The sequence below is a fragment of the Gymnoscopelus microlampas genome, assembly GCF_963454915.1.
Source record: "Gymnoscopelus microlampas genome assembly, chromosome: 5".
Classification (NCBI taxonomy): Eukaryota; Metazoa; Chordata; class Actinopteri; order Myctophiformes; family Myctophidae; genus Gymnoscopelus; species Gymnoscopelus microlampas.
In genome coordinates, this window is record NC_139942.1 from 32,184,753 (window position 1) to 32,256,841 (window position 72,089).

Below are 72,089 nucleotides of genomic sequence, written 5' to 3' on the forward strand. Positions count from 1 at the left end.
TAAATTAAAGGCTTTAAAAAACTATATTTTGGGTTTAGTTTACAATCAACATCCAGACTGGCCAGCAGGGTGGACTGAAGAGGAATGTGAAAACATTGTCCTCATTCTGGATTCCACTGTGGCCATGTGAGTCATTGCTTACTTCTAGGAAGACTTTCCTGAGACTCACATCTCAGAGTTTCTCCACAGACATAAGTCTATCTTCATGTTATTTTCTTGGTCAATTAACTGTTAATATGAAAACACATCATCTAACTTAATATTTCTTGTAAGGAGATTATACAACAAGCAGTATTAACACAAACACCTTTAACAAGTAAGCTAAATTAAATGGCCTGCGGGAAGTGTAATAAACAGACTTAATTTGTTTAAGTACAAACCACACGTACAAACCACACACTTTCTTTTAAGAAATGGCCATAAGACAAGACACACAAAAGCATGTTCAAGTAATGTTAAGCTTTTATTTAGCTACAATAGAAATTCGTCCTTTAGTCTGTCATGGTATACACAGAGTGACAGTTAAAATCGTGCAACCACTACTGAGGGCCCAGTCAGTACTGTATTTTACATGATAACCCTAGCCAATTAAAAATATACTGCAGCTATTCACAACATTAGAAAGGAATGTGTTCAGTGCATGAATGTGTTGTGAACATGGAGTTTCTTTTTCTTGAACATAGCCCTACTGTACATCCAATGCTTGCATAGTTAAAAGTGATGCACATGCATTTCTTATAACAGTTAGATTTTCATCAAATCTATGCATGTTCATCTCAAAACAGCCAGAATTAAAAATTACTATGGCAAAACTTTCACACGCACACACACACACAAATAATGAATAATTCTTTATATTCAGTTTAGCTATCTGAAGATCAAAGTGCTACAGAGACTAAAGAGTCGGATAGGGATTTATGTGCAATACAGCCATTCTCCTCTACTTAACAGACCTTGAAATTCATATTACATTGTACAGTAACTTAGTTGAATAAATTATCTCCATCCGAGATACATAAAATATCACGATTGACCACAACCATGAGGTCCAAAAGCCAACCACACTTTAGATGTAATGACATGTTTGATCTCTAGAGCAAGTAAACAGGACAGACGGTAAAAGTCTGAGACATAAATCTACACGAGAAAGCTCTTAAGATTCACATTCAAGTTTAAACACTCCATCTACCTAATAGAATAAATGTAAAATACAACCTAACTATTTCCAATTATGTAGCGTAACAAGCTTAAGAGCGCTTTGTTTTTGTGCTTTTAGTATTGAAATTGCAGAACTGATGCATTTCAGTGCCATTCAGCTCCCATCAGAAAATGTCTTATGGCTTTACCTCTCTTGGAGAGACAGACCAGGGATCTTTTTCACGCCAAGGCCTATTTCTTACCTGTACGGTACCTCTACACAGAAAACGATGTCATTGTACATTTATTGTCAAGTTTCGTATACGTTGATAAGCTGTAAGCTGCATCAGGAGCCTTACTACAAACAAAAACACAGCTGAGAGAATTTGAATGAGGTTTACATAGATCATGTTTCTGTATGGTACATAAGTGAGCGTCAATAGTTAGTAGATGTCAGGCAGTTGAGGGTAGTTTCTCTCCCAGTACCCTTTCACGTAGATCCAGTCCTGAGCTTTGTTGTGGGGGTTTGGTCCCTGTTGAAACCACCTGCCAGGAACAATGACATTTGTTTAGATCACAGTAAAAAATCCCAGACGACAACAGTTAATTCAACAAAACAAATTCAGGAAGTTATCTCATTGTGTGCAATATGAACTATAATCTTGTTGATATAAAATCAGCACTAATATGGACATCTAGGCCTCATGCATGGTTTTAAAGGGGTGGCCACCCCAAAATGTCTGTCATAGCATTGACTTCCACCTTGCTGTGGAGCGGGTGTTTGGTCAGCACTTATTTTTAAGTAACAAGTAACATGCGCGCCCACACACACACACACACACACACACACACACACACACACACACACACACACACACACACACACACACACACACTGTCTCACGTACTGTAACAGGATGTGTTTTAATCAGGTGAAATGCAGGGCACTCAAGAAAATGTTACTTTCACAATACTTTGTCTATGCTGCACTGAGCATTGACTGTTGAGGAGCAATCCAGACATTAGATTGTTCTATCTCCCATCATGGACATAAATAACTACAACGGAAAAGTGTGCCCAGCTTTATGACAGACCCCGCTCAAGGCACAGTGCCAAACAGCCAATGTTTTCCTCGAGCTTGAGGAAGATGAAAATGAGACACAAGCAACTTATCAGTTCTTGTGAAATTGAAAACAATGTTTATGGCTTTCTCAAGTCTAAGGTGATATTTCAGAAGGCTGAAACATTACCAATCTCAACTGCATCAAATGGGATTTCTTTCTCTATGTTGAAAACAAGCTAAAATGAGTGAAATCGATCAAGTTACTTACAGGAGGCCCTTGCTATGAAAAAGAAAAAGGTTTTAAATTAAACCCCCACAGTGTATGTTATAATAATAATATTTGTCTCTCTTCTACTTTCTGACCTTTAGGATGGTGCAGAATAGTGCATATCAGAGATAAGTTGAAGTTAAAGCTTGTAAATCTATAAACTGAGTAATTTCTGTTCCATGCCTATGTTTGTATTATTTATAAGATGGTTCAGCTCAACTGCCACTAAATGTCTGAAGATGCAGTTTGTCATGTGACGCTGTTGTTCTGTAGTTCAGCCTATGTAGTAAATTAGTGTCTTTTGGTGCTGTCAGGTGCCGTTGGCACACCTCAGCTTTAGCCAAATTGATGCCACTGGTTAGGAGCAAAGCGGGTGCCGCTTAATGTATGAGTGTGGTTATGGCATGCCACAACACCTTTAAGACAGCGCATTGTCTGCTTCAGGTAAAGTGCAGTTGTATTCATTTCTATTTCTTTATTTAGGTAGGTATAACTCATATATATATTTTTTATCTTGCACCTTTTACTTGAAGCAGACAATCAGCTTTCATAAAAATGTTATGGCAATGACCACCCTCTCCATCCATTAGGATTACTGAAAACACCATGATGTTTATAAGAATTTATAACCTTCCCTGCAAAATGGGTAGAGCAATTGTGAGCAATTGTGTATACCTGACTTTATAAAGTATTACAGTCTAACTTGTAATGCCTTATTACTGTTAATACATCAGATGAGATTGTACATATATTATAATAACTCTCTGTATTATACATTATGATATAATTTATTATCGATATGGGCTTCACAGACCGTGTTACCCATTATTCAAACTTGCATATCGTTAGCAGACAATTGCTGACACACAAACCTCATCTACGGCGATGGTTTTGGCTCACAATACTCTGGAATATTTCATCAGCATAGCACATTTGTGAGAGAAAATAATTCACTGTGTAGTTAAAGGCAGAGAGGAAAGGTTTACCACCCTCAAACTAGAGGCCAAAATGTTGCTTGCAATTGTGCGTGTTGTCCTGATGAGGGCAGTGTAACATTTTGGAGACTAAACCAATGCAACACTAAGAAAGAAAGCAATGCAAAGCAGGGCACAGTGAGTGAGCCAAACCTTGGGTCAGGCGCAGGGTTCCTTCTCAATGACAACAAAGCGGGTGGGGTGGCATGGTGGGGAAGGCATAGGAGATACCACAAGACAAACGGGAAAGCAATCAGCAAAGCAGATCTAGCCACTGCATTGGGGCATATGCAAAGCACACAGCATTCTATAGGAGAGGTTGACATTTGACTATGTGACTTTACCTGTTTTTCCATTCCTCGCTAGATTTAGTACGATTCTTCCGGGACATCCTTTGTTTCTCCTCCAACCTCTTCTTCTCTGCACTTGCTAAATCTAAGAGTCATGGAAATATGATGAATGTAAACATCCACATATAACACATGGACGTTTTTAAAAGTGACATAAGGTGGAATCAGAGGATCATAGTACCTATATCTCCAATTTCCATGGCGCGTATGTCAGGCCTGAGACGACAGTCTGTGCGAGGCATAACTTCTTCCATGCTTTTATCTAGCTCGTTCAGCTGCATGGCAAAGGTAGAGAAGGCGTAGAACTGCCATAGAGAAAATGAGACCAATATAAAGCTGTTACCTCTATGGAGACAGAAACAATGTGTCAGAGGTAAAATGTACAATCAGCGCTTGAAATAGAATATTATCCTTCTCATAATCCCCCAGAGCACCTGATTTGGGTTGACTCTTTCCAGTAAGTCAGGTAGCTTTCTTTCTGTTTTTTTGTGTTTGTCCACAGAGTCCCTGAACCAGCTGGCTAAGGGGGCATCCCTCTAGGTTTTGTCTATAGGTGAGGGCTTTGTTATGGAGCGTTTCTGGGTCGCTTTATTTTAGGTTGTTATAAAATGTAAATGCCCTCTTCTTCATTTTGATAATATATCGTCCTAATTCTGCTCTTCATGCATTTGTTGTTTTCCATTGGGTGCGGAGAATGGAATATAAAAAGTCCTTTATATAAATCCTATATATGCCATATTATCCCTATTTTCGTTAAACATAATGTGTATTTCAGTTAATTGTTTATGATCATCATAGTATTAGGAACAACATACAATAACATTTACGATAACCCATATTGACACTAAAAAGTCTATTTTAGCTATTCTTTGCGTTTCCACATTTCCATGATGCGTTTTTTTGGCAAGCACCAGCTTCACATACCCAAATGGTCCATCAACCTGATTCATACTATGGCAATACTGTCTATTTTGCCATAAACAGAGCGAAAAGGACACAGAGGGTACTAACGGCTAAAAAGCTGGAAGTAAAGGTTGTATTTCTCGCACAACTGAGAAGATTTCCCTGAGGGCTTTCTGTCAGAAAGCCTTATTTGATTGGTCTCACCCAGGACCAATTAACCAGGTAAACCCTATATACGTACTTAGTTCCCCCAGGGGTTTATACTTTATAACTAAGCAGCCATGGGACTTGGGAGCTGTTGAGCCATTTGGCCTATGGGTCAGGAGCCTATCTCCTGTTTCCTCAGTGTGAGGCAGCTTGATGTACAAGGCATTGGGCGGGCATCGTCTTTGGAATCACTCGGCCAGGGATTGAACCCTGTCCTCCCAGTCTCAGGGTGGACACTCCAACCACAAGGCCACTGAGCTGGGGTCTATACTTTGCCCCCTTCCTTTTTCCCTTTACACCAAATATCTTCACTGAAAGTAGCTGATATACAAAATGTTCGTCCCAAAAAATGGACGCTAGGGTTCAAGTGGTTAAATTGGCACATGGCTGAACTAAGTTAGTGCCTTTCTATCAGCTTTCTCCAACCCCACCAAGAATATCCCTAAAGTTAAAGGAGTAGTTCACCCAAAAAATGACTTACTTTCTATCAATTGCATATTTTTTTTTGTTTTTGTCGCATTCCTGAGCCAATAATTTGATGACCGGCGGAAAGATGCTAATGTATGTGGTAGGAGACTCAAAGACTCTCATTTGAGTCTCCCACCGGAGAGACCGCCGGTCATCAAATTATTGGCTTAGGAATGCGACAAAAACAAAAAAATCTCCATGAATTCAATGCTTCATGGGGAGAGTAATTGATAGAAAATAAGTAATTTTTTGGGTGAACTACTCCTTTAACCTTACCAAAACCTAATATATATGTTAACAGTGCCTAACCTTACCTTAACCAAGCTTCATGCCAAAAGGTGCAGTCACACCAAACTTTAATTGAAGTGACAGCACCCTAAACGTACACAAATGAATTACCTAAATCAAAGTATATTCGCCTAGCAACTATTAACACTACACCACCACACTACATTAACACTACACCAGCAAAAAGCGAGGATTTTATGTCATACAGAGTATCTAAAGTAAACCAGCTGTAAGCCATTTGATTGGTTTTATGACAGAAAGCCATCAGGGATAACTTATTGCATAGTTTTCACAGGACTGTACACCTGTGACATCACTGGGGGTAAGCACGACTTCGGTGGCGTTTCAGAGACACATAAATAACTGCTCAGTGTTAAGGCCACTTCCAACAAACATACAGTACTATGTTTTTACAGTATTGTAGGGTTCCCAAACTTTTTCAGCTTCAGAGCTAAAGGAAATTTGTCTTCCTGGGACCCAAACGTACAGAAAATACAAAAAATGACTTTATTTATTATCAATCACACACCCCATGAAGCCTTGAATTCATGGAGATGCTTTTGTTGCATTCCTGAGCCAATGATTTGATGACTCAAATAGTCTCCTACCGGAGACATTAGCATCTTTCCGCCGGTCATCAAATTATTGGCTTGGGACTGCAACAAAAACTAAACAATCTTCATGAATTCAAGGTTTCATGGGGTGTGTAATCTTTTGGGTGAACTACTCCTTTAAGCCATATTTAAGCCCAGAAATTGTGAAAATAACCAATCAACAAGCTTGTAGATCGACTATTATAATTGTTTGTTAATCTTAGATTTTCTTTTTTTTAAGAAATTGAAAATAAAAAACGAAATAAAATTCATAACTAAACTGTAGGAAAAATGTAATAAATTACATTTACTCGAGTCATCATGACCCATAAAAACGTGACCCTATGGGAAACACTGGTACAGTATAGTGGGAATGTTGAAAGATGTTGTAATGGCTTCCATTTAACTGAAGTTCCTCTGCTCACCATCCAACATTTGTAACATCCTCGTAACATCCTCTTACCTGGGCTGAGTTGGCAGGGCGAGGGGAAATCCTCCACATCAGTTCACTGCCTGGAATCATCTGCACCGTCTCTGACTCAGGCGGAGGCATCTCCTCTGGCTCCTCATCCACACTAGGCTGGAGAGACACAGTCATACACACACATTAACCACTTTCAACCTGACGTCCACATTTTTATTTTCTCTTTCACAATTAAAAATAAATAAATACATATGTTAGGTCTTTTAATGTGAGGCACATTGAAATGTGCTATAGCTATACAAATAACGCTGTTTGGCTTGATGACCTGCTGCAACTATTCTCTTTTAGAAGGTCAGTGTGTGTCTGTCTGTTATGTGGTTATTTGGGTTCATCATGAGTTGATGTGGGGTGGCGTAGGGGTATTACATTCTGTATCATGTGAATGGACCGTGTTTATAAATGCTTAATTTTATGTGTGTGGGAGGGTGTGTGTGTGGGGGGGGTTACTGTACTTACTATCTGATAAATATCTGATTGTAATTTTTTTTTTGCTGAGTTTACTTGGTATGAAATATGTCATACTAATAATTGACTTATCCAAAAACCTTTGGAGCTACAGTACAGTGGTACAGTACAGTGGCGTGGAATGTAATACGTTTTGCAGCAAATATAATACCCGTTTGCCTTTCTTTTCCTCAGCTTTCTTTTCCTCAGCATTCTTCTTGTCTGCCTTCTTATGTGCGTCAAAGGTGTCGCAGTCTACTGTGTATAAGCATTCAGTCCATTTGCCGTAGAGTGCACAGAGCTTCTTTTTGCTGCAAATATGCAAAGAACGGAAGAGGTTATTAAAACAGAGCTTTAGGCATTTCTGATATGGTGTGCCATCACTGACAATTAGAGCTCTTATTATAGGAGTCTGCAAATGTGGCCTTTATTCACTGTCATTACAATACATATAAAAACATTTATTCAATTAAGCTAATTAACTAAAGGAGCAAGAATTGTATTAGGAAATACCTAGATACATTGCTGAACCTTATAGAGAATTAATGAGCCACTGGGTAATGAAAGCATACAGATACCTTTTATCTAGGATGTAACCCTCCACTTTGTGAAGCTCGTTGCCAAAGAGGCCACAGGGCTTGAACGTCAAGCTGCATCTCTCCCCTGTCCTGTCACAGAATGACAGCCTCTGTGTTTACCAATTCTCTTTTACCATTCCCCTGCCGTGTGTGTGTGACGACAAGGCTTTCAAACGTTCACCCACTCTGCTCACTCTCACTTTCTAATGGCATGGAACTGTTCCAGTTCTGTTGCCACGATCAATATGCTGGATGTGAAAGTAGATCAACACAACACTGCGGATATACACATCTTACTGTCGCAAACATGCAAGCTCCCATGCACGTACACAAACAGATTAGCATTATGCATACATTCATACTGCGACACAAATAGCGCTCACACACGTGCGCACACACACACACAGTACTGTATACACAAGGGCATGACATGGAAACAGTGTGTTGTTTGCATTACTTGTGGTTGATCACTTCCACGTTGCCATACTGCTCAATCCAAAGCTGGCCAACAATAATATTGTGGACACAACAGGTGGGGTTTGTCCAAGTGTACGCTTCATTATATCTGCGATAAGAAAAGAGGAAAGCAAACCAAAATAGAATTTAGCACCAAGTCCAACGCCGATTTTTAATTGATGATTTGCACCACACTGCTCACCTGAGAAGGCAGTGTGAACTGATATGCTCGATTTAGACTTTGGTTGCACGCTGGTGTTTCGCACGAGACACGATGCGCAACAAAGTATAAATCGAGCAATACTGCACCGTAATGTATGAAGCACTGCGAAAAGATTCTGCACTCACTTGGGCAGCTCCAGAGTAATGATCCCTTTGGGTTCAGCTTCGACACTCTTTCCCCAAAACTTGAGTTTGGGGTAGATGGACCCGTGGAAAGCGAAGTCTTCATTAAGGCCTTCAGCATGGAAGGCACTCACTGGAGGGTGGTGGCTTACTTGCTCCGACAACCACCTGAATCCCAAGTCCTCTCTGATGGAGAGAGAAACCGAGAAAGCATCTGTCATTTTAGATTTTAGCGTTGGCTATTCAAAAATAGCAGAGCTCACAGCGCGTCACTGCGAGCTTGTGCTGTACATCTGCCATTTTTGAACATTTTTGAAAAATCTTGAAAGTGTTTGAAACATGCTGAATCATTTTGAATGATGAAAAAGTTTGAGAACAACTGATTTAGAAGGCATTTGTAGAATCTGCCTCAGGCCTTAATGGGTTAAAAGGATATACAGTATAGATACACTTTTTATGAAAACAAATTTAGTTCAAGTTAACTAAACCACCGCTCATCCGTAAACAAAAAATTTAAGTGAGGAGCTGGAGCTGAATTAAATCAGAGTGACTGAAAGAAAACACTGCAAGTATCCAATTTATTGCAAGTCGTTTGACCTTCTTCGGGCATGAGAAAAATGAATGAAATGAAAAGACAATAATACATCCCGTACCCTCCAAAGTACACAAATATGTATGATACAATAAAAAAAACGTTGAAAGATACGGAGTGCAAATTTTTACTATGACATTTATTTATTGAAAATGAAATTAATTGTTTGTCATCTCTCTGCTCTTCTGCACATTACAATTCCTCTGTTTTAGACCCAGAGACGGCCACAGTGGGAAAGTAGTCAAAGTAATGACTGTGTATCCATTTTACTTAATTTATACGGTGTAGCACGCTTAAAATAGCAGATCTAAGCTTAGATAAATAGATCGGCTATTTTCGCCACACAACTGCTAGTGGAACAGACTGCAGTGGAGCTCCTCACTAGATTATTCAACACAATCTTGGAAGGTGAGAGGATGCTTGAACAGTGGAGAAATAGTATACTGGAACCGATTTTTAAGAACAAAGGCGATGTTGTAACTAACTGTACAGACTACAGAGGTATAAACATGGTGAGCCACATGGGAAAGAGTAGTGGAAGCTAGGCAAAGAGTTTGTTGTTGGAGAAGTATGGAGAAGGTCAGAGGGAGTTCCACTGTGTCTTTGTGGACCTAGAAAAAGCATATGATAAGGTGCCAAGAGAGGAAGTGTGATACTGCATGAGGAAATCAGGAGTGGCAGAGAAGAAGATGTCAAAATGGTACGTATGAGGACAGTGTGACAGGGGTGAGGAGCAGGGGCGGACGCACTGTAGGCACAGTCAGGCCCGTGCCTTACCTTGAATACACTGTGCCTTCCCTCCGCCAGACAGCTTTTTGTCTATTTACTATGATTGAATATCGCCCCCTATACTTAAGGCCGACAAACAGCTTAATACACATCCATTCTCCCTCTACGTCCTGCGTGTCTGGAGGATGTTGGGTCTTTTGAGCCAATGTGTATTCTCAGAATCCCATTTCACACTCGAGTGTGAAATGTGTCTGTCTGTGTGTGTACCTCATTCACAGAACCGGTTTTCCACGTCATGACATAAGCACACAATATAAACACCACACACAATGTCCTGGCCTCGTTCTCTTCATTTTTGATTCTTGAGACAGCAGAGAGACAGCAGAGAGACAGCAATGGCACCAGCGTAAAACAAAAAGTCTGTCCTCCAGAGCAAACTCATCGACGCGAGGACGCCTAAACGAACGGCAGCCACCGCGACCGCCTAAACCGCATTCAGGACAAGCTGCTTGAGGCTGCAGCACCAGTCCTGCTTGGTAAAATAAAGGCTGAACTCAGTGGACAATATTTTGCAATAGGCCTACTCGCGGATGAGTATAAAGATCTTTCCAAACGGGAACTAGTTGCAGTTTGTATTGGATTCATGGAGGATGGAGGACTCATCAAAGAGTGGGCTGTGGAATTTATTGACACCGCGGATTTGACTGCACGGTGCATCACAAAGCGCTCCTAAAAGAAACCTTTCCGAGCGCAGTTTATGTACACTGCAATTCTCACTGGCTAAATTTAGTGCTTTGCACTCTGTAGCCAAAGCATCCCTGGATATTAGCAATACACTGCCAGCTTGGTTTTTGTGTATCAAGTGTTTCCCCCCCCCCCCCCCTTTTCTCTCTCATGTAAATTATATCTGACTGGCGCAGTGATATGCTTGTGGTTCAAGAAAGTACAAAATAAACTACCACGTATTTGCCTGGCCTTACTCATAAAGAGATCCTGCGTCTGCCACTGGTGAGGAGTGTGGTAGGAGTGACAAGGATCGTCTCTGAGCCCTTTCTTGTTCGCACTGGTAATGGACAAGTTGACAGAGGAAGTCAAGCAGGAGGCACCGCGGACTATAACGTCAACTATCTAAAGCACTGTTTCCCAAACAGTGGGTCGGGACCCATTTGTGGGTCGCAGACACATTTTTTATGAGTCGCAGACACATTTTTTATGGGTCACAAGTTCATGGGTCATCCCTTCATATTTTGTTTACCACATTTTGTTTTTAATTGTTATTTAAAAAAAATTTTTTTTAAAAGCATTCCCCAAAAAAAGAGCTAAATCTCTCATGAATTAAAAACAAATTCAATGAAGAAAATCAAAGAAATTCCATGAATTTGTTTTTTTTAGTAGTGAAGAAGTAGTGGAAATAGCCGATCTACAAGCTCACAACGCGGCGCGTTGTGAGCTTGATAGATCTGCTATTTTCACTAGTTTGGGTCCCGTGCAAACATCTGATTTCTCTTTTGGGTATTGAGCTAAAAAGTTTGGGAACCACTGATCTAAAGCAAAGGGGAGTGTGGAAGAGAGGTGAAGAGGAGAGTGAAGGCAAAGAATCAGGAGTGATTTGTGACAGAAGGGTACCAGCAAGAGTGAGAGGGAAGATGTATAAGACGGGTAGGTAGTGAGACCAACCATGCTGTACGGCTTGGGAAGGGTGACACTGATGAAAAGACAGGAGGCGAAGCAGGACAGGTGGCAGGATTGAGGATGCTACCATTCTCATTAGGAGTGACAAGGAGGTACAAGACCATAAAGGATTAGAGGATCAGCCCAGGTTAGAATGTTTGGGGATAAAACAAAAGAGGCAAGGTTGAGATGGTTTGGACATCTGCAGAGGAGGGATGAGGGGATCATTGGGAGATGGATGCTGAAGATGGAGCTGCCAGGCAAGAGGAGAAGAGGACGGCCAAAGAGGAGGTTTATGGATGAGTGAGAGAGGATATGCAGGTGGCAGGAGTGACCGAGGACAACGCAGAGAACAGAAGCAGATGAACTGCTGTGGCGACCCGGGTGGGAACTAGCCGAAAGATGAACCAAGTATAAATCAGGTTTATCTCGTCACAGCCTATCTATCCTGCGTTGGAAATGGTTAAAAGGAGTTCTCTCACCTTATTAGCTCGTAGGTCTCTCCTAATAGTGGGTTAAATGGCTTCCCAGTCCTCTCCCATTGTGATGCTACAGCTGACACAGCAAAGGCTGCAACACACTACAAAGTAAAATCCAGAGAGTGTACAAATGTAACCAAATTGTCCCGCTCTGAGTTACCAATATGATAATGTGCACTGATGGCTTTACTGTGTACAAACCATAGACTTATAATGAGGAGGATATACATCATTAGCTAATAATAATTACTAGCAATTATACAAAATGATTGTCAAGTCTCACGATACCATGGCAATGTTATAAGAACATATACTAGGCTACAGTATATGCAAACAGAACATCCGCTTGAAAAAGATAAAAGAAAACACATCTCATAAAATCGACATCAAAGAAACGGAACAGTTAGAATCGTACAAAAATAATTATAGCTAACTTCAGTAATTTCTATTAGTTTGAGCATAACATTGATACAGTTTAAAGACATTTTGTAAAATGAAGTGTTTGGGTTTTAAATTCATAGAGCTGGTTGTGATGTGTTTGTTTGAGCTACCTTCATTCTCTCTATTGAGTCTGTGGAGGCGTTGGCCTGGTGAATGAGGTAGGTGTGCTCCATGTACTCTGTCAGCCGCTGCAGGAAGCTCAGGGGCTCGTTAAGGATCACAGGCATGGCAATCTTTGACAACTCCTGAGAGTGAGAGAGAGAGAGAGAGATACCAAGAGGATGAAAGGACAGTCTGCATCATTACGATGTATAGAATATAGCCTGAATACATAATGTATCCAGCGCATGATGAAACGCATTGATTTTCACAGTAGCCCATGTTCTGAATGTGTCATGGATTTACATATTAATGTTCCGTATCTACTGATAATATCCAATGCATGATACACAGAGAGTACATGACATTAAGCAGGCACTAGAATCTATTGCCAATAAAAACGCATGCGTTTGCCCATCAGGTCGGGTATGTATAAGCCATTAGCCCCATTTAATTGGGGATTAGAGGGTAAACAGAGATTATAAAGTCTAATTAAATCCAGGCAGAGACTGGAGAGGGTATTTGGGCCCCGTGAGACCTATAATAATGATCAAACTTAGCTCCACGGCAAATTAATGAGGAAGTTCAAATCTACGTCATCACTATTGGGTTACTTTTTGCCCAAGTTTACTTGAGTTCCGCTAAACCTGCTTGAGGGCAAAGTCTTAAGTAAGCACTTTATCTCCCTGTCAGGGGAAATAGTAACAGGCGATCCATCATCATCAAAGTAAACAAGAAGGTTATTTTGGGTGGATTCATCGTTCTCACCATGCCGATGCATTTTTTGAGGATGCTCCAGATGCTGATATCGTTCCTGGAGTACATGGGAGCCGGCAGATATGTTCTGTGGGATGGCAGGAGAGAGAGAGAAGCAACCACCGTCAACTCTGCATACTACTGAAATACAGGAATACTGAGATACGATTTTAGTATCACAACCTTAAAAATAGATGACTCGAGAGGAATTACTGAAATACGAGGCCCTTTATAGTGCTGTTAAAAATACAACATTGTCTCCGGTGGAAATCGCTACATTTGTTACTGTTGGTTTGACTGCACTGAAGCATGAGACCCCGTTTCCTCCTGTGACCCGGTTTGTTTTCGACTCATCTCTGCTTCATGCAACAAATTTACTTTTTTTTAACCAATTAAGACCTGAAGCCGATTCTACAAATGTCTCCTAAATCCCAACAGTATTCTGAAAAACGTATGTTTCTATATCAGTGGTGCTCAAACTTTTTCATGTCAAGGACCCCCAAAATGATATGTATTTGGCCGCGGACCCCCATCTCAAAATATTTTGTTCCAGGGGGTCCCAGAAGCAAAGATTTGAGTTAAAAATGTTCGCTTTAAAAATATGTATATTCAAAGATTTGCACACATTTTCACGATTTTTCAAAAAAAGCATTTTACACTTTGGCTATTCAAAAATAGCAGATGTACAAGCTCATAGCGCGGCACCGAGTGCCGCGCTATGAGCTTGTAGATCTGCTATTTTTGAATAGCCAAAGTGTAAAATGCTTTTTAGCTCAAATCAAAAAAATGTACAGATGCGTTCCAGGTCTTAATGGGTTAAAGTAACAAAAGCCAGAGCAATGAATACCAAGGCGAAGCTAAACCCATCAAAATGAAGTAGTTGGATTACCTTAAAAGTAAAACTACAGTGCGTGGCTTGACCTGCGGTTTGGAAACAAAGTTAACCTGACACCTGCGAGTTAATGAGCTGCTCTGGTCAAAGCCTCATGCAATACCCATGAATGGAAGGGAGATCTGTGGTATATCTGTAGTATTCAGGACTGGTCACAAGAGGCATTCTTCTTTCTGCATTGTGTGATATTCCATTTAGATCAAATACTGCCAACCAAAATGTCTGAAACACTATTTGATATTGATGAATTGACTGATTGATGATATTTTGTCATAAGTTCTGAAATTTGTTAGCCTGACACTCAGCCTGAATTTTCATTTCGTTTCACTCCATTATTCAGACTGAAAGCCCTCTCAATGCAGCCGATTGCTGAGATGGGGGCGTGGCCAAAGTTTTTTTTTTCAAAGACTTTTTGGCGATTGGTTCATACTGGATTATCCCGATCCCGATTCGTCGATCAGATTTTCAACCGAGGCTGAGACCTCCTATGAGAGCGTCACCAGACCAGAATCGCCTGAACATATTTTTTTAATGGACGTGGCTAGCGATTCACGGGCTGGAGCCAGGCTAGAAATTTGTAGCACCATTTGCAACACTAAAGACAAGAAACAGACACACATTTAACATAACATTACAATCGGCATACATTTGGTACGCAAAAGAGTGCTTCAGTCCAAGTTTATTATGTTGTGGAACCCTGTGTCTCCAGTTTGATGGTAACACTTGTACAATATCAAATTACAATACGGTAGAACGCTCAAGTAAACAACAACAGAAGAATCTGTCTATCTGCTCCAAAAGACCTATATTGGTCTTGATGCACTGCAATCTCTATTTTGATTCAGACTCAACCATCCTTGACCTTGGGGTCTTGACTGAGGCTCTGTCTTTCACTTCACTGAGGTGAGCTGATAGGCCAGGTAGCAAGCTGTAATGGACCGTCTGTATGACAGGTGTGCTGACCTAAAGCAGGTGGTGCCTTTATTCACAAATCATCACAGCAGCAGCAGCTATACTGTAGTGACAGAAAAAGAAGCCAATCCCACAACAAACCACAGCAAGACAGAGAGAGAGATATTGTGAGACGGAAGGGCCATGGGGCTCAAGCTGAACCCTCTGTTAACAACAGTGGAATGAACAGGCCACTGGTGCATGGCAGAGGCGCACTTCTGTCAGCTCCAATCCACACCAGAAAAAGCTAGTATAGTCATCGACTTCCTGTAAAGCCATGTTTCTTTAGTTGGGCTTGAAACCATTATTAAACAGCCATGTAAACATTACTTCTAGTCTATCTTGAAATAGAAGTTATAGGTGTCAAACATAGAAGGCATCCATGTTTTACTGTGAAAATATTCAAATGATAAAATGAAAAATGTATGACAGAATTTTGTGGTAGCAGTGTAGCACTAGCATAGGTATTTTAACAGCGTTATAATTAATCAGTGCGAATAGTGACAGATAGAGTTCCAATTAAGGGAGGATGTCAGTTCCACCAATCCATCAAACAAACAACACTTAGGCCTATCTACATGCGACCATGTACACAGATCTCTGAATGACAGGAGTAATAACATACAAACAGACACCTCATCAATCTTTAATGCGCACGCACGCACGCGCACACACACACACACACACACACACACACACACACACACACACACACACACACACACACACACACACACACACACACACACACACACACACACACACACACACACACACACACACACACACACACACACACACACACACACACACACACAGTCCCTTTCCTGTGACTCTCTATAGGCCAGATCCCACTAAATTATTCACAGGTCACTTGTTTGGTTAAAAAAGAGAGGGAAAACAAAAATAAGCATTCGCAGAAATGAAATGGACCCATGCCCCATTTTCAAGGGAAGTATTATAATGTTGAACCATGGCACCAAGGCCCTGGTAGCTCAGACAGACTGAACGGGTAGGAAAAACAAGAGCGGGACTACTCTCTGGGGCTTGGGCGCTCGAACAAAAACAAACTGCGGTATTCCATTACAACTACTGTGACGTTTATTCACTTGAGCTCTCTTGCAAATGCAGATCCGTAACCCAATGGTCATCAGACGAGTCTGCTGACTGATACCTCTATATGTGATCGAACGTGTACATACTGCCGTATGGCAGCTATGATAGATACTTGTCATAGCTGAAGCATCTGACTGTTGTTTGTAAAGGATATCGGAAGGGAAAAAAACAACAACTAAAAGATAGAGACCATGATGTACAATTAGAGATGTTGTGTGCAGAGCACATGGTCCAAATATTGTCACCTGGCGAATGGTAAATAAAGCATTAACAAAGCAATAAACATGGCGAGTACAAAACAAGCGTGACCTATTAACTAGGACATGTCCCACCTGTGCTTCTTGACTCCGTTGCACTGGGCTGTCTCGTTGCCATGGTTCCCTTCCCCAGACATTCCGGCGGGCCCCCTGAGGGTGCTGGGATGGCGGAGGCTGCTGAAAAGGGGGGCGTCTCTCCCCTCGTCCTCTTCAAAAGAGTGGCTGGCGACGGACAGGAAACCGCTCACAGAGAGCTCAGACCCAGACTCTGTGTGGGACGAGAGGGGGCAGAAAGCGGCTCATGCCAGGCTCAAACATACATACATACAGTACAGCACACACGCACAAACACAGGTCAGCTCAGAAACCTCCAGTCCTGTAGTCTTTAACTGTAGTCTAGACCAGGGAATGAATACTCCTCCTCACTCTCTCACACACACACGCACACACACGCACACACACACAAACACACACACATGCACACACGTGTCAAGCTCCACCTGGGGATTCTGTTCCAATGAGACGCCACGGACAGGCTTCACTTCCTCCTACATGGTTTGCTCTGCTGACTGGCTAGCACTCCTCCTCCTCCCTGTGGCCTGTATGGCGTCAAGGACAACACAGTGGATGGGAGGGGAGATAATACGCACATCAACCATGTCATGGAAAACTAGACATGCATAACACCACTTTAGCCCAATATACTTAGCTGTGCGACAAACAGCGAAAATAGCCAATGGGCTTGCTTATTTTTGCATATAATGACATAATGACAAAAAAGGGACGCCAGGTTGAAAGTGGCTAATTTCAACAACAACGACACTTTCACAGATTTTGTGATATGACATCTGTGTGCACATGGATTTGCTTCACCAACCCGGGTTGGTACTTTTAGAAGATTCAAAATGCTTCGTACAACATCCCTATAGGAGTCATTGAATATGAACCATCTCATATGGATGCTGTGAGGTCAGGGTCGTAAAGGCAACGTGTGTTGCTGTGACCAGAAGCCAACTGTGTCTGAATGAATAATGCAATAATCCCTCAGAACCAGAGATCACTCCCTATACAGCACATTCAAAATGTCCATTGTCCAGACAAACCACTGTGGCAAGGCTAATATCGGCAAATAGACAGGGAGGCCGACTAATGAGCTCACAAAAACAAGCATGCATTACCGTAAACTGCAGTTGGCTCTACTGACATGAATTGCTCTTCAAATATCTAGAATGCAAACAGGAGCCATTTTCCAGGCTAATGTACCACAAACTCATTAACCTTGGCTATAATTAAAGGATAATTTGACTGGCTGCACTACATCAATGGACCATCTCAGCAATGTAGCAGCTGACGTTGGGGCAATCAGCCATGTCAAACTGCAATGGGAACGGCCATTAGAAATGTCTGTGAGGGCGAAGCTGTGTGCCTCAAGTAACCCTAGAGACAAACACCACCAAGAGACTGAGCTTGTGGTGCCTCCCAGAGCACATGCACACGTACACACACAAACACACACACACAAACACACCCACACCAAATGATCTCTAGAGAATAAAAAAAGACTGAGTCTATAAAGAGGGAGCCAAAAAGAACTTCAATCTCCAGATTGAACCTCTTGCCACATGTCTTTGTCTCTAGAAATATTCTGCTAACTATGATACAAAAATATAAAAGGTGTTTTGGCAATGAACAGTGAAAGCTGCACTTGGAGAGGTGTGATCCCAGTGAGTCAGGAATGCATTTAAACGCTATTGCCTGAAACAAAGGACAGTTTCTTCTCTATTCTTATGAATATATATTGTAACTGCAAATCGTAGCTTGTACTGAAAATGAATTCACTTAATTTTCAAAATTTGCACTTTGTGGGCTTTTGGTGGTTGGGACAGCAGTGATAATGCATGGTCAAAATGTGCAAGAGCAGAGGGCATACATATGTATCAAAATCACTTGTCTATTTTACTTATGTTCATTGTGCAAGTCACATTTAGACCAGATTCTTATTTTCATTTTTGACAGACCTGTCCAGCACTTTCCATTTGGCATCATCACAAACAGTCTGTTACTCGGAAGCCATTTGTCCGTCATGATTATTTTTGCTCTACTCAAGCACCTGCTGATGATGTTCTGCAGGGACGGGAGAGAGCTGGTTATGGATATTAATGGATATGAATACAGGTTGCCTTGAGATTTTGACTTGTCCTTTGATGTGCCCTGGGCACACACAGTTTGAAAACCACTGGTCTAAATCACTGGTTCTCAACGTGGGGTCCAGGGACCCCCAGAAGTCCTTGGAATGATTGATAGTTGATGGTGCAGTTTGGTGCTATTACACTCACAGTTAAATGAACACATCTGCAATGTAGATTGGGGTCTCGTAGCCCGTAGCCCGTAGCACTTGCCCTAGCCTTAACAACCTTGCAGGCTTAGGCAAAGGTTAAAATGTAATTTAAATAGCATGTTATTAGACAGATGCCAGGTTTATTTGTTGACCTGGCATCCTAATAGTAGTATGTATAGTTTCAATGTTCAGATTTTATTTTTTTTATATTACTGTATACTGTTTAGACTGATGATAGGTTCTTGGTTTAATTACCTATGATCATAGATTACTTGTAAATGTAAATCGCTCTGGATTAAGAGCGTCTGCTAAATGCCTAAATTGTCAGAAATAAAATTGGCATCAAACGTCCATAGCCTAATTTAAGGTTGAGAATCAATGGTCTAAAGGCTAATTCCTTCTCAGTGGAGAAATCACGTTGTTTGATAATACATTACATTTATTTTTTGACCAACTATGAATGAGGCTCAACAGTCTCAGGCAGGGGCTGACCTGACACAGCATCATAGAAGTCATCTTCAGTGACGGAGCTCAATGTGGAGAACCTTCTGGTCAGGAACAGGGACTGTTCAAGATCGTAGTGCTCGCTGGTCAACGTCTGCAAGGCCTCCGATAGAGCTTTGTTCTTCTCAACTTCCTGTTCAAACTTCAAACTCCAGACCTGTAATACATTCAATAAATGCATGGATGAATGTCCACAAACAAGAAAAAGTATACACAGTACTAAGACATGCTCACAGTCAGATAACATTTCAGATAAATTAGTCTCACTGATTGATTGATTCCTTGATGGATTGATATGGTGTGTGTGTGTGTGTGTGTGTGTGTGTGTGTGTGTGTGTGTGTGTGTGTGTGTGTGTGTGTGTGTGTGTGTGTGTGTGTGTGTGTGTGTGTGTGTGTGTGTGTGTGTGTGTGTGTGTGTGTGTGTGTGTGTGTGTGTGTGTGTGTGTGTGTGTGTGTGTGTGTGTGTGTGTGTGTGTGTGTGTGTGACAGCTTCCTCTGATGGCAGGTCATTGTTCTAACCCCTGCCCACAGATCCGGTTTCCACCAGTCGGAACCAAACACCTCAGTCTCTGAGAGCTCCGTGGCCTAGGATTGAGTGTCCCTCCAGGGCAACCTGAGACATGCTACTATGGGACAGACTAGATCAATGTTCCCCATTTGACGCTGCTGTTGTGGGATCTTTACCAACCCAGCAGTATACTCTATCCTCACGAAACTCGGAGCAATTTCAACTTGAAATTTCTTCCACAAAACAAAAAGGATTTCTAAGGACAAGAATAAGCGTGCAAATCCTTTCGTCTTGTCTCATTAAATGGAACACTTTACCTCCTGAAATACTGAAAATATATTCTGCAGAAAAAAAGGGGATCCAGGGAGCAAAAAGTGCACACTGATGACAAGAAATACAGCCGAATCTCCCGAGTGAAAAAAATGCCAAGTCACCTTGAGGGAGGCAGCCGGCAGCCTTGGAAAAAAAAACAGGAGCCCGTAAATCAGGCTGTAAATCTGAGATAGCCAAGCGAGGCCAATGTCTTCATATAAAGTAAAGAGAAAGCTCCATCAATTATTCTGCCTTTGACTCACAGTTGTCTCACTGCCTCCCTCATTCTCACTGTTCTGCATGCTCATAGACACACATGCACAAGTTTGGGCTATTCACAAATAGCAGATCTACAAGCTCATAGCGCGGCACCGAGTGCCGCGCTACGAGCTTGTAGATCTGCTATTTTTGAAAAATCGTGAAAATGTGTGCAAATCTTCTGAATATATATATTTTTAAAGTGAACATTTTTAACTCAAATCTTTGCTTCTGGGGGTCCCTGGAACAACATATTTTGATGGGGGTCCGCGGCCAAATACATATCATTTTGGGGGTCCTTGACATGAAAAAGATTGAGCACCACTGATATAGAAACATACGTTTTTCAGAAAACTGTTGGGATTTAGGAGACATGTAGAATCGGCTTCAGGTCTCAATGGGTTAAATTACCCAAGTTATTTAAGGACCTTACCAGAAACAGAGTATAACCTGTGATACTCACTAAGGCAGTTTTTCTTTTCTGTTCCTCTCCTATTTAAGACTTTAAATCTGAAAATCTACTTCTAACGCTCTTCACATGCACTTGACACTTAATTTATTATGCAAATTAGTTAAATATAAATTTTAACTGCAGTAATGAACCTGCACAATTGAGAATTTCACCCACCTTACTTGTAATGTGATGTGACAAGATTGATTCTGTTGATTCTGTTCTAATGCTTCGTGATCCAATATTTTTGTGCTGCTGTCATCCGTTTTTACATTAAATATTTTCCCTTTTTGTCGATTAAAAATGTATTATCTCTCAATATTTTTTTGTGTGTGATCCTTTAAAATAATTTTTGCTTCGATGATATACTGGACAGTTGAAATGTAAATCTTGTTCTGTAGGACCCCCTGGAAAATGAGATACGACATCTCAAGGAGCATAATTCTTTCTCACATGCACACTTTGAGAAACAGTAGTTTCTTAAAAAGTGCCATAAATATGTAAATAAGGTCTGTAGCAGTCTGATTACACTTTCTAGCATTTTGTGGCCATGATGGAATCTGATATACAGGTTTGATTCAATGATAACAAATACCGTATCTGCTAACAAATCTAATATATTTTCGAGTGCAAAATCTGCCTCTTGCCACAGAACCCTTTTCCAACTCACTACTACTATAATCAGATACACTACAGTGAATTGTACTTACTTCTGCAAGAGGAAGCAACATTACAGCCTACACAAGCATAAGCTCGTGTAGGCTTCAGCATTCGCTTTAGAGTTCTCGAACATTTATGCTGAGCCAACAGACCGTGTCTGCCAATTTGGCTCAACAGGACTGAGGCGAGTGCCACAGATGGAGAGCAGCTCAATCACAGCGTTAAGACTGAGTATAGTATTCAGCCATTATAAATGAATACCTGTCCACAAAAGTGGTTGACCTGGCCTTGAGCCTCTTATTTGTGTATAGTCTATACAGTAAATGAGCTCACATATCTGGAGCCTTAACCAGTGTCTTCTATCCTCAGGAACTTGGCCCGGAACGGAACACTTTGTTGTGCAACTACCCTCGCTGGCTTTTCTCTCTCCCCGCATCCTCTCGCCTGAGAACACACATCGCTATTTTAAGCCCTGCTGAGGCTGTGCATTGTACAGTTAGTTGATGCTGAAACTGGGGAAAAGATGTCTCTCACATGGCCAGGAGCCAAAGGACTCAGCTTTTGTTTGGCCTTTCCTGCTGTAGGGGAAGTAGATCTCGGAGACAAATGGCCCCCATCTCCAGGCAGTGCAGCGGTGCCGGCTGGCATGATGACGTACCATAGATCAGTGTATGATGACGGCTGAGAACCAAGCAGCTTGCATCCACGAGTTCAAAGACTACATTTAACAGCCCTTAAAGGGTAATTCATAGCGCTGCAATTTTTCTCTGCAATGTTCTAATGCTTAATGTATGCTTCATTGTACAATGGTGTTGCGTTGTGACCTTGTAGGTCAGCTATTTTTCAAGTATAATTGGGCTTAAACTGTTTTTCTTTGTCACAAATCTTTGGTCTGAACTAAAATGGCTTAAAATGTACTTTTAGCAAGATTGATTTTGCCTCTCCATTACCAAGAAGAGTACCAAATGGAAAATGAAGGACATGCGCAGGAAAAAGGTCCAGAGTGCTGTTCTATGGCTCAGAAAAACATAACATTACTGGGGCGCCCGCTGGCATAGCGGTCCAGGCACATACCACATATAGGCTCTAAAAGCAACCTGACAGCGCATCACGTGTTTGAATCCCATTCCCGACGGCCTTTTGCGTGTCTCTCTCTCCCCGTTTCCTGTCTATCTACACTGTATACTATCAATAAAGTCAGAAAAGCCCCCCCAAAAAATATTTTAAAAAAACTTAGCATTCCTAAAAAAGTAAAAATCGCATCCTCAGTGTTCTTGCAGTGTCTTGACCCCATGAGAGGGGGAGGTCAGCACAGGGAGAAAACAGAGCATTTAACCCATACTCTGGTCCTTATACCCTGGATGTAAGAGATGACAGCCACTGATTCAGTCACCTGGTCAGAGGAGGGAGGGGGGTTGGGCAACATCTGCGGTTTTACTAGAGCAGCTGTGCATCAACATAAAGGCCTTCTGTAGAAACACACTACTGCCATGCTGCCAGTCTAACTGCGGTGAGAGCAACGCAGAATTATGGAATGGCTTATCTGTGCGTCAGTAAGTGGTTGGATGATCTGAGCTTCCATATTCCTTTGGCAGGTGTGGGTGCATTCATACTGCTATATGAAACACCAAGAAAGGTTAGGCGTTTGCAAATCCTGGTTGTGTGTTGTGAGAAAGCGTGTCCAGGCAGCCGTCACAACCCACTCCAGGGAGCTTCTAAGACCCAAGTTGGCCTACATACTGCACAATCTCCTTGGTGACCTCGAGACACTTTGCCTTCTCCACGAGACAGAGAACTGTCTACTTCAATCACTTAGCAATCATACTCTCCCTGTGTGTGTACTAGAGATATGACATCCTGGCCAGCAAAACCCCAGCTCTGCAGCTAATGAAGTGGGTCATCGGATCACATCCACCCTGGCTGAAGGGCAGGACTGTAATTGCTGCGAAAGACTCCCTGCTATGAATCATGGTTCCATGTTACACATCACACAACACAACAGCATGCGAGTCTACATTGGTTACGTAATGTGCAAAACAAATGTTTACCAACCAGCACAAACAAAGCAGACCCATCTGGTCAACTAGCTGTCAGAACAATAGGAGGGTAGGATTAATACTATCCACATTGCCATTCTCAGAACTCTGTAGGCGACTAGGCGTTATAATCCAGTCGGTCTGGGGTAGTAGCTCTAGGTCTAGGAATCATGCTTATTATCCATAGAGCTCATCCCATTTGACCCAGTGCTCTGGCAGCCAATTCCTCCTCTTGGTCTCTATATAGTAGTATTTCAATGGCATTCCAGACAAAATGTAATGGCTTCTGCATCCCAATGATCTCTATGCGATGTTATTCCTGAACACAATCAATAGCTGTTGCCAATCTATACTTGAAAGGAAACTCAACTATACGCATGTCGACTGTGGGTCCTGGGCTAAAAAGACTTAAAAACATAGGAGGAGGTAGAGCACACCAAACTATGGTAAAATACTTCCTTATTTGAGAAACAATTGGCTAGCCGCTATGTTTCGATCCGATATGGATCTTCTTCAGGTCAATCTATACTTAAATGATGACTTCATATAATTGGTCCTCACTAACAGTCATGATAAAATGGTAAAAATAAATTGTGCAGGACTGTGGACACTTCAGAAAACCGCCTACCGGTGACATCATCATTTGGCAGATTTGTTTTTGCAAGATAATAGAAGGAATAGATAGTTCCTTCTATTAGCTAATAGAAGGAATAGATAGTTCCTTCTATTAGCTTAGATTCCCCATCGATGATGTCACTGGTAGGCAGGTTTTGAACTGTCCACAGCCCTCCTCTGAGACCGTTACCATATTATCATGAGGATTAGTGAGGACCTATTATATGAAGATAGGTTAAAAATGGGTGAAGTCGTCCTTTAATGCAGCTTCAGGCAAATGAGCATCTTTATGATAAAGGAGGCTAAAAATCCCCTAGCACGAGAACGATGCTCTGAATTTCTTTAATTGTATTAGATGTATTAGGACATCTGTGCAGCTATTCAGTGCATTCAGCAAGGCCATGAATTTAAACTGGGGGTCTGTGGGTGCCTCTCTGAACTGAGGATCATCCTAATCCCAGTCTAAACCCAATTATAGTTCTCAGTCTGACAGTTCTGGCCCCGTACCAGCCCCGATTATTGTGGATCATTTCAGCTTCTGCAGATTCACATTTTGGAAAGTCACAAAAAGCTCTCTCGACATAACGTTCCACACACTTCTAGTCTCTCCAGTTTGACTTTGATCAATTATGACAATTTCAGAAGAATCTTCAAGCTTCTAATCTATGCACAGCATATACAGTAGCACCCCCAATGCCTTTTACAGTAGTTGACAACATGTATGACAGTAAAAGCTAATGGTCAGTTTATGCAGTATGCATAAAGGCCACAGAGCACTGAAGGTTTCAGTATGCAAATACCTCTTCATCTAGGAGAGATTCTAAAAACCATAGGAATGACTGCAGCATACAGTATAGTGCAGTTACGGGTCAATTTTTACACTTTCAGAGTTAAATGAACACTCAGGATTTTACTGTGAGAATAGATTCCTGCTTTAAATATTGTTCTAGGCCATCTCTAAATAGAACAACCCAAAAGTAAAAAACAAAACAAAATCTATACCATGTCCTCAGGGAGCAAGCCCACTGCAAAAAACGTAGCCAGTTGTTCCGATGACAATGAAAAGCAAGGACGCAGAGAATAAAGAATGAGATAAAAGAGCAAGTTGTCCACTTGTACCTGTGCAGATGTTTCTATCCTCTCCTCCAACTGCTCGGACGCTCTGCTGGGCTGGAGGAAGCGTGGCTGTGAGCGGGTGTGTTGTTAATGTGCGAGGGGTTGAACGCATGAGACAGTCAGAGCCTGTGAATATGCACGCGCTCGACTTCCCTCCCTCAATGCACAGTCTTTCCCTAGAGCAGGAGCCAAAGCGCCTCGGTGTGTGTGTGTGTGTGTGTGTGTGTGTGGGTGTGTGTGTGTGTGTGTGTGTGTGTGTGTGTGTGTGTGTGTGTGTGTGTGTGTGTCTGTCTGCCTGCACTGATCTACGAGCTGAATGCAGACCTCAGCATAAAAGCGGATCTTGCCTGTGTCCTTCCTACAGCCACGCTAGTGATTAGCACACTGTTCTGTGGCTCCCCCAAGGGCACAGCATGGTCACTATAGGACAGGTGGACAGGGATACACACACCTCTGCTCCCCCAACACACACACACACACACACACAGATATTATCTCACTCACACTTACCGTATGGTGGAGAGGGAGCTACGTTAAGTGGGAGGGGTTAGGTTATTTTGATAACCATTCAGCATGAATTCCGAAGCCAATAGGAGAGCAGCACATGGGTGCGTGCAAAAGTCTGTAGGAATCAATGGGGATAAAGATAGACTCTGACGCATGAATACAGGTAAAAAAAAAAGAAAAGAGAACTGTCTTCAGCAAAACTTCACAAACACAAGCTAGATTCTACATGATCAAAGATAACAGTCTGCTCCTAATAAAAACAGTTGTATGTGCGTATGGGAGAAAATGTTGAATATATTATTTCTCTACCTCCTCCTGTTTGGACAACAATCCCAGGCAGAGGTGGAGGGCAGCACAGGTCTCACTGGAGAGGCTGCAGGTCTCCTTGGCTTTCAGCATAAGGGGAGCAGCCAGTGCTTAAAAAACAGGAAGAACAAAAAGTCATAATAAAACATATATTAATTGTCTTTAACATGCAAGAGTTCAAACTACAGTAAGTGAATGTATTAACAGTAAAATCCTCAGTCTTAGGGAAAGAGGAAGGGAAGTATTTTCTGGCCCCCTGGGGAGGAGAAATGACTTTTCAGCATTTATCCAGCAGATGGCTGCTAAGATGGCTCAGGTGAGCTATTAGGGGTTAAGTGTCTTGCTCAGGGACACTTCGACAGGTAGACTGGGTGAGCTGAGGTTACATTGAAGCGCATTGGACATGCTGGCCATTCATAGGCACAGCAGCTTAAAACGGCCGGGGTCCACTGTCACGAACGATCGAAAACGGTTTCGACCAATGGGCTCGACTCACAAGCTTGCGCACAAGCTTACGCACAGGGTTGCCCATGGAGGGAAAACGCGTCACCTCCATGACGCAAAACGTGTCACAGAAGCCCCAAATAGGCCCCGCCTGTCACATTTCCCAACCCGAAAGAAGGGGTGATTTAGGCAAGCCCCCAGAGCCGCACGGTCAATCTGAGAATGCAACACTTACGCATTTAAAATGCTTCTACCGTTTGTGTGCCAGCTCATAACTCTATGGCCACCCCTATTCGACCCAATATTGGTACTTCCGGCAGACAGATTCTATTAGACCCAATGGATCCAGTTTTAAACTTCTGGAAGACTTCCGGGTGCTTCAAACTCCACTGAGCAACTTTCATAGAAATTAATAGCTGGGGGCGGGGCAATCCGCCATCTCGATATATTATAAATCTATGGATTTAAGAGTATGCGCTGGGTGAGCAACTCAATGCAAGTGGATGGGCGGGGATTTACGGTGCCCTCTCTATTATTTTTTAACTCTATGCTCTCTACCCACTCAGCTACAGCCGCCTATTAGTTTATCCATTTGTCTGACAGTGTACAAATGAAACCAAATGGAACGGTCCATTTGGTTACATTTGTACACTCTTCAATGAACACTCAAGATTTTATAGTATAGCAGAAGATGCCACATCACTCTCTTACCCTGATCCTCTGCATTTTTCACCATAGAGAGAAATGTAGATGTTTCACTTGCCAATTTCTGTTGGCAGGCGTCAGCTACCTGAAAGAGTGGTTTGTCATCAAGGAAATGGAATCGTGTGTAGTGAAGTTCACACAGCTACAGCCAGCTCTAAACCCCACACTGTAAAAGCCTGAGTGTTAGTTTAACTATGAGAGTTTTATGAGCGTGTACAAATGGAACCAAATGTATGGGTCCATTTGGTTCAATTTGTACAATCTCAAGAGTTAAATTAACACTGAGGATCATTTAAACTCCTAACTTTAATTGATCTCACCTGAAGGGCTTGTGCCAAGTTCCCCAGTGATGCACTTCCTTCATCATAATCCACAATCTGCCGTTGAGCACAGTGCCCGGTACTGTAGGCTGAATGCTTTGCCACGGCATCCATCCATCTCTAAATGCACATAAAAAGACAAGTGCATCCAAAAATAAGTTAGAAAGTACACAGCGGGGAAGGGTGTAGAATATCGTCGCTATTGGACGGAAACCTACTGTATGTCGTGTTGCCGTTGTGGCAAAAATACCACAAACCATACCAGTACTGGTATTTTTGCTACTATTGTGCAACACTGTCATATGACAAAATATAGACTAGGGGGTAAGTGGTTAAAGGATGACCAATAGCATACATTTATGAAAAAGATGAAATATAGAGATACAAGGTTTCTGTATGTAAGTCATGTCAATCCAACCTCACTTTTCTTTTGGCCATTGAATCAGTCGTGGAGGAGACCTTAAAGCAATGGATGGTGTCATCAAGGCATTTGATGGTGAAGAGGCAATTATCCCATGGTTTGACCTGCACGTACATGATGAAATCGCTTACTGCACATACATACCTACAGTCACTATGGAGATCTCAAACGGTAGCTACAGCAAATAACCTGCTCTATCGAAGCCAGATGGATGGCAGAGACTCGTTCACAAATTCCTTTTTAATGTTATTTAGTAGATTAAAATAAGTCAAGCACTTGGAAGTCTCATGATTCTTAAACAATGTTGCCACGTGTGATGGCAATCTGTGATTTGAGCAATCCCTCTGAATATATACTAAATGTTAGCAGAAATATTGCCAACATTAGAAAGCCAATAATTCCTCTGATTGTGAATGCATGTTGAAATTCAACTGATTTAAATTAAATATACATTTGGAATCTTTATAAACAATGACAACACTGTATTATAGAGCCCAAATTATATTACCTTACAGTAGGCTTGTGTTAGAGTCTTAAAGCCCTGCTTTCTTATTCCAGCCAGTGCATCAGCTCTAAAGAGGGACATGGATAGATTTATGAAAGTTAGACATAAAAGGACCCTATACACATTGCAAACTCCAGGCAGATAGGAAAGAAATGTCACCCATCCACCCATCTATCATCTGTTTAACAGAAATGTCTAAAGGGGATAATAACTCACTGACTGGGGTACCAGGACAGGGTTCCATCTTCAATAACCACCCAGTGTGACCGCCAGCCAACTAAACGTGAACTCTGTCAAAAGGTAGACATGGATATGAGCTATTTTTGGTATAAATCCCTGTAACCTGACTGTACATCTCTCCCAACACTGGAGTACCTTCCAAAGTGGGCCTTCAAACTTGCGTGCTGCACTTTTCTCATCCTTTGGGGAAGATAATAGTTATACAAAATTACACTTAACTTAACATGCCTGCAGCATTATATAATGCATACAGTATACAGTAATATAATATAGTATAGAATGAAGCATTACATGGTATTTACCTGGACATTACAGGCTGCCAGAATCAGTCTAAGTTCTTCATTATGGGCCAAATCAGATACTGTCTGATCTGCAAAAAAGTCAGCCAGTCAAAAAGATTTAACTCACCCTCTAGCGGCTAGAGAGATTGAGTTGTATATTTTTTGGCTCGCTGACTTCAAGCCCCTCTGGACCAGTGATAATTTACATGAATCATCAGCTCTTTGCACGCAACTGTTAATATAACTGTTTTGAAAACACATGATGTTCATTCATTACAGCAATAAGCAACAGCATTATTTGAGCTAATGTTTAATTAGATAGATTCAATAAAATGACGGGGAAAGATTGAGAAGACTGACTGATCTACTATACCATTCTTGTTTTTGATACTGGGGTTGGCTCCAGATCGGAGTAGCTTTAGAACACACTCTTTGTGCCCCCTGTAGGCTGCACAGTGTAATGGCGTGTTGCCCACCAGATCCCTGCAGTGGACGTCAGGGGGCTCCTCTTGGCTGAGCTGAGGGATTAACATCAGACAGTGAACAAGTGAACAGAGAGTTGAGTGAACAAGGGCAACAACATAACAAGGCAGGAAGATTTTTTTTTTGGTGTATATATATGAAATGCCAACTTCACTCATCCACAAGCATCAAACCTCCCAACATGATGTTGTTATGATACATTGTGTGGCCCCTTGTTAGATTGAACTAATGAGCACAAACTTTAGCAACATGCTCAGCAGCCGCCGACAAGGACAAGTTAACAGCTGAGGTCAAGCATAGAAGCACCCAGTCCACTATGTTCCCAATGGGAAATATTGCCATCAACAGCCTGCCTCTATATTTTGCCCAAAGGCTCAGTGTCAGATACTGACCAGTTTTGACAGCGTGGCGATATCTCCGTCTCTGGCTGCTTGCAGAAACTTGTCTTCTTGCCTAAGTTCCTCTCTTCTCTCTGCAGCTGTATAAATGAAACCATTTTGAGAACCATGTCAAGCACACCTACAGCAATGAGAGTCCATCAATCATTTTCTATTTTTTCAGCCCGCAATCACCACATACCCTCTAGCATAGTAATGATTTCATCATCCTCTGTGACGTCTTTGGGGATTTGGGCTGTTCCATTGATTATGTTGGCGCTGGCATCATACCTCAGCAGCAACAGAACAATCTCCTATACGGTCCATTGGAAATAATTGATTACTTCATTTACAGTAGGGGGGAAAATGACATGTTCTTTTTTACATCACTCAAACCCTTCAATAGGGAAAACCGAATGAATGCATGTGGATCGTCTCTAGAGGGTGGTACAAATATTATCAGAGTTATGTGTTGAGAATTTGGCTTATGGTGAGGCAGATGTGCCCGGTAAACAAAATACAGAAGCCAACAGAGTGAAAAGAATTAGAACATTAGTACTATTTCACCTTTCTTCCAATGTGGGAAGCTGTGTGTAGCGGTGTATCGCCCAAGTTGTTCTGCACATTTACATCAGCACCTGCCTATACGGACACATCCACAAACCCATGACATTGGTGGCAAACCACTTGAGAAACATATAATATGCATCTACATACAAAATGCAGTTTCACAGCACCCAATTACCTTGAGCAGTTCTTCCACTGTGTCAATGTGACCAGAATAACTGGCCAAATGCAGTGGGGTCCATCCTGCACTGGCTCTGTGCTTAGCTAGAATGACAGTCAATAAGAATTCTTATTAGTCAGTCTAACAAGACTTCTTATTAGTCAGTCTAACAAGACTTCAGCTATGTGATGGTGGTGTTTGTTAACCCATTCAATCCGGGGACGTATCTGTGTCATTTTAGATTTCTTTGGCTATTCAAAAATAGCAGATCTTCAAGCTCATAGCGCAGCACCGAGTGCCACGCTATGAGCTTGTAGATCTGCTATTTTTTGAAGAATCGTGAAAATCTTTGAATATGTTTTTAAAGCTGAATATTTGTAACTCAAATCTTTGCTTCTGGGGATTCTACAAATGTCTTCTAAATCCTAACAGTTTTTTGAAAAAACTCAGTGGCTCTCAAACTTTTTCATGTCAAGGACCCCCAAAATGATATGATTTGGCCACGGACCCTCATCTCAAAATATGTTGTTCCAGGGACCCCCCAGAAGCAAAGATTTGAGTTTAGAATGTTTGCTTTAAAAGTATATATATATATATATATTCAAAGATTTTCAAGATTTTTCAAAAATAGCAGATCTACAAGCTCATAGCGCTATGAGCTTGTATATCTGCTATTTTTGAATAGCCAAAAGTATAAAACTAATGGTTAAAGTGGTACACAGACGCGTTCCCGGTTTGAATGGTTTCAAATAGATTTTTGTCAATAATTCACTTACATTTGCAGTTGATGTTGAGACATTGCTTCTGCTCAGTTCTTAAATGGAGGAGTTTTTGAATTTGGAAACAACTGCCGCTCTTTGCATAGTGGAGCAGCTGTTCCTCTGGATTAGATGGCTCCATCGCCACACTACTTTCTGAGGTGTTACTCGCCTCCTTAAACAAATATGTATTGTAGCTACATTAAAAGTCATCATAACAGTTATTTAATTGAACACATCAAAAACCTAAGCAGCTCATACAGTATAGGCCAGTGGCCAAACTTTTTCAGGTCAAGGACCCCCAAATATATGTATTTAGCCATGGACCCCATCTGAAAGTATTTTGTGCCAGGTACCCCATACACGATTTGTGTTGATAACATTTTTTAAATACAAAGTACAGTATTAAATCATGTTGCTTTGTGAGCTTGTAGATGGGCTATTTTCAAATAGGCTATAGGGTTAAAGTGGTTAAAATTATTTTGATTCAATATTAACACATTTTGACTATAACTGGACTATAGCCTATAAAAGTTTTATGATAATGCATTGGCATTTGATGTGGAGTTGTAGCAAGTTGTAGCCTATAGTCTATACGTTATAGGCTATAGGCTACAACCTGCAATCTAAACATTAAAAGCCAATAGGCTACAATCCCTAAACATGTTTCACCAAATTTCAAAATGTTAAAAAACGCTTAAGGATTCCTCATTCCTCCATATGGGCAGGCGGGGCTTTAATTTTAAACGATCAAAACAATGGAAAAATACAGATTAAAATATTTGAGGGGGGCAAACTGAACTATCAGTTCACTGTCTGTCACACACACAACATACAGGCTATAGGCCTATATTGCAACAGTGTGCAAATAAATAATGTAGGACAACAACATGTAGCCAAGTTCAACTCACAGGTTTCGCAGTCATTTTACAACGAGACGACCTGGAACGTTGGACAGTTGCTCAAGTGAAATGTGATCATTTAAACCAGCTGACAGCTGCAGCCATAGCTGGGCTGCTCATGTGACCTGTGTGTGTTAACTTGTATAATAACTAAACTTAAAGAGTAGCCTATAAAACAGGATATCGGATGGTATACCAATGTTTAAGAATGAAGTGGTCGACTGTCAACCGTCGCGAGATAGCCTGTTTCCTCATAATTCCAGGGGGGAGTGCATCATTGATCGTTTGGTTTTCATACAAAATGATTTCCATTTTCATCTCTTGTACACTAGGTGGAAGTATTTACTAGGTTTTTCCCAGAGCCTTGGTTTCATTGTGCATAGCCTACCACTTTCACTGCGTCGCTGTTTTTGGCATGTATTGGCGAAATTAATACACAAATAAATAAATAAGAAAAATCCATAATTTTCAACAAAAAAAAGCGAAAATATCCTGATCAGATCTTTATGAAAAGGGCTTGGTATGCTTATCAGTCTTTAGCCCCTCCCAACACTCACCGAACACATCACTGAAGTAGCCTAGCCCAGGGGTCTTCAACAGGGGGTCCGGGACCCCTAGGTGATCCTCAGAGTTACTACAGGGGGGGGCACCAAATCTTTGTGTGATATGGATTTTCTTTTTAACCACTTCAACCCTAGAATCTCTATTCTGAGGGGAACATTAGCCGAACATTAGCAGATCTACAAGCACACAACATGTTTGTAGATCTGCTATTTTCGGCAAAGAGGTTTTGTGTGAAGGGGGAAAAGAGCAGATCAAGTACAGAGCCAATGGTCAAGTTTACTTAATAATGAGGGTTTTAGTGGTTAAATGTCTGAAATAAACAAAAAACATTAATTCACACAATACTGATAGTCTATGAAGCTCACCCTGAATCTGAAACACAATTTTCTACAATATAGTGGGGTCCAAAAAGTTCAATCAAACTTAAAGGCATATGACTTTGCCCTGTATATAGGCGTAGGCCTACATAATAAAAATAAAAAGTATCCATCATTTCACTCTATACTAGCAGTTATCAGCAACTGGAGTAGTGTGGTGGTGTTTACCTGCAGGAACACATCTGCCCTTATTACCCTCTCACAGTATTTTGTTTTCACTGTTTGTTTTGGAGGTTTGGAGGTTTTTGGGGCTATCAAAACAAACAGTGAGAAGATCAAAATATAGAGGAACATGTCAAAAACGAATTCTGCAGGGTCCTAGCCTGGGACCAGACGAATCTGCCAGTGCAAAAAACATTATTGTGATATAGTCTGGCCACACGAGGCAAGCAGGGTTTGCCTCGTGTTTAAGTGTACGGTGTTTAAGTGTACGGTCACACCTAACTTTCTGCTTATGTGGCCGTCTTTTTGCATTGGTTTTCATTTTCAATGGGAACAGAGCGTTTTGTAGCCCTTGCGCAGCCATGTGTTGTGGACACCTTGCGTTTATACGTTTGATGCGCCAGGGCACCTCCAATAGATAAAAAGTCTATTTGAAGCTATAATCTCTCAAGAACAGATTCAGAGCTGCGCTATACTGAATCTGTCGGGAGCCCCGTTCAGAACGTGTGAGCATTGGCCTACAAGTGGGCGTGCCCATCAGGAAGCAGGCCGTGCTTTACCCAATCAAATGTAGTGGCCGGGATTTACATCTGTGCGCTGGCTTCCCACTGAAAACAAACCCAAACTCATTTAACAATAGCGTCCTCGGAGCCGATAAAACCACGGATAGTTAGTAACATTTTAACTTGTTCTTTCATCATAGAAACAAGTGGGCTTATAACCAAAACGTTCCATGTTCTTTGGGAGGTATGGTGTTAGTGTTCCGTGGAGAAATATTGTTGGTGGGAATAAAAACATAGGCGCACCACCGGAAGTGGAGGGCTGAGGGCAGACCAAAACGTCGGTTTCCAGTCAGCGTCCGTCTATTTAATCACTCCCCCCACAGTCAAATTCAAAAGTGAAAAACGCTGGGGGCGCTGTTTTTCCTTTTTATTTGACGATGGGTTCCCAGATAGATTTGAAGCAGATAGGAGCTTTTGCCCCTCTGTCCAATCAGATGAGTCGAAGGCGGACCGGCTTGGCAACGTCAAGACTCTGCAACGTCCGCTCTGCAAGATACTCAGTTTTTTAGGCTGCGCTGGCTGCACAAAACAGGCGGGGCCTAATAGTGTTTAGAGAAGTTGTCAAAAACATATTTATGTAGAATGGGTATTGTGAAAAATATACATGTGAAAGATTATACCAAATGAGTTGTTTAATTGAAAATGTTAGCCTTATATAAATCTATTTTTAAAGGGGAATTTTCTTACCTTTTCTATGATGTTGTGATATCCTAGGATGAATGGCACAGTAGAAAAATTTCATAACTCCATCCCGGGTCCGCCAATGCTAAAAACGCACGCCCACCAGAAGTCTCGCTAGACGAGATTTCAATCTCGAGATTTCAATCTCAAGATTTCAATCTCGTCTAGCGAGACATTCGGTGGGGCGCATTCAAGACAATCACATTGCATAGTGTTCTGTCACTATGAACGTCAGATCTCACCAAAAACAAACAAAAAACGATCAAAATATGCGATCTAGCGCAAGGCCTATTGGTGCACGTTTTTAGCTGTGGCGGACCCGGGATGGAGTTATGACATTTTTCTACTGTACCATTCATCCTAGGATATCATAACATCATAGAAAAGATAAGAAAACCGTGGTCCAAAATCCCCCTTTAAGCTATTTTTATAGCTCAAGTTGCCAGGCAGCCCACTTTCTTCAACTTAATCACTGTGCCAGTCAGCAGTGGGCCTGATGATTTCTTAACGTGTATAAATCAGTCAGTATTATCAGTGTCATGTACTATAACAGTGCCTTGGAAGCACCGCTGCTGCATACATTAATCAAAGTATATTCATCAAATCAGGTCTGGCGAGGGAAGAAGTATGCTGCACTACTGTCTGTACTTCCTGTTAATTAGCTTGGCAATTATTGTAAGCTGTCACAGTTCTTAAGCGGCAGGGTGGACTGTGTGTGCTCCAGAGCGTAATCCCCCACAAATGACAAGATAATGGAGGCAAAGAGAAGGCATGCTTCAAAGGGAACCTGGAGATAGAATCCCCACCAGGGACATTTTAGGGACAGGCAGTGGAAGAGACAGTGAGAGAGAGGTAGTGGAAAGTTAACACTTGATATATTCCCTTCACTGAGAGCAGTCCGAGTATCAGAAGATTGTTCCGTATTATTTGACTGCATGCTGTGCAATGACACCGCCTGGCTCCGAAGGAAGCAAAACGTGTGTGGGGTGTTTCTATTCACAATACCGTAAGATGGAAACTTGAGTGAGTTGCAGTGGTGGAAAAAGTACTCGGATTCTTTACTTAAGTAAAAGTACCAATACTGCAATATGAAAATTCTCTATTACAAGTAAAAGTCCAGAATTCAAATTTACTTGAGTAAAAGTACAAAAGTATTGGCATCAAAATGTACTTAAAGTACCAAAAATAAAGGTACAAAATATTTGAAAATAGCAGATCTACAAGCTCACAACGCGTCGCGATGCGACGCGTTGTGAGCTTGTAGATCGGCTATTTTCAAATAGCCTAGATATAAAATAGGTTTAAAGTGGTTAATGTATGTTTCATTATATCATAATGAATATCTGAAAAGTAACTAGTAACTAAAGTTTTCAAATAAATGTAGTGGAGTAAAAGTACAATATTTGCCTCTGAGATGTAGTGGAGTAGAAGTAAAAGTATTGGAAATTGGAAATACTCAAGTAAAGTACAAATACCTCAAAATTGTACTTAAGTACAGTACTTGAGTAAATGTACTTAGTTACTTTCCACCATTGGTGTTTCTATTCACAATACCGTAAGATGGAAACTTGAGTGAGTTGGAAGATAATGTTTTTGCCCAACAACAAATCCCACTCTGATTTGTATTTGTGCTGTCATGCATTAGTATCCCACAATCCTCAGAGGTAGACCTGCACACATCTACTGATGTAGACCTACACAGATCAAATAGTCTCTTTGATGTTCTGTGTCTCTTCTGTGTCTCCAGTATTCTGCAGCATATGTTGTACAAAACATGGTTTCCCTTCATGTGTACATGAGTTCTTGCCAGTCCATCATCACGTTATCCAGGTTGCTTGGAAAATAAATGATTTGTTGACAAATAACCAGCATGAGCCCTATATCCTTCATCATACGCAGAATAGCTAAAATAGCTGATCTACAAGCTCATAAAGCACCTCGATGCAATGTGTTGAGCTTGTTGTTTGGCTTTTACCTACAGTATAATGGCATGCCTGAAATAGCAATGTCGGGGTTAATGTGGTTAAACTATTGCCTGCAGGATATTATGCACCTGTGCTGAAGAGGCAGCATGCTGCAGGTACTTATGCAGCAGTTCAATCTGGACTACCATATCTGAAACAAGCTGCCAGGATTGTCATCGCATTTACAGTACATAGTGTTTGCAATCCTCAGCAGATATCAGTATCCTGTGAGTTAAAACCTGACTTTAAAGTATGTGTACTAAAGTGTATTTTAGGTGTACTATAGCAGTTAGTATAGGGAGAATGTAATGTACCACACTATGCTGGACTAAAACAACAACAAAAACAACAACATCAACAACCAGTCAATCTATGTATATGTAACAGTGAATGTGGAAAACCAGGACGTTGTCAAACTCACTATGGAATTTGGGCAAGCGTGCTTGTCAATGCACAAGTCCATCGGCTGCCCAGCACAGGCGCTTGATCGCTCTGGCACGCCGCACAAGTCTCAAGGCCTCACTGTTGGTGCATCTGCTTTGTTTTTAACCCATTAAGACCTGAGGCCGATTCTTATTAATGTCTTCTAAATCCCAACAGTTTTCTGAAAAACGTATGTTTCTATATCAGTGGTTCTCAAACCTTTTCATGTCAAGGACCCCCAAAATGATATGTATTTGGCCGCCGACCCCCATCTCAAAATATTTTGTTCCAGGGACCCCCAGAAGCAAAGATTTGGGTTAAAAATGTTCGCTTTAAAATAATATAAATATATTAATATATATATATATAATATAATATATTAATTTGCACACATTGTCACGATTTTTCAAAAATAGCAGATCTACAAGCTCGTAGCGCGGCACTCGGTGCCGCGCTACGAGCTTGTAGATCTGCTATTTTTGAATAGTGTAAAAAAAAAAGTGTAAAATAATGCTTTTTTTGCTCAATTGAAAAAAGTGACACCGATAGGTCCCAGGTCTTTTTTTTTTTAAAGAAGGCCGATGCACACCTCAAAGGTTAGTGACAGGTGCGTAGAACAACCAGGGAGGTCCAAATGTTCAGAAAAGGATCTTCGATATCAAATCAAAGCAAGAGGTCCCGCACACTGTCTGGAACTTGCAAAAATTCAAGGAATGAAGAGCATCCGTTTTGCATTTCCAAACAGTGTGCAGGATCTCTTTCTTTGATTTGATTTTTAAGTGATGTAAAATGATCCCATTGAAAAGAATGTGTTCTTTAGCCAATTGCACACATGATCATCCTTCATTATTGGAGTTATGTGAGTGTCATTCTGTTGACTTGTGGACACCATTTGGAGGGATGTGTTTTAATTACAATAGGTCAAGAATGTAGGAAGTCTATACACACACACACACACACACACACACACACACACACACACACACACACACACACACACACACACACACACACACACACACACACACACACACACACACACCCCCACACACCTGAAATCTGGTATGTATTTACAGTGTGTGTGTGTGTGTGTGTGTGTGTGTGTGTGTGTGTGTGTGTGTGTGTGTGTGTGTGTGTGTGTGTGTGTGTGTGTGTGTGTGTGTGTGTGTGTGTGTGTGTGTGTGTGTGTGTATATATATATATATACACAAATAAATCATTACTTTAACCAATATGTATGGTAGAGTATATTAACACACTTGTACATGTACTGGCAATAAACAAACTGCTCTGAGTGTGTGTGTGTGTGTGTGTGTGTGTGTGTGTGTGTGTGTGTGTGTGTGTGTGTGTGTGTGTGTGTGTGTGTGTGTGTGTGTGTGTGTGTGTGTGTGTGTGTGGTGAATGAGAATGCTATGGCAATACAATTTGAGACGTTTCGGATTAGAATCGTGTGTTTTAGGCCAACAATTCCTATCTGAGATTGTGCACAGTAAATCCTTGGTCTAATGTTTAACTCTGAAAGTGTCAAACTGGACCCACAAGGGTCCACTTTTGAGCTTATACACACTAAGAATTTTGCTGTGTGTTGTGTGTGGTCCATCTGCTTTAAAATAAATCATAATGAAACCGAGCGTGAGCGTCTTCAGTCACGTCTGCAGGACTGTAGTGTTTTTGCCATTTCCACAGTGTGGGACCACAGCTGTGTTTCACCACTGTTCTTCACAAGATCTTCAGAACAGTGTTGAAAATACTCAGAGAGAGTATAAATGGACCTCAGCAATGTTCTGTTTACTTGCATATACAGTAACCATGCAGTGGCGTGCACAGACATTTTGAGGGGCAGGTGCTCTTATACTTTTTTTTGTTTACTTGGTCTGCTCTTTTTTCCCTCTACACCTATACCTCTTTGCCAAAAATAGCCGATCTACAAGCCCACAACGCCTCGCAGCGCGAGGCGTTGTGGGCTTGTAGATCTGCTATTTTTTGGCTAAAGTTCTCCTCAGAAAAGGGATGCTAGGTTTTGAGTGGTTACGGTAAAAAGAAAAATCATATCACATAAAGATTTGGCGGACCCTCTGTAGTAACTCTGAGGACCCCCTAGGGGTCTCGGACCCCCTGTTGAAGACCCCTGCTGTAAACTGAAGAAAAAAAAGAGAAAAAGGGCACTTCTGGTCAAGAGGGCAAAGGGCAGGCGCTCTAGCACCACCTATAGTCTATCTGTGCACGCCCCTGTAACCATGTAAAGAATATTGTGACAAGACACATCCTTGGATGCTTTACTGGTGCTGCCATGGTCTTGCATGTTTGATCTTTTATACATGTGCAAAATCAACATATTGAAATGAGTCTGCTCCACTAGCCATTGGCATTTTTGCAGGTCATTGTTATCAAGCCTGTGATGCTTCATGTCAGTCAGAGATGATTGTCAGCTGACTCATTAGTCAGAGCAGGGATTGGGGAAAGAGATACTGGTTGTGTGAATGTGGTTTTGATTAATGTGAAAGTTTTAAAATAGGCTAAAGTTAATGTCATCAATACTTCTGACTTGCATGGTTGCCTTAAGCACCTTAAATATTTTATTTATTTTAGAGATAGTTCATATTTTACTCAAGGGGGACAACGCCTGTGGCAAGTTGACGATGTAATTTGTATGTGTGGTCAAAAATCAACGTAATACTTCCTATGGTTAATATGAGCATCAAAACAATATTTTTAAAAATCGTTTTATTAGCACATGCATTCTATTGGGCTGGACCACACATGGACAATGACATCATCAACTTGCCACAGGAGTAATTGTCCCCCTTGAGTAAAAGATTCGCTATTTAGAAAATAAATACAATATTTCAGGTGCTTCTAATTTTACTTATAGAGGGCAATTATAATGTATTTAGACATACAAAGGCTTATTTTCCAGGGATCCTTTTAAATGCTGCATTTATTGTTAACTTGATTGTTTAGCATGGAAATCAGCTGTGTGACATATTCCCACTGGAGACAGCATTCACGGAGATGATTACTGACTGCTCTTTATTTGCTCAACAGAACCGTTTTCATCCTTCAGCAAATCAAATACATGTTTGACGCACTAAGTGCAAGCAGTGTGCAGTGCGCGCCTAGATGCTGGTGAGACTATAGAGATAGCTAGATGAGGTCCCGCTGTACAGGCTCCGGCAGAGGTGGAGTCCGTCCAAACGTAGTGAAGATCACCTTTTTTGCAACATCGTATCCAAAAAGTAAAGGTATTCCCAGAGACCTACAGATGTTTAAGATTTTTCCGGAAAGTATTTTTTTAGGACGGGATTGAAAAAACTGTTTAAATCGCTTATCTAGTCAGCCTGTGCCATGTTTTCCCATTGTAGCCGAATCGGGAGCAGTACTGGCACCTGCCGTCGGGGGTTCTTCCAGATTGAATGGGAAAACATAGCACAGGCTGACTAAATAAGCGATTTAAACGTTTTTTTCAACCCCGTCCTAAAAATGTTACTTTCCGGAAAAATCTTAAACATCTGTACATCTCTGCAACTTTCTTTACTTTTTGGATACGATGTTGCGAAAATCTTCACTACGTTTGGACGGATCCCACCTCTGCCCGGAGCCGGTACAGGGGACCTAATCTAGGAGCTATCGTGGAGAGTGATTAACTTAATACTTTTGTACTTTTTCTCAAGTCAATTTTGAATTCCGGACTTTTACTTGTAGGCCTAACAGAGTATTTTACATTGCCGTATTGATTTAAGCAAAACATTTGAGAACTTTTTCCACCACTGTGTTAAATGGTTTGTTGTGGGGTGCTGGGGTATCCAAACCAAACTCATTCGCGACGCGTGGCACCTGTTGCTTTTCACCATCGTTCGGAACTTCAGTTCGGACCACTGACTGCGCTGTTTCTGATTAAATGCGTAGCGACACGATCGTCAATTCAAATCCAGGACAATGTCTGAAGATCAGTCGGATTCGAACTCAAGTGTGCACTTTCTTGACAATGCAACCAGATTTCAGAGCATCTTCGTATTTACGGGACCTGATGTGATCTTGCTGCTGATGATGCTGACTTTGGTTGTTGTGATTGTTTTGGGCAACGCTTTGGTGATTTTAGCGTTCAAAGTGGACAAGAGTTTGAGAAAGCAATGCAATTTCTACTTCTTGAATTTGGCAATATCAGATTTTCTTGTTGGTAAGTCTAAGCATTCATCCTACAGTATATCATCAATGTTTTCAGCCTGCAGAGACAAATTATTCTCACAATCCTACCTCTATTGTTCATGATGCTTAAAGTCAGAGTAGGCCATTTCTGAATTTGATTTAATATAGCCTACGTTGCCTATATCCAGTATTTTGTATTTTACAAGCCTGAAGATACAATTTGATTAAAACAAAAGAAAATTATAATTCCCAAGAGCTACATACAATACAATGTTTAGTAACAGAGCTATCTGTTATCTGTCTCTAAAAGATAGCCTACACCATAAAATGTAATTAGAAGTTATGAAAAGAAAAAAAGAAAAATGAAGAGACAAAATTGAAGCTGATAAAATATCTTTGTCTTTCTCCTGATTGGATAAAAGTGGTATCCTGAAAATGTATTTTCTGATTACTAAATAGCCGATGAGACGTAGATGTAAAATACTAATAGCCTACTTTATGATGATTATGTTTATGATGATGATTATTATTATTGTAATCATTAACCTTCTCTTTCATCACTGCATAGGTCAAAAATTAATCTAGTGGCCCCGTCTCTAGAGTGTAGAGTGTTTAATGCTATAGGCCAGCTTGCTATTGCAGATGGAGATATCTGAGAAGTGTATTTTCATAACATACTTCACTCAAGTGTAAATGTACTTATTTAAATAATTCTTGCCAACACCTGGTTTCCCAGGGGCGTTCTGCATCCCGCTGTACATCCCTTATACACTTACAGGCAGGTGGACACTGGGCAGAGGACTCTGTAAGCTGTGGCTGGTCATGGACTACTTGCTGTGTTCAGCCTCTGTCTTCAACATTGTCCTCATCAGCTACGACCGCTTCCTCTCTGTCACCCAAGCGGTGAGTTTACAATCTTTTACTTCTCATCTGGAACAGTGGTGGAAAAAGTACTCAAATGTTATACTTAAGTAAAAGTATCAATACTGCAATGTAGAAGTACTATGTTACAAGTAAAAGTGCGGAATAACAAATTTACTTGAGTAAAAGTACAAAAGTATTGGTATCAAAATGTACTTAAAGTACCAAAAGTAAAAGTACTAAAATGTTTGAAAATAGCAGATCTACAAGCTCACAACGCGTCGCATCGCGACGCGTTGTGAGCTTGTAGATCGGCTATTTTCAAATAGCCTAGGTATAAAATAGGGCTAAAGTGGTTAATGTATGCTTTATAATGTAATCATTTATAATCTGCAAAGTAACTAGGAACTAAAGTTTTCAAATAATTGTAGTGGAGTAAAAGTACAATATTTGCCTCTGAGATGTAGTGGAGTAGAAGTAAAAGTATTGGTAATTGGAAATACTTAAGTAAAGTACAAATACCTCAAAATTGTAATTAAGTACAGTACTTAAGTAAATGTACTTAGTTACTTTCCACCACTGATCTGGAATGATACACATGGCCCTCAATCAGAAATAAGAATCTTGATATGCCATACATCCAAAAGAAAATGAAACTTCCATCATGACCAAAGTACAATGATGTTAGAGCTCAATTCTCTGGATGGCAGCTTCACTGGGATTCATCTCAGTATTAGATTCCAAAAGGTTGAAAGGAGTGCCTTTTCCCTTGTGCACAGTAAAATCCTGAGTGTTAATGTAACTCTGGAAGTGTAAAAACCCAATACCGTCGGTCACTACTGGTGGTCCGTTACTTTGTTTTTGAGGGTTGAACCGCCCAGGTCATCAGTGGGGCCAGTAGCACCACACTGTCCCAAATGAGCCCATCTGCACAGGTTAATCATTCATGACCCATTCAGGCCCAGTGCCACCCCTAATTATAGCCCTCCCTCATGATGAAGGCAGAAAGGTCATGTTTCAACTTCAGGACAGGCTTGGCCTGGTACTGGAGTGGCTCTGATAACTCAGATCTGCTTTATCAATTGTAATTGCCAAGATGTATGCCAGGTATGAAGATGATAATAGGCAATTATGTGGATCACTTGCACAACTATAAACTAAATTGACATTACAGTCATAATCCACCCATGATTCGGTTTCAGTCTTGCCATTTTGGCCAACTACAGTACAACTGTGTTTTAAAAACATGCTAACCTTTATTTGTAGTACACTTCCAGTGTTGTACAAATACAAAAATATTTTGACAGATATTTAATAGTAGTTATAGACATATAGGCCCCTGCAGCTGCCAGCCAGGTGACTGTTCTCTCGTGTGTGTCTGTGTGTCTGTGTCTGTGTCTGTGTGTGTGTGTGTGTGTGTGTGTGTGTGTGTGTGTGTGTGTGTGTGTGTGTGTGTGTGTGTGTGTGTGTGTGAATGTGCATGTGTGTTAACTCAAAGGTAGGGTGAGGCCCAGGACTGTAGACAAAGAGTGTTCTGTATTTTTTTCTCAAGCAGACACTTAACATCAGAGCAATGAATACAAATAACACTAGCGAGAGAGCCTCTCCTTTAATCCGCATGAGTGTTAGCTTTGATCATAGAGATCCTCTTTCGTCTGCTCTGGTCCCACCAACACTGTATGATCAATCACAGCAGAAACCGTTCGCCGGCAGTCAAGCAGCATTTTCCTAAAAGCATTTTACACTGAAATACTGAAAGAGAAAGAGCAGGTAGTGTCAGAAGTTGTAGTTCACCCGTGAAAAAGACAGGATTGGGATTCAGACTAATTGTGAGCGTAAGTGTTTGTTAGTGAGGTTAAGCATCCTCAAAGCCTGAGCACGAAGTGCATGGGAAAAGGTTTTGTTTAGGTTTGATACTAGGTCAGTGATAAGACTCAACCCTCATGGTCTGCTGATGGCATAACCTACAGTGCACCATCAAATGTTTCAATGATTAACGTTCATCAAAATTTCAGCCAGGGCAACAGGTTCTGTATGGATTGAACATACAGCACAAACCATATGCTCTTCTGTTCTATGGTAGACCTACATTAAGACAGAGCACTTAGCACAGTCAATACATTATTTATCAGTTATATGGAAGGACTGCGTTTATTTCAGCTGTGGATCCGAACAGACGGTTATATATATAACAGAGATGGTTAGTTACAATGGCTGCTGGCCAATGTTGTGGACAGGAACATTGAAGATTATGTTAATGTAGATAATTGGCTTGTGGGTGGTAATTCATTGACTTTTGGTCAGTGGTACATTACTAACTTAGTAGTAGTCTAACTCTACAAAGACATACCGTTTTTTATCCTCTTATTTTCTCTGTAGATAGATGAACATGGCAGATTTTCATGAATTATACTGTTTATGCATTAATCATAGACTACTCTATATGCCATTACGTTGTGTTTTCAGAACACAACATTTACATTAATAATAGTGACAGAAACAGCATAATTTTTTTTGTATTTGCTGCAGGTGAGCTACCGTGCCAGACAGGGCATGACCCACCAGGTCATCATGAAGATGGTTGCTGTCTGGGTGCTGGCGTTTGTCCTTTATGGACCAGCCATCATATTCTGGGAGCTGGCAGAGGGCAGGACCCGAGTGCCAAAGAAGGAATGCTTTGCCGAGTTCTATTACACTTGGTATTTCCTGCTCAGCGCCTCCACGCTGGAGTTCTTCTGCCCGTTCGTCTCGGTGGCCTTTTTCAACCTGAGCATCTACTTCAGCATCCGCAGGAGGAGGAGGCTGCTCCACCAACGCGAGGAAGGCCCTTCCCACCTCCGGCCCGGCGAGCCAGGCTGCCGGGCTGCCCTGTTCGCTCAGAAGAACTGGGGGGTGGGCATGAGACTGGCACTCACGGGCTCCGTCCATTCCCAGACCTCCTCTCCCTCTAAGGGCCAATTGGACCCCTCGTCCCCCAGGGTTACCCGGCCCAGCCGTCTGTCCAGGGACAGGAAGATCGCCAAGTCCCTGGCCGTCATAGTGTGTGTGTTTGCCATCTGCTGGGCGCCCTACACCCTGCTGATGATCATCCGTGCCGCCTGCAGGGGGCGGTGCGTCCAACACCACTGGTACGAGGTCACCTTCTGGCTCCTGTGGCTCAACTCAGCCATTAACCCCTTCCTCTACCCACTCTGCCACGGTAGCTTCCGCAGGGCCTTTGGCCAGATTCTGTGCCCCGGGCGACGTACCACTCAGCCCTCGGCTGACCTTCAAACTGGACCGTGATGGGCTGGTAACCTTGGAGGGAGATTCCACTGGCAGTTCAATCAGCAGAAGCTGGATTGTACACTACTACAGTGTGTCATAATGACCATCGGTAGTCGTTCTCAAGCAGACACTTGAATGTTTTTGAAGTTTTAGGTGGGTCATTTCATTTGAATCAATAGAGTGTTACAGGGATGACATTTTATTGTAAGTGAGCCTAGCCTCTGCTATGGGTTCCTACTGCAGATTTTCAGTGGAATCTTTGAACCACACACTGAAGCCGATTCTACACGTCTCCTAAATCCCAACAGTTTTCTGAAAAACTTATGTTTCTATATCAGTGGTGCTCAAACTTTTTCATGTCAAGGACCCCCAAAATTATATGTATTTGGCCGCGGACCCCCATCAAAATATTTTGTTCCAGGGACCCCCAGAAACAAAGATTTGAGTTAAAAATGTTCGCTTTAAAAATATATATATTTCAAAGATTTTCACGCATTTTCACGATTTAAAAAAAATAGCAGATCTACAAGCTCATAGCGCGGCACTCGGTGCCGCGCTATGAGCTTGTATATTTGCCATTTTTGAATAGCCAAAGTGTAAAATAAAGCTTTTTAGCTTAAATCAAAAAATGACACAGTTCCAGGTCTTAATGGGTTAATAGAAGTTTACAAAAGTAAACTCCCAAATCCATGGTTGAGATATTATTAGAAATGGTAACCACAGACCTTTTTTTTTTTTTTTAATCATCAGAAATGTGGCGAGAGAACCCACAACGGATTTTAGGACTACAAATTGTAGCCCTCTATTTACTGTGCTATACAGCTGATGTTTTATCATAACAGTAAAAGCCGATGGATTGCATTAAAAAAAATCATGATCATGATATCACGCTGCATCTGCCTTTCAAAGAAAACAACAAATATCTGGATTTATATTCATATACGGTATGTGGCACCAGTTTAATAGACCACTATCCCCCTCTGCTGTTGGAAAGATTCTGCTCTTTGAGGTAATGCAGTGTAGTGCCAACAAATGCACGCATAATGTACCGCCAGCAAATGCACGCATGGTGTACATTACAAATTCTGCACTCCATTTTTAGGGAGGGAAATCTACTGTATATACATACATATACTGTAGGTACTGTAACAAGTAGCATCATACGCCTTTTGCAACTTCAGCATCATGACAATTTGAAATACTGTACAAATACAACTACAATTGTACTGTTATCTTTGTAGTGCTGACAATGTAAACTTGAAAAAATCTTGATTTGTCCTTTATATATAGTGGTAGGTACCTTTATAATTCATACTAAATTGAGATATCAGTCCTTGTATTCAGAGCTTTATCAACTTTGGCAACTAAATGACAACAAACAAACCCATATACTGTATTTTGTCATGTTTGAATTTAAGTCTTAGGAACAATGTTTAGCAACTTGTAATATTCCCACAATACATACCAATATATACCTAGATATTTCTAGTGTACATACTGGGCATGTATGAATGTTTACATACCACTAGATGTCACCATTCACCTTTATAGCATTCTTTGCAGTGCCAGGGCATTAGGCTATAACACGGTATAGGATGAATTCTCCTCTGGCAATTGGCCTTGGTTCACATAGACTTTGCCACTATTGTTTGCGTTTCATCAATCAAACTCAATCTCAAGGTATATTTTGTGCTAAGGAAATCAGTCATCTGAGTGTAAATGAATAAATATAGCCCAATTGGATCTAGCTATCGGAAACTGCTATGTAAATTTAGAAACGCTGCTTTGTGTCATGGCAACAATTTGCAATAATGTTGTAAATTGTGTCACCATTTTTTTGTAGCCAATGTTATTGTCCTAGCTTCTATTACACAATACGTGAAACTGCCAGTAGTCCAGTGCCCTACTAATTGCTTTACTGGTGCAGAAGAGTATCACAGTGACTAAAATATAAGTGAATACATTGAACCTAGTGGAACAATTTGCTGAAAATATATGAAATATCTACGTCTGTAACTGGTCAACACTCTGCATGCTTGGTAAAACCAATAATAAATACATTCCTATGGTTTAAATCCTGCATAAATGATAACACTGGGCTGCCTGGTGGTTCAGCGAGTTAGTGCATGAATCACACGCTCCCTGTGATGAATGAGGACCTGAGTTCGAATCTGACTCCCGTCATGTCTTGCTCTGTCTTCTCTCTGATCATGGTTTCACTGTCGCTCTGCACTCTACTATCGAATAAAAGAAGCATAAATTGCACCATAACATTAAAATAAATGATAACACTGCCCAGGATAGCTGCTGTTTACCTGATGTATAATTGGGTCATTGATCTCGAAGCCACTTCTGGGTCAAGTGGTACTTATTTTGTTTGTGTGATGCGAGCAAAAACCCAGGGTGCACTACCATCTTCACATTGTTCCACCTTGCAGTTAGGCTTGTTTTGATAGATTAGATGAGACCCTCCGATGTGGACTTATTAGACCCGTAATTACGCCATCATGCTGGATAGTGAGGTTCCATTTTGCAGGTGCCTGGGGTCCCACCGGGGACTTACATTGCTCAAATTGTTGCCACTGCCCGTGTGTGCACATCTGGGCCCGTGGTCAGGTGCGGGGAATAAGGGCACAGCTGCAGGAGCAGGCTCCCCTCTCCCATGTCCCCCCGTGGCATGGTGGGGGGACAGAGGCACACTTGTGACCAGAGGGAGGCAGGCGCATTTCCCTGGGGAGGGCAGAACTGCAGCCATCAGCAGAATGGCAAGCCTGCATGGGTTTACTCCCTGTGTATCTAAATGCTAACCGCAACGCATGCCGCCTCGCTGCAGTGTGTTGGGACATCAGCAGGAATACAGGTGTTGATTGATAGATGGAAAGATGATGGCACATGAGCCAAGCCTACAGGCTACTGAAAGGAAAGGGAGTACTTGAATTTGACAGTAATCAGTATTCACCATACTAAATATATACTAAATATTACCATCTCAAATATATATAGTACAGTATGTGTGCATATATATATGCATATGTATGCATGTAGTATACACACACACACACACACACACACACAGTATGTATACATATACTGTATAGCATTAACTATATACTAGGCCTATACTGCATAAACACACACACACACACACACACACACACACACACACACACACACACACACACACACACACACACACACACACACACACACAACTATATACAAGAAACACAGGTGAAACACATATGCGGGTGTGTATTGCGTATGATGCATTTGCATGTGTGTCAAACACCTCTCAGTGGGTGTATGTGAATGTGTTTATGGGGGGGTTTGTATGTCTGTGACCTCAAGCGATGTGTCTGAGAGCTGTGACCCCAAATGGAGTGCACCTGTGCCCCTTAACTTTATAGTCCCCCATTAGCAGAGAGAAAGCCACTGATCAGAGGGGGTTAGAAGGCCTATATAAATTCCCACATGAGAACCTTTCAATAGTTAAACTCTCATACGTTTCCCTACAGCATTCTGATACAATGACTTAATGTAAAGAAGAAAACAACAACAACAAAAAAAACAAAAAAGAACCAACCCTCTGTTCTCAACTTGCACAATACCTCCGGTCCACACAATTAAAACCCTGGCAACACTAGTGGAATGTACCCAGTGGGGTCTTTGACATGGCAAAGAACACAACGGGGCTACAGTAAATATTCTCACATACTGTACAGTATGAAGACATTTAAATAAACGCCGCAGAGCAACATGACATCCATTGTATCTGCGAGGAAGATACATTTTGCTCTGGCGGTAGAACGGGTACCAAAAGTGTGACCTCTTTTTAAGTTGTTGTGTGGTCGTACAGCATCACTTAGTGTGCATTTTCTCCTGCCTAGGCTGTTCACTTTCTCCACCACCATTAACATTTCATGAGCGCGTTCTCAAAAAAGAGAAAAACAGACTGTATTTTCTGCTTGATTTTTGCCTTTCGCCTTCCTCCTCGTTTCTCCCTGTGCTCTTTTATCCTGCAGTGTACTTCCTGACTGGAGATTAAATAATTCCATTGGAATCCTCTTAGGATGGGTTCCCAGCACTTGGCAATTAAACAATTACATTTAATCAGCATGGGGCGACGCTTCAAGTCACCCTCATTTCAGACGTTGATTAAAAGCAATTCTGCAGTGGTTATTGCCGACGACTTTAGAAAGTGCGGTTCACTTAGGTTTACCGCATCTGTGGGGGTCAGGTTGGATAGCATTATGGCAGGTTCACCGGTGGTCGAGAGCCGTATCAGCCTCTGGTGAGTACAGCAGTAATGACAGAACTCATGACAGACCTTATATTGTCCCTAAAGTCAGAGCTAGTTAGATTACTCAGAGACACCTTGACCCCACAGCAAAGAAGACTCAATGAACAATGGAAAAGGAGAGGGGCATGTCATGCACGTGGGAGCCCACATGCTGTGTGTGTGTGTGTGTGTGTGTGTGTGTGTGTGTGTGTGTGTGTGTGTGTGTGTGTGTGTGTGTGTGTGTGTGTGTGTGTGTGTGTGTGTGTGTGTGTGTGTGTGTGTGTGTGTGTGTGTGTACTATATGCATGCATACTCTATGCACACATGTATGCATGCATGCATTCATGTGTATTATGCATGATTTGCTTGCATGTTTGTGTGCCTTGTGCGAGCCCCAGGTTGTGTGTGATCGTATATACTGTACATCAGTGTGAATGTTGTGCTCGTGAGTGTGACTTTTTGGTAGGTCTGTTTATCTAAGTGTGTGTAATTCTGAATGAAATGCTCCTTGACATATACAATTTCATCATACCCTGCAATAACAACCTCCCTACTGTACATAATGGAAAACAAGCTGAGAGGGGAGGCGGTGGCTTGTGCCTGAATCACGTTTGGCATTATGCTTGAGTGGAATGAGCGCTGCTACGTGGCGTAGCGTTGCAGCAGCGCACACACACACTCTCTCTCTCCCTTTTTGCAACACAGTTGAGTTGTGTGAGACAGAGACCCGGCCCGCCTCTAGTGAAACCCAGGTGCCCCTGTTTCATAAGAGACACCCCACCGGCTATCCAGCCCTCTTAATCCATTAAGACCGGGAACGCATCTGTGTGTCATTTTTAGATTTCTTTGGGCTATTCAAAAAATAGCAGATATACAAGCTCATAGCGCGGCACCGAGTGCCGCGCTATGAGCTTGTAGATCTGCTATTTTTTTAAAAATCATGAACAGCTGTGCAAATATTTGTTTTTTTTCCTTTTTTGGCGGACATTTGTAACTCAAATCTTTGCTTCTGGGGGTTCCTGGAAGTAAATATTTTACAAATGTTTGCTTTAAAAAATATATAATCCAAGATTTTGCCACGAATTTGTAGATCTGCTATTTTTGAATAGCCAAAGAAATCTAAAAACGACACACAGATGCGTTCCGGTCTTAATGGGTTAATTAGCAGCTTCCGTCAGCTGGCACCCAGGCCTTCTAGCGCAAAATCTCTGGCCTTTGTTGTTGATGGAATCTAGTTCACTCAAGACGACGATCAGCCCATCTAAAAGGCTGGATGTATGGGCATGCCGAGCGGAGCATCTAGTTTTTATTTGTATCAAATCTCTTGAATGGTAGCCTATACTTGCACAGGCATGAGTTTTCAAGCCATGCATTTCTGATGTAGTGTGTGGAGGAATATGAGAATAGACTGCTCTCGCCAGTACATAATACAGTGTGTTCCTTGGGTTTTTTAACAAGGATGGGCGAGAGCAAGGAGTGGGGCTGTTGAGTTTCCAGGCAGACTGTCAATCAGTCTTCAGACGTACACATGCACTGGGGGTCAAGACATTGATGTTTTTTATATGATAAAGTCAAATATAGATTAAAGGTTGCTGCAAGGCCTGGAATGTAGCCTTTGCTCAGTGGCATATCACATTGTAGTTGGGCTGCAACAATATAGTCTCTTCTAATGACATTCCCCAAGCAACTTCTTGCCTCTACTAGTCTCGGGGGGAGGGAGTGCTACAAAAAGTGATAATTACATGAAATATACATAGAGAATAAAGGGAGCATGTTTACATAACCAGGCCCATAAATATCTGACTGAGAAGACATTGTTCTCCGACTCCTTTTAAGCTGATCTCCCAGGGATGCCATTTTAATGACATGATGGTTTAAAGAGATGCTGCTCCATCTCGTTCCATATTTAATTAACTTTTCCTTTTTTGACGCGGAGGAAGAGGAGAAAAAAAAGGAGAATAAAGACAAACGTGATAGAGACAAACACGCGATAGCGGGGAGACAATAACAAATAGCTGGGAGAACAGAGGGGGAAGCAGGGGAAACACGCGCAGAGACTTTGTCATGCTTTTGTGAGCTGTTTACAATACAAGAGATGCAAGAAGGGAGGGAGAAGAAGGGATGTTAGGAGAATGAGAGACAGACAGAGAGAGATATGAGGGGATACGAGCAGAATAATAGAGGAGTGGGGATTAAGCCACATTTCTACTTTAAAATAACTGATCTACAAGTACAGCTCACAATGCTTTGCAGGTGCAGAGCGCTGTGAGCTCGTTTCTGCTATTTTCGGTGCACGACACCATCGTACGATGGACTATACATTAAAACGAGGAAAGGGAGAGGAGGATCGGAAGAGGGGAATCTGGAGAGAGGGCTGATGGAGGGAGAACAAGGCTCCTGTTCTCCCATGAGGCTCCATTACGGAGCGTTTCCTAGTTCATCACCAATAAGCAAAAGAGAGGAAAACAAACGACAAAGTGGAATTATGAGGAAATGCGATTATTAACTCGCACCCAATAAGGGGGGTGGGAATACAAAAATAAACCTAAACAGTGAACTCTGTGAGTTTCGTGCAGTAGTTTGTTCTCTCTCTTTCATGTTCTTGCCCAACTACACGTAGCATTGCAGTGTGTACGTTTCACTGGAAACATGCAAACACCGGCAGATGTCAGGGGGGAGAAGATTGCTTTATAACAACACTGCGGCCATCCACAGAGTCTTTACTCCTAGAGTTTCTGTATTGATAGTAGCGCTGCCTGCAGCTCCAAAAAGCACTGTAACATTAGGACCTGTTTCACAAGTCACTCTGATCAATGTCGTATTTAAACAATGAATTGATGCGTTGGCACTAATGGAAGTGGCTCTGCCCAGTGGTTCACCCTTCTCCTGGGCTCCGTAGGCTACTCTCCTTCTCTCTCTCGCTCGTTTTTTTTTAACAGTTAGCTGTGTATGCATGCTGCATTATTGATAATCATTCTCTATCTTCTCTCTCTGCCTCTGTCAAACTCATCTCTTGTCCTCATCCTCGTTACACCACTGGAGCCAGGAGAGTTGCAGTGTGGTTCGACCCCACATGGTCTATATTTCATTTTGTGGTGTTTAATTCATTTTTAAAAATACGCAAAGAAAAAAAAAAAAGGAAAACCCTGTGCTTTCACTGTTATAAGTGTGTGAGTCTTGGTGGGGCAGAGAGAAAGATGACTGGAGGGGGATACTCACCTTCAGCTCCTCCAGTTCAGGAAGCAGGGGGGATCATTAGCCATCAGGGCCGCGGGAGGGGATATGGAGGAGGGAAGCATGCTTGCCCTCGCATGGCCTGTGGGTGGTGGGTGGGTGTAGTAAAAGAAAGTAAGGAAAACAACTGCTTCACTCTTACTGATACGAAGCAGTAAGGACTATGAAAGGTTGTTTGTATAATATTACTTAATTAGCTATGTATCAATAAGGTGAAAAATGTCTTCAGACAAATGGTTGGTAGTTTTAGGGATATTTCACTTTAAAACACTTTTAATAATTTTAACGACTAGTCAGACTTGTGTGTGCACCCCTGGCAGTTTTTTTAGTTGCTTGATTCAATATTTAGATATTTGATATTCATTAGATCAAACACGCCCACTCCTAAGCCTATTCAACTTCAGTCTCCATTTTAACAATGTTAAAACACACATCCCTGATTCTGGTGACTGATATTGTCCTTCTAACACAAGGGTTTCTGGTGTTGCTGTAATGGCCAATGTGAAACGGTTGTCATTTCTTCCTCGGCCCAGTTGGAATGTGCATGCAAAGTTTCACGGCAATCAAACGCTGCATTCATGATTTGAGTCATTTTGTTCAAAACAAGCCATTCCTGCAAACTTTAGATGCCAGTCTTAGCCAATCAGGATTGAAGATGAAAAATCGGAAAGATCCGTCTTGATCACATGACTATATAGATAATGTGTACCGATTTGTGTGATGGTTGGACAAAATTTGTAAGAGTAATATAGATAAAGATTTGCAAAAGGCGGCCTCCTGGTGCCGCTATAAAAGGCTGATGTGAAAAATGCAGGGCAGAGGTTTTTCCCTTGGCCTCTAGGGAGTGTGCGTGCAAAGTTTCACACGCTGATCACAATCATAGGTAAAAACATGAATCGGCCTGTTATAGCGCCACCATGAGGCCGATTTGAAAAATATAGGGTGGCATTTCTTCCTTGGCCTAGTAGTGGGAATGTGCGTGCAAAGTTTCACGGCAATGTGAGATTGCCGTGAAACTTTGCACGCATATTCCCAAATACTGAATCAAGCAACTTTGGGGTGCACACAAAAGTTGGAGTTGACGTTAAAATGACCCCAGACGTGTTTTAAAGGGATAGTTCACCCAAAATAATTTGATGACCAGCGGACCGGTAGGCAGCGGTTCTGGTAGGAGACACAAAGGAGACTCTTTGTGTCTCCTACCGGAACTGCTGCCGGTCATCAAATTATTGGCTCAGGAATGCGACAAAAACTAAAAAATATCCATGAATTCAAGTCTCCATGGGGTGACTAATCGATAGAAAAAAAAGTATTTTTGGGGGTGAACTATCCCTTTAAAGTGAAATACCTCTGAAAGTGCAGAGCCATTGACTTAGAGTTGTGTCATCTCTATACATGCCATCACATATTTACAGCAATGACAGATCATGTAAACGAAAAATATGCATATATATAATATTCAATCATTTATTGCCAAAAGCAACTTACTGTAGAGTTGAGAGAGGAAGTAAGGGGTCATGCCTATATTCCCTCAGCCTATGTTCCCTCAGTTTAGGCCAGGGTTAGGCTTACAAACTTTAGATATCTTAGCCAATCAGGATGGAACATGAAAAATCTGACTGATCCGTCCTGATCACATGACTATAGAGATAATGTGTGTCATTAGCGTGATGTTTGGTAGGATCTGTAGGAGTAATATCAAACAATTTGGTTTGCAAAAATTGGTCTCCTGGTGGCGCTATAACAGGCCGATGTGAAAAATGTGGGGCAGAGGTTCTGTTCTGGCCTTCAGGGAGTGTGGCACAGTTTCATGTAGATAGGGCCAACGGTGCCGGAGATTAGTCGTACACAGACGGACACACAGACAGACACACACGCACGGACGGAGGCAAAAACATAGTCTCCGCCAGGCCGAACACATTGATGGCCTACTGTATGTTTTCATCCCCGCCAGGCGGTCTGTCCGACACACCCCAGTAGGAAAGAAGAACCTCCACCCCAAATGTTTCATGGCTATAACAGTTTGTCAGAAACTCACACAAATTGGTACACATTATCTCTGTAGTCAAGTGATTATAATGTACAGTATGTCTGTTTGTCTGCTTCCATTCCGATTGGCTTCCAAAGTTTGCAGGCTTTGCAGAAAACATCCCCCTGAATTCCTTGGCTCATGTCATGACGCAACTCCCCATATACAGTAGGCCCATGCCATTTCTGCCTCAAACATTTTCATGCCAAAGCGATTGCACTTACACCCATAGGGATGCTACAAATTTTACAGTTTGTTGCCGAAACTTCCCCCACCAAATTAGAACAAATGGTCTCATCGTGAGTCATATGATGTGACAATGGCCACCAGGGTTTTGATACAGTTTGCATTGCCTGCCAAATGCCCGGGGTTCTCCTTCCATTCCGACATCTCGCCACTCCGACTAGTGGCTTCCGCGTGCGGTTAGGGTTAGGGTTAGGGTTAGGTATAGGGTTCGTCAACGTCGGAAAGGCAACATGTCGGAAAGGCGAAATGCACCCCAAATGCCCTCACAAATTTGTGCGGCTGTCTTACAAACTCTATTTCCCCTGCAGCTTGTGTTCTCCTGACAGCTGCACCCCACAACTGACACAGCCCTGGGTAGGCAACCTGGCGGGGATCTGTGCTCCAGGGAGCGCACTGTCTTAACAAGTTGTTAAAACTTACTTGTTCCATTTGCACTTTGTTTTATGATGCTGGTTTTGCCTCATGTGTAGCCTTTAAGGCTTATATCATGTTGTCTTATGTTGTTTTGTCTTGAACTATTATTATTCATCATGTGATGCATGTGTTGTAGGCTACAGCACAATGGTGCTTTATAAATAAAGTTTACTGACTTTTTGAACATCATCTACACACCTCATGAAACAATTACAAAAAGTTTTAACAGACCTTTTTCATGGCAGCCATGTTGACAAAAATAGTTCTGCGATGTTACTTCCTTCACAGGTGTTAGTTACCAATGATACTAATTAAGGCTCTGTTCCATTTAGTGTAGCAGAGCCTTTCCAGTGAGCCAACAATGCACAAGCAGGAACATGCACAACCATATATATAGAAACCTAGATTCCCCATTGGCCTCTGCAGTCCATTGGAGTGACCTGTATCGCGGCCGCCATATTAGAGGGGGCACGCTTACTTCCTGACTCCTGGCCAATCACAGCGTGTCTTTCCCAGGACTTGTCTGCCAGGTCTCGGAAAAGACGCGCTGTGATTGGCCAGTAGTCAGGAAGCGTGCCCCCTCTAATATGGCGGCTGCGATACAGACACCCCAGAGTCGGAGGAGGCGTCTACCTTTACATGTCTATGTGCACAACACCCAACTATGCACCCAACTCCATTTGACCTGAATGGGACACAATCTTAATTAGTATAATTGGTAACACCTGTGAAGGAAAGTAAACTATTTATGTCAATATGGCTGCCCTGAAAAAGCCCTTATTGGAATGGTATGGTATAGTACAATGCATCTTTATAACCAAATTCAACCCAAGTTTGAGTAGGTCATTATAGTCAAAAAATAAAATTCAACAAATTCAACAACTTTCAGAATTTGCCAAAAATATCAGCAAGCTCACAGTGCATTACGATGTGACACATTGAGAGCATGTAGATTCTATTTTCAAAATAATTTGTAGTTAAGTGGTTAAGTGAGTGTGTGCAAGAGTCTTATTGTTGCAGAAGTGTTGCAGAAACTGAAGGTGATATTCACAGCTTCAAACTCTCTTCTCTATTTATAACATGCGTTCCCATTTACACCTCTGCTCTGTAGCCCATGGATACTGTAAAACAATATTTGAAGACAACTGTTTTAATGTTGTTCCATTGACCCAAACCATTTTTGTTTGTCTTGTATTTGCACGATCCTTTCATGCAACATTAGGTTTTATCCGTTATTAGCAATTGTTTGTGCCGCAATAAAAAGAAAATTGGGAGACTACAGTAGGTACACATCAGGGAGTATAGGAAAATGCACAGGGAAAGACAAGTAAACAGGGAGTGTTTCTTTTGCTCAGATTCATGAGGTTTGTGTTCATAAAACACGGTGAGGTTTGAAGCGTCCATTTTGCTGACACAGTTCCGGAGTGAAAAGATGGCTCTCTGGACGAGGAGCGCCGGTGTGAGAGATTGGGTTACCCCAGACAGTCCCAGCGGATCTCCCGGCCAAATGGATCTGGATCTCACGCTTGGACGCACATATTGAATGCCATAAGAGGTCTCTAAGGTCCCCTTCAGTGGGAGGAATGCTCAGCCTAACAATGTTGAGTTTTCACCAAACCAAATTCACCACCTAAAAGAACGTCAGAAAGGCCACTCAAGCAAAGGACAAGGACCTGAATACATACTCAGTGGCTGTGTTGCTTATAGTAGATGAAATGTCACATTTTCCAGCATGCGGCAGTGCCACAGGTTGGGTCTCATGATTATTTAATAAAGCCTATGTCCTGACACAGGCAGCTATACATTTCCTCTGCTGTACTACGGGTGTTAGGTTGTAAACCAAAAACAAGACTAAGAGTTTAAACGCCCCCCTAGCAGCCCGTAGAGTTTGTGCTACTCCTTCTGCTCCTAAGACGAGGAAAGGCCTTGGCTTGGGTCACCAAATCAGTATAGTCTGCCGATTACATTTTGAGATCTTGTCTGCCAAGTTGACATTTTGTTGTTGACCAAAATCAGTAGGGACTGTCCTCTGGGGAACGTGAAGGTGGCAGAGAAAGTTTTTGAGATATGTTGTTTGGGACCAAAAGTAGTGGACGAACAGAACAAAAAACAAAGTACCGAAATAGTCCACTCACACTCACTGACCGGAACCAGAACAATAGTGTTTAAGCTTCTCCTGAACATCTGGCTTGACTGCCCAGATCCACTGAAGAGGGGCAAGGCTGTTACTGGTGTTGAGTGCCACTTGCAGTGGGGATAATGTTTGGACGACGACACCGCGGAGGATCGGCCAGGCTAAGTTATCTCTGAACAAGCCATCCATTCTGCTGCTTGCTGATGGAGAATACTTGGGGGCTGTGTAATTATATTGCTTTAAACGAACCCCCGAGAACGCCCCTGCCAAAGCGAGGCACACCACAAAGTCTCACACTTGGGCGAGTGTCAGAAACACAACACTTGTGCATGCAATTTATCCCTGTGCGTGTGTGCGTGTGTGCGTGTGTGTGTGCGCGGGCATGATTACGTCTGTTTTTTGCTGCTTAGCCTGGCGGCAAAAGGGAGGCCACAGTGGTTCTGATACGCCTCACAAGTGAATTTAATTAAATCATAAATATGAGCTGGAGGCCGCCACCCAATTTAATGTAATGGATGATGTGGGCCAGTCCATCTCTGGCAAAGCAAAGTTCTGGACCCGTTCAAATGCCCTTGAAGCTTATTAAAAGTGCCTGGCACAGGGAGATGCAAGCAAAGTTGCTTAATGGATGCCCAGCTTGCATTCAGAATGACAGTTAATGTCGGGCCATACCAATCTCCGATTTGGACGAGGGAGTCCACCTCTGTTGCAGATGACCGTGTCTGCAAGATGGTCTGTCCAACAATCATCTAGTTCTCATGGCGTCGACATAATCAAATCTATTAGTCAATAGACAACATATGTATTCCATACATTTGAGATGGGAAATGTTTAAACTGTTACAGTACAAAGCTTAATGATACAAAATTGATAATGCCGGAGTGTTAATAGGGCATGTCATAATATGAAACACTGGTGTACCGCGAATAGCAGCGCTGTTTATTATTCACAGTATAACCTAGATACCATGGGCACTATGGGCACGGTGGTGCACTGGAGAAATGGCATCTTTTCATGGCATCTTTTCCATACAAAACTCATAGCTTGAACAGAACTATGTCACAACATTTCAACTTTGTAGTGATGAATCATTTACTAAGACAGACAGATGTTGTTGAATGGGTTTTGTCCCACTCGGCAGAGGCAGAAGAATCTTTCTCCTGGTCCCCCGGAGCGCTGGAGGCTCCCTAAATAGGCCTAGTGCGAGGCTGTGTAGAATGGGACCGCACAGGGTGATGGGTAATGAAGTCATTAATAACAAAGACCTCCCTCAAGATGCTCAGATGTTCGTTAGCGAGAGCCACGAGGGAACCAGGAAAAATAGCATGCAATTTGATACAATGGAGGAGAAAAAAAAAGCAAAGTAAGCTTTTGATGGTAATCATGTTTGTACTGACAGATCCTGTTTGATCGGTTTATATCCAAACACACACGTACACACACACATGCACACGCATACGTACACAAATATTGTGCGAAACAGAAAATCAAGGTAGACTGAAGCCATTTCCTCATACAGTTTTTAATATTTTCATCACATGTGCAACACAAAAAATGAGGTCTGCCAAATACAGAACTCCATATTTGTACAATACATTTTAATAACATCAGAGAGAACGGTCCTTCCTTTGCAGGAGATGGTGGTTTCCTGTAAACTGAGTACGAACAATTCTCAATCAAAAGGTCAAAACATTAAAGTTTCATACAAAAGTGCATCTCAGGTTCGATGAATGCAAAACATTTACATAACAGAATGATTTATAGTTGTGTATGATGCCACAATGGCTTCCAGCTTGAGCAGAGAGCAATGGGACACCGCAGAGAAACAAGAGAACTTGGACACTCTCCAGGAGAGCCGGGGACAGAGATTTTTAGAACCTTATCCCCGGGAGAGACCGAATACATGTTCAGTCTCCATGACCCCAAATTAAAATGGATTTACTCCCAATTGCAGAAAATAAAAAAAATAAAAAATACAGAGATATAACAGAAACAGGGGGGAAAAAAACGAAACAAAAATAAATTCCAGTAATCTCCAGGCTTGAACGAGCAGTAAACATTAACAACAGAAATGTACAGGTTGAGTCAGTGGGCTGGAGATTCCCCCATGCTCTGAGAGCCACATGGGGGCTTCATGCCTCTGTTCACACGCCAACCAGAGGAACTAGCCTTTTCCAAATCTGTGTCACTGCGTTTGCATATATCAGAATCCTGTCCTGTTTTTTTTTTTTTTTTTTTTTTGCTTCCCTTGCGTTATATGTGCTGTTTTGTTCCCCCCTCCCCCCAACCCCCCCCCACTTCTGATTTGACGTCTCCATGAGCAGGCAGAGCACATTAACCGCAACACACACACGTCCTCAGCTGGTCCTCTGACAGCCATGTAGAGATGATGGGACAGGCTGACAAAGTTATGGACGTTTTCAACCTATGCTGGTGAATAGAGCTCTCTCTAACCCCCCCGTGATCAGGGTTGCCAGATCTGCTTATCATAATTTCCCCCGCAAGATTTTATTTGAAAATAGCCGATCTACAAGCTCACAACGCGTCGCATCGCGACGCGTTGTGAGCTTGTAGATCTGCTATTTTCAAATCGCTGATGTACATGTTAAAGTACTCATGTGAGCCCATAGTCGCTTCTTTTGGGCTGGTTTTCCTAGACCTGGTTGCTTGTTTCTCTCACAGAATCTGGCAACACTGCCCGTGATGACTGACCAGCGTCACGTTCTGCGCAGTAGGGGGATACAGGCGCTGGTGAAATGAGTCCTCTCCCCCAATGTTAACACTTGTGGTTCCTTACAGCTTTTCTACATCCTCAGTGGCACCCTGGTTCTCCTTCACAACAAACCGCTTTTGAGTCCCATCTGGTCTGATTGACAATGGCATTGTTCTTTATTCTATTCCCCTTCCCCTCCATTTTCTTTTCTATTCTTTTCTCTCTCTCTTTTTTTTTTTTTTGGACAAACATTTTCAACTGTACATTGGCAAATACTGTATAAGATTGCAATATAGATGTAGATAAGCAACACATGAAGAATTCTATGTACAAACAAGTTGGCCTTTTCCGTGTCTTGAAATGGTGTTTTTAGTAACGAACTGGGAGGGGTTTTCATTTGTCCTGTTTTTCCCCTCTATGGTCTCTTTCTTTTATTTATTTATTTTTTCTTCTTGTTCTGGCATGGTTCCTTGTGGTGTAACTGAATCTAAAGTTCAGTGCAAGGGAGTCAGTGGGAAACTGCACCGACGGTAATTGGCGGTCAGACGGTATGCTCTGCGCAATGTGATCCTTGTCTTCGGCCGTGGCGCTGATCTCTGCCATGTTAGCTGCTGTGCTGAGTCAACGTGTGGTTCTGCAAGGACACAAAGAGACATACCATCACACACTGTATACACATCGTTATAGCTGCCTTTGAACAACATGAACACAGCGCTGCCTGATCTGTGCACAAATCAAGACTTAACATTTTAAACATAGCAAACGTTTTGACGGTTTTGTTCTTTTGTGATTATAATTGACAAATGCTGGCTTTTGGCTAACTCTGAAGTCAGACTGAGGCCTTGGTTAAGGGGACACCATTATCCAAATCCAATCAACATGGACAACAGGCAAATGTGTGTGTGTGTGTGGATCAATAGCACTTCTTTTTGGGGAGACACAGGACCTATGTCTAACATCTCAATCTGCAGCAATACTGCCACCAGGTAAATGACAGTGACCAAGAAAACCAAGGTAATACACACAATGGGCCTCATTTATCTTCGTAAAATCAGTGGGGAAATTCTGCCATATTTATCAAACATGCGTAGACACGTTATTTGTTTGTATCCCTGTGCATATTTTAATAAATGGCAATCGATTGTAAATTTGAAAACCGACTTTGAGATTAGCTTTAATCGACACCCCTGAAATACCATATGAGGAGCTTGGAATTCCTTTGTTGGCAATGTAAAGAACTGGCAGAGAAAAGGCAAAAGGAAAAAAAAAATAAGCTAAGTAAGTAGAAAAGTGTCAGGGACGGCAAGACAATTGCATTAAATTTGATGACAAAAGTTTCTCATGCGCTGAAACAATAACTAGAAAAAATAATCTCAGCCCACAAAAGAAGCATGTCAGCCACAGGAGGAGGTCACAGTTTGGCCAAATTGTCTACAATGGAAGAACGCATTAGATTAGAATTATTGGAGAGAGGTCATTGGCTGGATTAACCATGGAGGGTGACAGTGCTCTGTTTTCCCTTGGATCAATCAATTTTGTGTGGGATCGATCATCATTTTTTTGTATCGTAATCAGTCTTTATTTGTCCCAGGGGGATATTTCATTTCACAAGTCTGTTCAACAAAAACACATAATAAAAATACAACACAACATAAAGAAAATACACAGAGTCCCCAGAGGTCGTTTTTTAGCGCGCACTGCAATGGCTGAGTGGACAAAACTCCTGCTAAAACAAACATTTTCCCATTTCAAAGTTCTGCATCTCCGTCCAGATGGCATGATTGTAAAGTGATAGTCATGGGGATGATCAGTGTCATTTACTATTGTGAGTGCTAAGCGTGTAATGGCTTTATCATTCATATCTGAAAGTGTGGGAAGGCCAATAATCTTGGAGGCAATACGTGTAACACCGAAAAGTTTGTTATTATTAGACATGGTCAATATATTTTAAAAAGCATGGGGAACAGTACAACAGAATAGGTTGGTACATATACCAGCCTTATAAATTCACATCTACAGCTACACCTGGGATCGTGAGGGGGGGGGTGGGGGTTATGGCTGGGCAAAGTGGCAATGACACAAACTCTAGCGTAATTTTAGCTTATACTGTATAAAGATAATGACAGCAATTGTAATATTATTATTATTATCATTTTTTAATTAGCAAATTCCTACACACAGTAAATTAATGACCCAATCAACATTTATATTTGTCCAAAAACATAAGAATTAATGTATGTTTATTAACCACTTTTCAGCGGCGAACATTCGTCAAAGGTAGCATCTATATACAAGCTCACATTGTCGTGTTGGGACAGTGTTGGTTCTTCAATGTTGGAGCACTAATAATAACAACAAACACCCTGTACAGCTGTGTGTTTGATACGAACAGTATTGTAACAATGTACAAAAACGTAGAAATAAAAAAATACCATATTGTGCACGTAAATGCATTTATGAGCGATTTATGATCTTTCAGTTCAGTTCAAGTTTGATAAATGAGGCCCAATGAAATATTATCAGCCTTTATTATCCAGTGCTTACACAGTAAAGTAAAATCATAATTGACCCTTTCATTTTAGTTTTTTTGCAGATATAAATGTATCTTGGTCATTACAATAAATAAATAAATAAAATTAAAAAAATACTAAGAGTGCAAGTGGTTAAAGTATGTTTAACAAAAATGTTCATGCTACTGTACTCTTTACCCATTAAGACCTGGAACTGTGTAATTTTTAGATTTGAGCTAAAAAGCATTATTTTACACTTTGGGCTATTCAAAAATAGCAGATCTACAAGCTCATAGCGCGGCACCGAGTGCCGCGCTACGAGCTTGTAGATCTGCTATTTTTGAAAATTCGTGAAAATGTGTGCAAATCTTTGAATATATATATTTTTAAAGCGAACATTTTTAACTCAAATCTTTGCTTCTGGGGGGTCCCTGGAACAAAATATTTTGATGAAGATTGAGCACCACTGATATAGAAAAATACGTTTTTCAGAAAAATGTTGGAATTTAGTTGACATGTAGAATCGGCTTCAGGTCTCAATGGGTTAAGTTACATTAGCACTGAGGATTTTACAGTGTATATGACTTTACCAAAAAAAACAGATACCTGCATCACTGGACTATAACTAGATGGTATCACTGTCTCTTACTCTTGTCTCCCAAACGTACAGTATACATACACACGCACACACAGGCACACGCATGCACCCACACCCACACACACACACACACACAGATCGGTGAGAGTGGTTATAGCGGGGCAGCTGTGCCAGGTTCTTTAAAGGGAGTGTGGACCAGGGGGTGTGTGACTGGTGTCCCTGGTGGGCCGAATCCAGGTCATCTTTTGAAGTGACTGCTAATCCCTTTAATGCAAACTACATGCCCCACTTGCTGCGCTCTGTTTAACCCATTAAGACCGGGAACGCATCTGTGTCTCATTTTAAGATTTCTTTGGGCTATTCAAAAATAGCAGATCTACAAGCTCATAGCGCGGCACCGAGTGCCGCGCTATGAGCTTGTAGATCTGCTATTTTTGAAAAATCTTGAAAAAATATTTTCCAGATTTTTTTCAAAAAACTGTTGAGATTTAGATTTTTTTAAAGAATCGCCTCAGGTCTTAATGGGTTAAAACACGGCCTTGGACTCTCTAAACTGGCATGGACTAGACACACCTGTCACACACATTCATCAGCACGTGTGTGTGCGCGCATGGGCACACAAACTCCCTCTCTCCCTCTCTCCCTCTCTCTCTCTCACACACACACACACACACACACACACACACACACACACACACACACACACACACACACACACACACACACACACACACACACACACACACACACACACACACACACACACACACATAATAACAAAGGTTATTATTTAACCACTTTGAATGAAAACCTGACCACGAGAACGGGCGCAAAAACCCGCCAAAAACAGATTTCCGGTGACCTCGTGAGATACACAGCTCTGTATACTGTACGAAGGTGAGTTTACCAAAGCAGTCACCTTCAGTCCTATCGGCACAGAAACCCCCAGGGCGGCGCTGGGAGACGTCTATTAGCCCCCCCACCCCCTCCACCACCACCAACCCTCTGCTTCCCTCTTTTACCCTTTCAGGTGCCTCCATATAAAGCATTTAAACACCTCGACAGCTTTCCTTTCAGCTAGGGCGATTACTTTCCGACAGGTGGGGTAATAAGCTGTTTGATGGGGGGGGGGGGGGGGGGGGGGCTGTGGATGTGGGCGTGGGGAAGGAAGGGGGGGGGGTTCAGGAGTTTGACCCCTGTAAGGGTTAGCGCAGCTCGCCAGGGCCCCAGCTCTCCTTCTTTTTTTCCCTTTTTTTTTTTAAAGATACGACGGCCCCCTCTGCTCCACTCTCTCCTCTCTCGGCTGAAATAAAGCTCCTTTAAGTGAGTCTGGGAGGAAGCTCCCCATGGGATGAACTCCCCCCCCCCCCCCCCCTCCTCCTCATACTCTTCCAACCCCCCCCCAACCCCCCCCCCCTCCCGGTGAAGACATCCGTGGCGTTGCAGAGAGAGAGGGACAGGAGCACGGCAACCTTATTAATGAATGCGGCCCATTACCCGTCAGCCTGGCTCCTCGGCGGGCTCCCAGAAGCCCCTGCAGTACGTGACTTCAAATGGCAGGATATTGACACGGAGAGAGCAAAGCGGCTGGGACTGTGTGTGTGTGTGTGTGTGTGTGTGTGTGTGTGTGTGTGTGTGTGTGTGTGTGCATGCCTATGTGTGTGTGTGTGTGTGTGCGAATGAAGGAGAAAGAAAGAGAGAGAGCGAGAGAGAGAGAGAGAGAAAATGTGTGCTCAAGTGTGAGCGCATGCCTTTGTGTGACTGTGACTGTGTGTGTCTAGGTATGTGCATGCGTGTGTGGAAGGACCCCAAAGGAACGTAGCTCCTTGGATATAATGTAGGCTCGTAACAGCTATTAGAGGGGAAAATAACCCCTCTGGGGAATGTTCCCCCCCACGCCCCCCCCCCCCCCCCCCCCCCCTCCCCGCCAAACCCCCGGCCCCCAACCCCCCCCCCCCCCCTCCTCCGCACGTCCCAGCTCTGTCTGACACACACCGCATTCTACCTTTCCCTTAACCCATTAAGACCTGAGGCCGCTTCTAAAAAAAACCTAAATTCCAACAGTTTTTGGAAAAAAATATAAAAAAATAATATTTTCAAGATTTTTCAAAATAGCAGATCTACAAGCTCATAGCGCGGCACTCGGTGCCGCGCTATGAGCTTGTATATCTGCTATTTTTGAATAGCCAAAGAAATCTAAAGTGACACAGATGCGTTCCAGGTATAAATGGTTTAAACATGCCAGGAGTTTTCTCACCGAGGGCTTTCTCAAGGACGGTGTTAAACGACTTCAGTGGCAGTGGCAGCCATGCACACAGGAGGAAACAGAGGAGATGGAGGGGGAGGGAGGGGAGGGGTGGGGGGGGGGTACAAAAAAAAAAAGAAGGAAAGAAAATGATACCTTTATCTCTGTGGATACTGAACTCTGCAGAGTAGCTATAAACTGTTCTGTACGTCAGTATGGGGAGGAGGAGAGAGAGGGAGAGAGAGAGAGAGAGAGAGAGAGAGAGGATGAAGGCAGGGGGAGGGCAAGGAAAAGAGAAGTGTGTGGATTCACTTTCCAATCTTCATCCTTATCAAGTTCTTTTTAGCCACACCACTGCACCACTGGCTGCAAGCGCTGATGCAGTGGAAAAAAGAAAAGCAACATCAACGAATACACCCATCAAACACAGCTCATGGTATGAGAGCCCGTGTCAAATGAGGACAGGAAACAAAACAATTTTCCAAGATGAAAAAAAACTACAACACAAGCCCCCCCCCACACCCCCCCACACACACACACACACACATTTTAAACAAGAATTCATAAGTGGAAGAACATCCAAAAGATACACAGACAAAACTATTCAAAAGCCACTGAAGGTAGCTACTTGTGGCTTCTTAGGGCTTATGTCAAAGCCGACATCCTTTGTCCTTGTCTGGCCACCCGGCAAGGAAGATGTGACAGATAGTGTCACAATTCTCTGGAAGCCTTTAAACACAGGATTAGGCCCTCTCCCATTTAACCTTTTTACCCCCATTTCTTAACCCTTTAAGACCTGAAGCCGATTCTACAAATGTCTTCTAAATCCCAGCAATATTCTGAAAAACTTATGTTTCTATATCAGTGGTGCTCAAACCTTTTCATGTCAAGGACCCCCAAAATTATATGCATTTGGCCACGGACACCCATCTCAAAATATTTTGTTCCAGGGACCGCCCAGAAGCAAAGATTTGAGTTACAAATGTTCACTTTAAAATATATACATATTCAAAGATTTGCACACATTTTCTCGATTTTTCAAAAATAGCAGATCTACAAGCTCATAGCGCGGCACTCGGTGCCGCGCTATGAGCTTGTATATCTGCTATTTTTGAATAGCCAAAAGTGTAAAATAATGCTTTAGCTCAAATCTAAAAATGACACAGATGCGTCCCCGGTCTTAACGGGCTAAACCTCTATTCCCCATATCTCTAAGCCTCCACCCTCCCCGAACCGTAGCCCATTCCCCTTATCATCCGTTTCCTTTCCTTCCAAGTCACCAACTCTTAATCTTCCCTCTCTCTCTCTCCCTCCCTCCTATCCAACCACCTGCTGGCCTCAGAGGCCTACTGCAGGGCCTCGGCTACCAGCTAGTGTTCAGGTAAACCATAGCAGTCAATTCTCCACTAAATTAAATTTTGCTCTGATCAATAATGCGCACCCGGCTCTCCCTTGTGACCAGCCTGGCTGCATCGGCTCGGAGAGCGAGCCTCTTCCTTCTCTCTCTCATTCTTCGTCTGGCGCGGTGCCACCGTTAACCCTTTAAGACCTGAAACCGATATCTATATACGAATGTCTTCTAAATCAGAAAAACAGTTTTCTGAAAATACTTATGTTTCTATATTAGTGGTGCTCATACTTTTTCATGTCAAGGACCCCCAACATTATATGTATTTGGCCACGGACCCCCATCTCAAAACATTTTGTTCCAGGGACCCCCCAGAAGTAAAGATTTGAGTTAAAAATGTTCGATTTAAAACAATATATATATTCAAAGATTTGCACACATTTTCAAAATGTTTCAAAAATAGCAGATCTACAAGCTCGTAGCGCGAAGCTCTGTGCCGCGATACGAGCTTGTAGATCTGCTATTTTTGAATAGCCAACGTGTCTAAAATAATGCTTTTTTTTTTAGCTCAAATCAAAAAAATGACACAGATGCGTTCCCGGTCTCAATGGGTTAACCCCTCCACTTTCATGTGATTACATCACCCCACTGCAACACCCTCAGGGGTTATAGCGGGAGAGGAGAGGAGGGAGAACGCCCGGCAGGGGTCCTCAAGTCCTGTATATATCCATGCAAACAGGTGCAACACGTCTTAGGAATTTAACACTTCTGCAGAGAGAGAGGGGGCGAGGGAGAGAGAGAGAGAGAGAGAGGGGCGAAGGGAGAGGAGGGGAGTGAGAGCGAGAACAGGAAAACGTGAGCTGGCTGGCTGGGGAGCTGATTTATTAACTAATCATTCTTCGTGTCGTTTCCCATTCCTCTGGCCTCCCATCGATAGCACCCGGGGTCTACCGGTGAGGCAACGGAGGTGCACCTCTTACATCAGGCCCTGCAGAGGAGGACCAGCCAGCAGACCAGTGGGCGAACGAACACACGATGCCTTTCATCTGACGGCGCTGTATTAAATCAAATCTTAGCACTTCATGTAGAGCAGATGTAAAAGCTTAGTCGAAGCGCATTTGATGACGATTTTCAACAATGCGTTTCCTACTCGAGCGACCTTGACAGAAAATCATCAATATTTTCGTTAAGCGAACAGAATGTGACACAAAGCTATGGCGTCATCATGCTGACGCATGCGGAGGCACACGCCCTATGCACCACCACGTCCATCCCTTGTACCTGGTTGCTACCCAGCGTGTAACGTTAGACCATGGGCCGTATCGAGTGTTCAGAAAGCTGATGGAGGGAACAATAATGAGCTTCTAAAGCTTCAAAAGTGGAAAGCACTTGACCAGAAGGTACTGTGTATACATAACCCCTAATTTGGCTGTGCGAGTGCTAAGTGCTATAGACCCTATTGACCCATTTTACAGCATGAGCTCATTACATGAAAATATTACGTTTCAAAAATGGTTCGACTGCTCATTCCTTTTGAAGCCCCGAAGCCAAATTTTGTGGTATCGGTTTGATGTGTCTCCATATAAACATATAACTAGAAGAGTTGTTCACTGATGAATATCACTGGGGTCATTTTCACGTCTACTCGGGACGTTTGTGTGCACCCCAGACAGTTTTTAATTTACTTGATTCAATATTTAGATAGCTGATATTCAGTTGATCAGACATGTCCCCTCCTATATAGCCCATTCAACTTCAAACTCCATGTTAGACTCGAAAACACATGTCACACACCTGGTTCTGGTGACTGATATTGTCCTTCTAATCTAATGAATGGGTTATTTCATTATGTTTTTATTTTCTGTAATGTTGCATCAAGGATTGCTGTAAGTCCATGCATGAAATCCATTAAGTTCATGCATGAAATAACTCATTGAAAAATGAAGGTCTCTCCATTCATTAGAAGGACAATATCAGTCACCAGAACCAGGGACATGTGTTTTCAATGAGTATAACATGGAGTTTTAAGTTGAATGGGCTTACAGTACATAGGAGGGGGGCGTGTCTGATCAAATGTATATCAAATATCAAAATATTGAATCAAGCAACTTCTGGGGTGCACACAAAAGTCTGAGTAGACGTGAAAATTACCCCAGAAAGCGAAATTCCCCTTTAACCCTGATTTATACTAAACCGATCTACAAGCTTGCAATGTGTCATGGACACGACACGTCGTGAGCTTGTGGATATGCTATGTTTGGTACGCAACACCGTCATATGACAAAGCATAAATTAGTTATTAATGCTCATGGCAGGCTTGAGTCTGTTGAGCTACCTTTGGGGCAGAGGCACTATATATGCACAAAACCACGGAGTCCACAGTCCACGCTTAGTGGTCAGTCATCAGTTTAATCTAGGAACAAGAGCCGAATGATGCTGAAACCAGATGATGCTCAATCAAAGACGTGGCCGTGGTCCCCATAACGCAACACACCAGGAATTGAACAACTACACCACCATTATGGTACCAATGGTCCAAAATGCCCTCCAAATGGAGATGTGTCTACCTCAATTGGCAAGTTCACATTCTTTTGAACTAAACGGTTGATTTGTGACAATTTCTATCTCCGTACAAACTGATAACTGATAACAACAACTGTAGTTCTGCCTGAAAGTCATATGCAAACTTTCTCCCCTGGCCAAACAGGGATTCCATCTAAGAGCAGTAAAAAGTTGGTCTCCCATGAGGTGGGACCCAGGTTCAAATCCCAGGTAGGACATGAAACTTAGGGATCACAGCTTTAAATTAGCACTCGGAGGGATTTGGCAGCGTAACGGCGGGTTGAACGCAGGCACAGTATTGACTCAGTCTTCCCTTTGTGCATTCCTATACCGTTGACCAGTCCACTAAGGGGAGTAATCCTTCCTGCCTTGGCCTCGGGCCAGGCTTACTGCTGGCCAGTTTAGCCGATGAATATAATAAAGTATAAAGAAATACATCACATGGATGCAACTGGGACGCATCATCAGTGTTGTAGCCTGGGGTCATAGGGTGTTTCGGGTCTCGCAACATACACCCTCGCCCAGGTGACCCAGCCAGGGTTGATCAAGCCCCGACTAACGTCCCAGTAGCACCCACGGTCAGTCCTATAGGGAAAGACAGGGCCAATCAGTCCGCTTCTCCAGAACTACTCTGCCGGAACTCGGGGGAGGCTCTGGCACGTGGAGGGACTAGGCTCTGTGGTTGGCCTCCTGGCCGGGCTCCTCCTTCGTCTCACCAGGTCCAGGACCTGAGCGCTGTACCAGATCCTCCGTACCATCCCGATCCAAACATTTCCTTCTGGCGTGATGGTTCCTTGGGCCGATACCACTAGATTGGGCCGTCTAATGGTATTGGCTCCGCTTGCGGTACGCTGGAATGGAATGGCCCTCCTAAAGGCCTCACCGCGGGTTTGTTGGGCTTCTTCCTCACGGAAGACGCAGCATGGGGCGCTAACCCATACTGCTCCCGGGATACCGTCTACATTCCGGCTGTCAACAGTCTCTCCTGTGGTCACCAAACTATTCCTGGTTGTCACATAGTCTATAAATTCCTATGAGGCACTATAAATAGAATAACTAATAAAGAAATACATCACATGGATGCAACTGGGACGCATCATCAGTGTTGTAGCCTGGGGTCATAGGGTGTTTCGGGTCTCGCAACATACACCCTCGCCCAGGTGACCCAGCCAGGGTTGATCAAGCCCCGACTAACGTCCCAGTAGCACCCACGGTCAGTCCTATAGGGAAAGACAGGGCCAATCAGTCCGCTTCTCCAGAACTACTCTGCTGGAACTCGGGGGAGGCTCTGGCACGTGGAGGGACTAGGCTCTGTGGTTGGCCTCCTGGCCGGGCTCCTCCTTCGTCTCACCAGGTCCAGGACCTGAGCGCTGTACCAGATCCTCCGTACCATCCCGATCCAAACATTTCCTTCTGGCGTGATGGTTCCTTGGGCCGATACCACTAGATTGGGCCGTCTAATGGTATTGGCTCCGCTTGCGGTACGCTGGAATGGAATGGCCCTCCTAAAGGCCTCACCGCGGGTTTGTTGGGCTTCTTCCTCACGGAAGACGCAGCATGGGGCGCTAACCCATACTGCTCCCGGGATACCGTCTACATTCCGGCTGTCAACAGTCTCTCCTGTGGTCACCAAACTATTCCTGGTTGTCACATAGTCTATAAATTCCTATGAGCCACTATAAATAGAATAACTAATAAAGAAATACATCACATGGATGCAACTGGGACGCATCATCAGTGTTGTAGCCTGGGGTCATAGGGTGTTTCGGGTCTCAACTGCTGGCCAGTTTAGCCAATGAAGAACACAATCAAATAAATAAATAATAAAGCAGCTGGCATTCTCCACAGTCAACACTTATCAGGCCGTGGGGACGGTTGACCCCAAACACACTGTTTTGCTACAACCGGCCTGGTTTCCTTGGTAACAGACATGTCTTGTTTGAGGTGGGCCGTCGGGGGAACCGTGGACGTACAGTACAGTACAGTACAGTACAGTACAGTACAGTACAGTACAGTACAGTACAGTACAGTACAGTACAGTACAGTACAGTACAGTACAGTACAGTACAGTACAGCAGTGGTTGTCAAACGTTTTCATGTCAAGGACCCCCAAATTGACACTTATTAGCCCGCGGACCCCCATTTGAAAAGATATGCCAAGGACCCCCATAAGAGAAGACTTTTTATGGCTCTAGCAGTGATTCTCAACCATTTTAATTTCAAGGACCCCCAGTTTGACATGCATTAGGCCACGGACCCCCATTTAATGGCATTTCTATCTCTGGGACCCCAATTTATATTGTAAAATCAATGTTAATTTAACTCTGAGAGTGTACAAATGGAACCAAATGGACCCTAACGGGTCCATTTGGTTCCATGTGTACACTAGTTACAGACCCATAAGGGTCCATATGGTTCCTAACTATCTATCATTTTGCCGGGGACCCCCTGGAA

General features: G+C 42.4%; 3 protein-coding genes and 1 long non-coding RNA gene across 4 annotated transcripts in view; 1 reads left to right on the forward strand and 3 right to left on the reverse strand.

The window, feature by feature from the left end:
- Positions 1–440: 440 nt before the first annotated feature.
- Positions 441–28,652, reverse strand: LOC311045363 (oxysterol-binding protein-related protein 1-like). The gene is made up of 18 exons (XM_084057208.1): positions 28,551–28,652; positions 28,045–28,146; positions 27,622–27,741; positions 27,308–27,386; positions 26,156–26,262; positions 19,372–19,540; positions 16,617–16,809; positions 13,338–13,413; positions 12,581–12,715; positions 12,033–12,130; positions 8,562–8,744; positions 8,215–8,322; positions 7,758–7,847; positions 7,352–7,490; positions 6,715–6,831; positions 3,974–4,097; positions 3,787–3,877; positions 441–1,683 (listed from the first exon to the last, which is right to left on the reverse strand). Exons 1-18 carry the CDS (start codon positions 28,626–28,628, stop codon positions 1,581–1,583), a joined length of 2,112 nt encoding a protein of 703 aa, XP_083913334.1. The 5' UTR covers positions 28,629–28,652; the 3' UTR covers positions 441–1,580.
- Positions 28,653–28,962: 310 nt separating this feature from the next.
- LOC311045038 (oxysterol-binding protein-related protein 1-like) lies at positions 28,963–31,582 on the reverse strand (the record flags this gene model as incomplete). The annotated part of the gene is made up of 7 exons (XM_084056849.1): positions 31,432–31,582; positions 30,674–30,759; positions 30,496–30,570; positions 30,131–30,242; positions 29,944–30,029; positions 29,442–29,586; positions 28,963–28,967 (listed from the first exon to the last, which is right to left on the reverse strand). Exons 1-7 carry the CDS (start codon positions 31,553–31,555, stop codon positions 28,963–28,965), a joined length of 633 nt encoding a protein of 210 aa, XP_083912975.1. The 5' UTR covers positions 31,556–31,582.
- A 9,394-nt stretch (positions 31,583–40,976) lies between these two features.
- Positions 40,977–45,359, forward strand: LOC311044810 (histamine H3 receptor-like). The gene is made up of 3 exons (XM_084056620.1): positions 40,977–41,226; positions 41,932–42,098; positions 44,586–45,359. Exons 1-3 carry the CDS (start codon positions 40,986–40,988, stop codon positions 45,339–45,341), a joined length of 1,164 nt encoding a protein of 387 aa, XP_083912746.1. The 5' UTR covers positions 40,977–40,985; the 3' UTR covers positions 45,342–45,359.
- Positions 45,360–59,161: 13,802 nt separating this feature from the next.
- The window catches only part of LOC311046497, a 24,402-nt gene continuing 11,474 nt past the window's right edge, over positions 59,162–72,089 (reverse strand). The window contains exons 2-3 of the long non-coding RNA XR_014600890.1: positions 60,353–61,006; positions 59,162–60,108 (exon numbers count right to left, since the gene is read on the reverse strand). This is a non-coding gene — a long non-coding RNA (uncharacterized lncRNA). The remainder of the gene's footprint in view (positions 60,109–60,352; positions 61,007–72,089) is intronic.

Coding starts and splice junctions, on each gene's coding strand:
- LOC311045363 (XM_084057208.1), bottom strand. CDS start 28,628: ATGTCCCTCTTTAGAGCTGATGCACTGGCTGGAATAAGAAAGCAGGGC. Junction 16,810..19,371: donor CTTCTATGATGCTGTGTCAG/GTCAGCCCCTGC, acceptor CGTCCCACACAG/AGTCTGGGTCTGAGCTCTCT. Junction 7,848..8,214: donor GTGGAAGTGATCAACCACAA/GTAATGCAAACA, acceptor ATTCTGTGACAG/GACAGGGGAGAGATGCAGCT.
- LOC311044810 (XM_084056620.1), top strand. CDS start 40,986: ATGTCTGAAGATCAGTCGGATTCGAACTCAAGTGTGCACTTTCTTGAC. Junction 41,227..41,931: donor AATATCAGATTTTCTTGTTG/GTAAGTCTAAGC, acceptor CTGGTTTCCCAG/GGGCGTTCTGCATCCCGCTG. Junction 42,099..44,585: donor TCCTCTCTGTCACCCAAGCG/GTGAGTTTACAA, acceptor TATTTGCTGCAG/GTGAGCTACCGTGCCAGACA.